The 72,089-nt window shown below is 36.3% G+C and overlaps 6 protein-coding genes across 7 annotated transcripts; 3 read left to right on the forward strand and 3 right to left on the reverse strand.

Moving 5' to 3' along the window:
* Positions 1–9,936: 9,936 nt before the first annotated feature.
* On the forward strand, positions 9,937–24,465 carry LOC128239093 (scavenger receptor cysteine-rich type 1 protein M130-like). Of its 2 annotated transcripts, none has more exons than XM_052955556.1 (10): positions 9,937–10,031; positions 11,927–12,110; positions 13,204–13,370; positions 13,572–13,719; positions 16,339–16,532; positions 16,861–16,996; positions 21,487–21,671; positions 22,221–22,371; positions 22,618–22,784; positions 24,283–24,465. In XM_052955556.1, the coding sequence occupies exons 1-10, from the start codon at positions 9,962–9,964 to the stop codon at positions 24,450–24,452; spliced, it is 1,572 nt and encodes a 523-aa protein (XP_052811516.1). In that variant the 5' UTR covers positions 9,937–9,961; the 3' UTR covers positions 24,453–24,465. The 2 variants fall into 2 exon arrangements, with proteins under 2 accessions (XP_052811516.1, XP_052811517.1); XM_052955557.1 differs by having other exon boundaries at positions 22,221–22,362.
* Positions 24,466–24,969: 504 nt separating this feature from the next.
* LOC128236784 (scavenger receptor cysteine-rich type 1 protein M130-like) lies at positions 24,970–28,931 on the forward strand. The gene is made up of 4 exons (XM_052951895.1): positions 24,970–25,150; positions 26,783–26,948; positions 27,281–27,453; positions 28,032–28,931. The coding sequence occupies exons 1-4, from the start codon at positions 24,970–24,972 to the stop codon at positions 28,520–28,522; spliced, it is 1,011 nt and encodes a 336-aa protein (XP_052807855.1). The 3' UTR covers positions 28,523–28,931.
* Positions 28,932–35,264: 6,333 nt separating this feature from the next.
* Positions 35,265–43,715, reverse strand: LOC128238736 (scavenger receptor cysteine-rich type 1 protein M130-like). The gene is made up of 4 exons (XM_052954934.1): positions 43,624–43,715; positions 38,772–38,937; positions 37,957–38,138; positions 35,265–36,462 (listed from the first exon to the last, which is right to left on the reverse strand). The coding sequence occupies exons 1-4, from the start codon at positions 43,691–43,693 to the stop codon at positions 35,987–35,989; spliced, it is 894 nt and encodes a 297-aa protein (XP_052810894.1). The 5' UTR covers positions 43,694–43,715; the 3' UTR covers positions 35,265–35,986.
* Positions 43,716–45,096: 1,381 nt separating this feature from the next.
* On the reverse strand, positions 45,097–52,212 carry LOC128236557 (proteasome subunit alpha type-1-like). The gene is made up of 11 exons (XM_052951487.1): positions 52,115–52,212; positions 49,967–50,011; positions 49,322–49,423; positions 48,381–48,484; positions 48,124–48,212; positions 47,778–47,848; positions 47,354–47,483; positions 47,039–47,118; positions 46,527–46,598; positions 46,124–46,195; positions 45,097–45,709 (listed from the first exon to the last, which is right to left on the reverse strand). The coding sequence occupies exons 1-11, from the start codon at positions 52,115–52,117 to the stop codon at positions 45,620–45,622; spliced, it is 858 nt and encodes a 285-aa protein (XP_052807447.1). The 5' UTR covers positions 52,118–52,212; the 3' UTR covers positions 45,097–45,619.
* A 2,451-nt stretch (positions 52,213–54,663) lies between these two features.
* LOC128236430 (macrophage-expressed gene 1 protein-like) lies at positions 54,664–58,020 on the forward strand. Its single transcript, XM_052951290.1, has 4 exons — positions 54,664–55,236; positions 55,798–55,995; positions 56,313–56,554; positions 56,876–58,020. Exons 1-4 carry the CDS (start codon positions 54,739–54,741, stop codon positions 57,828–57,830), a joined length of 1,893 nt encoding a protein of 630 aa, XP_052807250.1. The 5' UTR covers positions 54,664–54,738; the 3' UTR covers positions 57,831–58,020.
* Positions 58,021–65,198: 7,178 nt separating this feature from the next.
* Positions 65,199–68,378, reverse strand: LOC128239468 (macrophage-expressed gene 1 protein-like). The gene is made up of 4 exons (XM_052956112.1): positions 67,884–68,378; positions 67,227–67,424; positions 66,658–66,869; positions 65,199–66,435 (listed from the first exon to the last, which is right to left on the reverse strand). Exons 1-4 carry the CDS (start codon positions 68,361–68,363, stop codon positions 65,454–65,456), a joined length of 1,872 nt encoding a protein of 623 aa, XP_052812072.1. The 5' UTR covers positions 68,364–68,378; the 3' UTR covers positions 65,199–65,453.
* Between the last annotated feature and the right edge of the window lie 3,711 nt (positions 68,379–72,089).

Consider the following 72,089-nt stretch of genomic DNA (forward strand, 5'->3'; position numbering starts at 1 on the left):
AACAGATCATTTTCAACACTTAACTTTTGGTTTTCATCGAAGTCTGGGTTCTGAGCATAATGATAAAGATTACTAACATAGGTTTGCCAGCCGCCCAGAAGGCCGTCGGTGGTGTTTTCCTTATGTCCATTAAACACCATTTCACTTCCCTGCTTTTTACATTTCGGCGTTTTCGAGTTAACCATTTTCCAAAATGAACCCTGGTCGATTTCTGCTATCTTATCGATACGACGAAGTTCTGCCTCTTCATGCACATGTGCGGCTGCTCTGAGTTGGCGTCGAAAGATGTGTTTGAGCTTTTTATTCGCTTCATGTTCCTGTGAGCCGTTTATTTTCCCTGCCCAACACCAAGCTAGGTGTGAAAGTTTGAGCTGCTGGTGCAATTCTTTCAGTGCCGAAGACCAGTATGGTTTTAGGAATTTCTTGTATTCACGTCTTGAAACACATGTTTCGGCGGCCACTGTTATGCATCTCACAATATCAGAGTATGCTTCATCGATATTACTACAACTATTGTCAATATTAGTGGCTAGTAAGCGCTCTGTTACAGTGTTTTTGTATGCATCTACCTCATTGGGTTTTTCCCATTTGTAGACTATGCGCCGGAGAGGTTCCGATGTGATGTTTTCTACCATACTTATATTCATATAAAGATGAAACACTGGCAGATGCCGAGATACATTTAGAGGGCATCTGAAAGTACACTGCATGAGATTATGTGGTTTAACAGACTTTCGTCAAGAAGCACATGGTCGATACGGGATGGCCGTCCACCGGTGTATGGATGGAAGGTAAAGGGTGCGCCGGAACAGATAGCAGTTTCTGTCACTGCTACAAGGTTAAATACACGTGTCATGTTGATTACGTAGGCGTCTCTTGGACGTATTTCAGAGATGACGGCAGAGCTGTGGAACCTAGCATTAAAGTCTCCTAGCACTACAATATGGTTGCTACCACAATATGTTGAGCAGAGGTCTGATAGAGCGTCGACTTCCGTTTTAAACTTTTCTAGAGGGTGGTTCGTTGAGGGTAGGTAGACTTGCATTACTACAATTGAACTTATATATTAACCAGGCTGTATGGTTAGTAATGTTGTACTAAGTAGGTTCAAACAAAAGTTTGAGTACATAAACAGATAGAACTTATAAGGACAGTGGATGCTAAAATTAGAGAAATAAACTGTTGGTTAAGGGTTGCCAGGTGGGATTTTAAAAGCTTGACATATAATTTTCACAAATTGCTCAGGTTATTCAGCTTCAAAAGATCATTTTCACACATAACATTTTTGAAAGTAAATATATTAGTATTATGCTTGTTTACATAAGGTAAGTATCTTTTCCTATCATTACCAAAATATGGGCACAGTTAAAGATAGTGGAATTCATCACCAATTTCATTGAGAGTACATAATTGACATTTTCTATCATTTCTGTCTATGCCGAGCCATCTTCCTATTTTAATCGGTAAATGATTATTACAAAGTTTAAAATTAATTAGAGATTGGACAAGGTTCTCATTTACATTAAGATAACATATTTCAAGTTCCAATTCAATTTTATAAATTCTGTAATTGGTACATTCGGAGGAGTTAAATACATCACTATTCAAGGCTTGTTTGAACTGGTCTTTTAAACAAGTTTCGACTAGATTTAACAAAGATTGCTTTGAAGCAGTATAATCTTGGTTCTGCCATATATAGCTCAAACCACATTCATCAAGAATAGCTTTGACATTACTCAACCATTTATAATAATGTCCATGAGCAGTAAAATCTTTCAATAGAAATTTATACAAAATGGATGACATATTGTAACGGTTATGGGTCAGTTTACACCAAAGTCCTACTATGCGTTTTTTAATCATAATACTTAAAGGGTATCGGCCAAGATCACCATATTACATTATATGAGGGGTGCTTTTTAACATTCAAAATATGCTTCATAAAATCTATTCTATTAAATTATGGTCGCCGTAGCCCAAAACTTCACAAGCATAGAGTAAAATAGGGCAACAGTATTGTCAAATAACTTAATTTGGCAATCTAATGGTAGACATAGATTTCTAATCTTCACATAAAGGCAAAATAAAGCTTTTCTAGCATGCTCCACAACATGTTTTTTTTACAATTTGTTAGCTTTCTATTTTTTGAAAAAGTTATTCCAAGATATTTGAAATTCAAATTGTTTGTTATTAACAAAGATATTTCTATTGCGTCTTGGTCTGTCACCAAATACTAAAACTTTTGTCTTTTCAACATTAATATCAAGCTTCCATTTATCGCAGTAATCAGCAAAATTATTCATTAAAGAAATTAGCTCATTTTCTGATTTAGCAAACAGTACTGTATCATCTGCATACATTAATACTACTATTTTCAAGTATATATCAAGGTCAACATCAGTTATATCAATACATGAGTTGCTTTTAGTTAGCATATAATGCTCTAAATCATTTAGAAACAAAGAAAACAGTATAGGAGATAAATTTTCGCCTTGTCTGACACCGCTGCAAAATTGAAAATATTCTGTTGTGTTATTATTCAACAGTAAACGCGATTTAATGTTATTATACATATTTTTTGACACTGAACAATTTGCCATTTATATTATATTTAACTAGTTTTGCCCAGAGGCCCGCTCTCCATACAGAATCGAACGCCTTTCTAAAGACAATAAATGCACATAATAGTTTGGTTTTCTTATGCTTGCAATATTCTGACAATAAATGCAAAATAAATATATTGTTAATAGTGCTATGGTTTTTTCGAAAGCCAGCTTGATTTTTAACAACAACTCATTTCCTTCAATGAAAGATGTAAGCCTAGCATTTAATACTGCAGTAAATAGTTTACCAAGGCAGCTTAAGATTGTAATTGCTCTGTAGTTTTCCGGGGACATCATGTCTCCTTTATTTTATAACAAGCCAAGATTCAGGTAGAATACCAGTTTGCAACACAACATTAAACAATTTAACATAGACATCAATAAAAAATATGACGCGTTGATTTAATGTATTCATTTGCTATTTGATCTAGACCACAGGCTTTATCATTTTTCAACTTATCAATAGCTTTTGTAACTTCTGATTTGGTAATGTTGTTATCTAAACTATGTAATGCATCAACATCTGGGACGTCTGCAATAGGTTCTTCAACATTATCGCTATTTGTAGCGTTCAAATTTTTAAAGAAATTCAAAAAAAACTTCTTCGTCAACAGATGCATTTCGAGATTTGTTATTTAAACTTTTTACATATTTCCAATAATCTTTTGGAGATTTACTCTGCATGTTTCTTATTTCTTTCTTGAGTTTACGTTTATAATTTACAACAGAAGTTTTAATAGTTTTCTTATATGATTTACTAGCATTTAACATACGTTGTTTATTTATATCTGATTTGCAAGACTTATAATTTTGTTTACTATTGTGAAATTCTTTACGGGCATTATTACAGTTGTAATCAAACCATTTTTTCTTTGGATATTACTTTATCGGTTTCTTAGTATCTTTGTCGTAGGTGCCAAAGGTATTTTTTGCAGACGATGTAAGTACATCTCCAATTTTTGAAACAACCTCATGAGTAAACTCGACTGCAATATCAAAAATACCTAAATTAAAGGTGTTATGAAGCCCCTTTATGACACGTCTCGCACGTGTTGCCAATTAATGGATGCGCAAGTGTCAGTGTCGGAATGTTCCCTTTATTCCATTCTTTAATTGCATAAAACAGTACAATATTTATATAAAACATTTATTTTTCATATAAGCAACTTTATAATAGAATGTTCTGATTTTTTTTTTAAATTTGAAGAAAAATTGTTAATAAAATATTATGCTACACCGAGTTGTCTTTAACAATATAACAGTTAGCACTTAGCTAATATTATGAAGGATTTTATATGGTTAAAGTGACTTTTTTAATGACAAAATATGTCGTGTGTTTCAAACTTGTTCTTAGTTCTATGTTTTTGGACATACTAAAAGAGAAAGATGTTCTGTTACAAATATATAATATTACATGATTATATTTCATTTTTTGATGTATTTGTATATATTCCTGTTAATGGAATGATTTGTATATCGAGAACAAGGCATGTTGTAATGTATTTTTTCAGAAACTTTGCATTTTTGAATGAGTCCACAGGTGTCATAGGGCTGATAGCTATAATAAGATACATCAATAAACCCTTGGATAAGTTTATGTTTTATTACATGCTCTTACATGGGTCCGTAGAATTGATTACTTTAAGGCGCGTAAACGTCGGATCATAATTATGTATTTATTAAAACACTTATTTGTTAATAGCTCAGATTAATTCATTTAGGTATGTATATTGTTTATACAAGAATTGGATATGTATTAGTCGGACAATGAGATTATCAACTCTGAAAGTGTCAACTTTAAAAGGCACTGGACCAATAAACAGATACACAGGAAATTTACCCCATGCTGTGAGACAAGTGCAATAAACAAGGGGAAATATCTTGCCGCTTATGCCTGATGTAAACATATTATACGAAATATATAATAATATATATCTTATAATATGTCAACTCCAGACATTAGCAAAAACATATTTTAGAGGCGTGACTAAGACAACAAAATTGGAATTTTCCTTTATACGATTTTGCATACAAATAAGATCTATAATACTTTAACTTACCGAGAAAAACGATTAAGAACGTCGGCGTTAAGAAGATCAACATTCGCTGGGTGGTAATTCAAATGAATTATTTCTTTTCAAAGCTTTTCCTCAAATATCACATTAAAAAAAACAAAGTCAATTATTATCATATTATAATGTACTGTATTTAAGATTTACAATTTGTGAAAATTAAGGGGACTGTCAACATATTAATACATGTTAATCATACTATTATTCGTTCAATCAAACTCCCATTTTGTTGTTTTTGTGTAACGTAGTCAAATATTCAAGATTCAAACATATTTATTAAGTAACGTAAACATAATGGTTCTTGATACCGACATTCGGAGCCCCTCGGCCATTTTTATTGAAAACAACCTCGGATGTATGCCGGTACATCAGTTGAAGTAGTTCGTATTTTTTTGAATTATATCAATAATTGAATATAGTGTTAAAGAGTTGCATTTATTCAAGTTTAAATTGATTGCCAGTAAAGTTAATTATTGCAAACATAATTAAGATTCACAAGATTTGAGTCATAAAGTTTAACTGCTAAATAAAATAACTAAGCGATCTACTTGCAGCGGACTTAAACGTACCACTTCTGAGTATATAAACCGTCCAAATACATCCGAGGTTGTTTTCAAACAAAATGGCCGAGGAGTTCCGAATGCGATACCGAAAGTCAGCGTTGCATGCCGGTTGTTGTGTACAGTTACGATGATTCCGGTTTATCTCCTGCTATATAAATTCATTACATTGATCAAAATTTTACTTAAATTGTAAATATGTTTTACAATTCATACTTGATTCAAAACCATAGAAAATTCAACAAATACTGCTTCATTTAATCTAACATTGATATTTATCTTACGGCAACGGCTAGCTATTATATAATGACTCAATATGCAATTAAATATGTTCATTGCATTTTTGCCGAAAATTGGACATGCGCTTATTAAAAGGCTAACATACAACATATTATCCTTTAGACATCGTGTATTAAATAAATTCTTTCATATAAATGTTCTTTATTTACAAACCTAGTCGCTTCTTATAAAATTGCTTAGCTTTGTGTAATAAAGTATAATATATGATTTAAGATCAACCTAAAATTATGTTTTTATTCATCTTCAATATTATTAAGTTAGGGTTACTTTTAGAGGAATTATGATATTTCATGAATTTATTAATATTCCTACATATGTGATCATTAGGGAATTTACGGTATTTATGTGGTCATGATAAGTGTTGTTGTTTTTTTGTTGTTGTTTTTTGTTGTTGTTGTTTGGTTTTTTTGGGGGGGAGGGGGGGTAGCAACCAATGATTATATGTTTTTCCAAGCTTTTGGTGAACCTCGGCCTCGATTCTCATGAACATTCTGATTTTGGTTTCTGGCGTGAAAACTTCTCAATAATTTCATAAAATTTAAGGAGGGAAATTTTATGTATTTGCTTCTTTTATTTTTCATTCTACTTGTATTGCAATCGAGATTCAAATAGTTGTTATTTTAGATTTGTTATTACTGGAATTGACATGGTATTTTAACAAATAACTTAATATTTATTAACATGCATGTTTCAGCATTAGCATCTAGACCATGCATATGTTAGTTGAGGGTGAGCGAGACTCCTGTCTTCTTCGATGTCAGTAATATATATAGTCTACTAGGGATTATACTCTAGGTGTGTGTGTTTTGTGTAAAACAAGAATTGTAAATTTCTTTGTATTGTGTTCCAAATAATGGATAATATTAACGGTTTTAATAACCTACAAGAATTAATGGAACTCGCTGTTTTTGTGTATTTTGTCTTATGTGCTATTGCTTGTATCTGTGTTCATTGTTTTATTTACAATCTAATTATAGTTATGTACTATGATTGTTTCAGGGCTTGAAAAGCTCAGCTCAATTATTATATTATTATATAGAAAACTTAAATTGAATACAACTGAAAATAAAGAACAAAAAATTACTAACACCTTATCTATTTGGATCAATATGTTAAGATTCAAAACATAGATACAACATTTGTACTTTATTAGATTTAATACTCACATTATAATTCACATATACTACATATATTCATGTTTAACAAACCAAATGAGTACGTGAATTAACATGATGTAGAGCGTTCGCTTTGGGTGCGAAAAGTCGGGAGCTCAAATCCCGGCCGCGTCAAACCGAAATACGTTAAAATGTTCAACTTACAGTCTCTAGAGTTTACCTATATTGAGCGGATAGGGGTGATCGAGGCACATACAGTTTTTAATATGGTGAACATTCATACGTTATTATTGCTAATTTATTTAATACATGGTTTGCATGACTTGATTACTGGATATAAAGTATATTACATGAACACATCTCAGTCATTTTTCACTCCGGACCTCACTGCCATCGCCCTGTGCTGAACTTGAAGGTTCTTGTGACCTCCCATGCGCCTACCACCGCTTCGTAAATGCGAAGTTGGTTACACTTATGGCAGGACTGGGTCCGGAACATATTAAAAATTCATTTTAACAAAGATTTTACACTGAACAACGAAGAACTAGAAATCTTTAACTATAAGTATTTAGGAATGGTATTTAGTCCAACTGGGAAATTTAATAAAGCCAAAGAACATTTAGCTCAGCAAGCAAAAAAGGCTCTTCATTTCCTATACAGAAGAATTAATAAACTTGACTCATCAATTGATCTCCAACTTAAACTATTTGATCGTACTATTGATCCTATATTAAATAACTTACTCATGTGAAATTCTAGTATTGAGAATACCGAAATTTATGAAAAAAAATCATCTAGATTTTTTAAGGAAAATAACAAATTCAAGGAAAATTACACCATATATATGTTATATTGCGAGCTTGGCAGAGAACCGCTTAAACTTACAATTCAAAAAAGAATGATTGCTTATTGGAAACAATAGTACTATTTGAGGACTTATATGCATCAAATGTAAATCGCTCAATGCGATAAAGAAACCTAAATTTTAAATGACTTAATTATATAAAGTATATCTTTGACTCCACTGGTCATTCAAATTTGTTCGAAAATCAACTAATCGTGAATGTCAAGTTCACAAGTTATAGTATCACGAAAACACTAAAAGACCAGAACTTATAATTTTGGCAAGAGCAAATGAGATCGTCTAATAAAGGAATCTTTTGCAATAGTTTAAAGCAAACCCTTACATTAGAGAAGTATTTAACTATCATTCCACTTAATCATGCTTTAAATTTATACAAACTTAGATCATGTAACTTTAAATTTCCAATTGATACTTTAGCATGGCAATGAGTACGGTTAGCATTGTCTAACATATCATTGTATAGCTTATTTATAATAATATTATCTGAAGAAATAGTCTTACACCAAAATTTTCTAATTCTACCATATCTATTTAGTATTTACATATAATGGATAATTACCTAATTCACCATAAACGGCCATATTGCATGAGCTTGTTTTAAACCCCAAGTTTATTTTTGCAAAACTTTAAGTGAATACGCTCAATTTCGTTCGATTTGGAAAACCCCCACACTTCATATCCATAATTCAACGTTGCACTTACAAAAGCGTCAAACAATTGGCAAAGAACGCTAGGTATGAACTTATAATATTTAGTGTTATTAATAAGTACATTTAGAGTCTTTAGACCCTTCCCTGCAATGGTTTCTTTGTTCAAAACAAAAGATGCAGTAAAGTTAAAACAGTACCAAGATAATTAAAATTATCAACCGTTTCAATGTACTTATTGTCGTATAAACATTTTTCATTGTTATTTACTCTGCCCTTTTACGAAAAACCATGACCTTCGTTTTCCCTATAATGACATGTCCCTACACTAAACCTAGTAGCCTGCAGATAGATGATTTCTTTTATTTCTGCATTTCAAAAAATAATTATGACAATGATAAAGAACTGATATGTATAGGTACAGTAAACACAGTGCTACAAACAGTTACTTTAACAAAAATAAACAAAATGAACAGAAATTCAAATGAGAGTTTCTTCACATACAACGTACATGAAATTACATATTCGGTAAAACTGAGCCAATGACCGGCCGAGAAAATGTAGGTAAATCGTAGTACCGTCTTAAATTATTAAATGGACTTATGGTCATACTGTTTTTCTTCGAATAAAACACTTAATATTCGCCAAGGGGACTGCCTAGTTGTATCGTTCGAAAGAAAAAATAACAAAATTTGTTGTAAAATAAAATACGTATCATCCGAAAATAATGTGCATTTAGTAACCCAAGGTGTGCTGAAAATTTTACTTAGAACAAGAGGCACCGTCCTGAAATACTTGAGTTGCTCACGATATATTTGACTGAAATTGTGATAGTTTATCATTTATAGACAGAAAACCACACAAACTGTCGTCACTCAGTAGCTTTGATTGATATTCTGCTCTAGCAACGCCGTAAATAAATATGCTCCTTTACAGAACAAATATAACAGTGAGATAAGTCCTCCAGTTGTCTGTATATTGCCATGTAAGTTATTTAAGCAGGTTTTCAAAAATGTATCAGCAAGAGCTACATTATATATTTACATTATATTTTTCAGTTAAGACATTAATTGCTATTGGTACATTCCATACATTTGTCGCATATATGTTATGATCGTTTGATAGGGTTTCAAAATTCCGAAAATATATTAAAAAATATATTTTCTTTCGTATGGCAGAATGAAGTTAATTTTAATAATAATAATAATAATAATAATAATAATAATAATAATAATAATAATAAAATATTATTATTATTATTATTATTATTATTATTATTATTATTATTATTATTTTTATTATTATTATTATTTATTTGTATCACAAGTCCGTGTTCTGGATGGTTCACACCTTCAAAATCATGGCCCATATAGCTACTGTATAATTTTGAAAACAATCTAAAGGGCGATACTTTTTCCCGGTCCCTGTCTCATCCGGTCTCTGTTGTCAAGTTTACAAGTTTATTGGTACACTTAGCACATACATACATGTGATATAAGGTGTACAATGTATGTACATGTGTATGTGCATTGTGTACCAATAAACTTGTAAACTTGAAAACAGAAGCCGGATATGACGGCGACCGGGAAATAGTATCGCCCTTATATCGTCAGTTCGATTATTATAAACATTAAATTCCTTTATCACTATGTCGTCTATGAATGCTACAATTTTATCACAACCACAAACACACTGACGATTGCAAAATTCAGCCATTTTGAAATTGGCCCCAATATAAACAGATAATGTGACTGAGTGGATACAGGTAGAAGATTGTATTGTGAAATATTACTTCAAACATGGATTTATGTATAATACATCTGTTTATTTTTGTTCTGTTTGTGGAATTATTAATCGTCGGATGTAAAGGTATAAATCTATGTATCTTCTTTACATACGAAGAGCTAAAATAGGCATGAATATACGAAAGGGATTTGGGGGTAATGCCGGAATGTTTTATGTCCTATCATCATTTACATTCGGTGTTCGCACATATTTGTGGACTGATGATAATCGAGGATTTATCCCATTTCTGTGGCTCCATTTCATGTAGAGAAGTTTTACGGTGAATATAAATATTTATTTTTCGTCGAGAATGTTTTGTCGGTCTACATGATTGGTACAATCGTCTATGTTTCATTTGCCCTCGGCGCATGCACGAAGTAACTTATTGGCAGTTATAAGGGTGCCCTTGACTGGAAGCAGTCGAAGCTAACGTCATGAACCTGAATATGAAATAGATGTGTAATCAGCTATTAAATCGTATTGACATTGCACAATTAAAATATCCATTTGACAATATTCAGTATACTTATATTATACAAACTATCTTGTATGTCTCTCCTTTAATATGCATTTTATAATATACAACCACGCAACTATATGGTTTATAGGTCGGCGATACAACCAATCAAGCAAATTCAGTACCAAAATGAGCAATCTTCTGTTGATCTTACCCCCTTAACAAGGTCATCCCAGTAAATTTCTGTACTATTCAAACATAATAGGTTATTCTAATAATATGATTTGTTGCTTTTTTTCAACGAAAAGTAAAATAAACGGTTATGTTTCGGGGCTATTCCATTGCATTGTATCTAAATTAATTAGGTTAATAAGTGCGAAAACCAAATAATATAATTGCTAATTTTGCACGTTATGAAATTTTTCAACTTGTGTAAAATAATGCCTCAATTATTCACCTTTTGCCAGCACATTGTGTTTCCATTTCTGACTTTATGTTAAAAATGTGCGTTTATTGGGCATCCATTACTTCTAGCGATACTCTTGTTTTAGGCTTTTGAAGAAAAAAAAGGTTATTTCAAAATAGTTTACAACATGTATTTACCTAGTTCATTTTTTAAAAGTCGTGGCCGTCATAGGGCGGGGTTGGGTTTCTAAAATGGTGTTAGTGGAAAGTTTGAAAATCTCTTTGTTTGAAACCTATGGTTGTGTGTAATGTAATAACAACCACATTCAGTTGTTCTGCTGGCAAACACATCTCAACATGTCTTTAGGATGACATTAGCCTTTACCTTTTGACTTTCTTTCTCATATTTTGAAGCAGCTACTGAAATGAAAAGGCAAGCGACATCAATCAACTGGAAACAGCATCATATCATTCACGATAAGTTTGACCGGCTTTAGGACACAAAGCAATAAATCATAAGTCCGCATTCGCTACGCTTACTCCGTCCATTCTAAATCAATATATTTAACTTGATAGGAATGAATTATTCCTACTGCACATTAAATGCATTATGTTTATATAGCAATGTAAGGATTATATCCGGAATTAAACATTGGTCAATGTCTAAATAAAATATATTTCTATAATAATGAAACAATATTACTTTTAGATATCAAATGTATAGGACAAAGGGGCGGAGCTATAGGCCATGTAGTCCGCGGTCTAATTCTTTCCTCCTTCCCCCTCCGAAAATCGAAATTTAAAAATACAAACAATCCGAGAGGGTATATAGGTCCTTAGAACGGCAGTATCCCCGAGAACGCGGCTAACACCATGCTTTCTGGCTGCCAACCTGCCACATGTTAATTTAATACTGTCGTAATGGTCATTTTCTCAATAATAATAACAACAACAGCAATTAAATTATATCTATAACAACAGCACCACTTTAAAACATAATTATTAAATAATTGGCCTTTGCTCTGTTTCAAGCAAAGCCTTTAACCTTTCCGATTGGCATTTTTATTGAAAGCTGTGGTCCATGAGTTACCATAAATATTCAGTTTTGTATATCCAGGTGAGTTATATGAGGTGACCTCGAACTCGAGTGAAGTGCAGTGGTCAGTGAAGCTGGTTGAAGGGGATACAGCTTCGGCCGGCGGACGAGTGGAGATCCTACTTGGCGACCAATGGACCCCGATATGCTCACAGACAACTCGTGTAAACGCCTATATCGCCAATGTCGTCTGTCATCAGCTCGGGTTTGTTAGTTTGCATTGTAAACGAGAAAGTAAAGATATTAGACTGTTGTAATAACGTTTCGGCAAATGGTGGTGATTTTAAAGAGAGAGCAAAGACATGAACTTTCATCACGGTTGGTTGTTCTATTGTTATTGCCAATCTGTTCGATATGATTCCAACACGTTACATTACCTCCAATTACCTCCAAATCCCTGTATGACATGGCGGATTCAACTAGACAAAAGACAATATTCTTATTATGAGACAATCTATATCGGAATTGCATATGGACATTCGTTCTTGTTAAAAGTGAATGTATCGTTAGTGATACTCTGGTGTTGTGTCAGCTTCAGACGCAACGCACATATATGTAAACAGCTACCATACAATGTACATGTATATCTCAGATTGAATTCAAATTAATTGACAAATGGTTCCTCGAGCGCGCCAATATGCGCCAAAATACCACAGCAAACTAAGGCGGTCACGTGTACTTCGTTTTACGGATTTACTACACCATAGTTTTCAGAATGTTCACACTTATATGATGTTTAAGCGACCGCTCGTAGCCTCCCAATTGTAGCAACTCGGCCATCTCCGGTAAGCTTCGGGATAGTCCTCGTAAATAGGCTTCAATAATTTAAAATGTTATGAGACCCACTATATCGTAAATAATGTACTAAAATAAATTATTTTGATTCGTATCTTTAATACGCTCTTGATAAACTTGAAATAAGGTTCAATTAAAAGAATAACAGAAAGTTTCTCTTGTATGTGTTCAGTTTAATATGTTCCTTGATGATTAAAACACATATGACACGTTTTGAATATGGGCGCCGCCATGATCAACTTTTTTTTTAAATATATAAATTGAAGTCTTCATTTGGTTACTGCAGTGTTTGCTTAATTAAGCGGAAATACTTTAAGAATTAAGAAAAACTTTAATATTATTCAAGACTATCACTATAAATGATACATTATTTAATTGAAAGGAAAACAAAACAGCGTATTTTTATTTAGCCCGCCCGCGCAGGTTTTCTCCCGTCAAAAGAGTAGTACCAAAGGATAAATTGGTTGTTATAATCACACACTGTATGGTACTCATGTTTTTAGGTATGCCTTTGGGCTCTCCATATTTACACAAAGTCGCCCACCGTTCCAAGGATCAAGTGTTACTGGCATAAACTGCACGGGAAGTGAGCAGCGCCTAGAGGATTGCACGGGTAACAGGAGTTTAAGCAGATGCTACACTCGCCAGTTGAAAGTGATCTGTTCCAGCGGTGTGTTAATTTTATTATTATCTTTTTATTTTTATCATTATTATTATTATTATTATTATTAGTAGTAGTAGTAGTAGTAGTAGTAGTAGTAGTAGTAGTAGTAGTAGTAGTAGTAGTAGTAGTCGTAGTAGTAGTAGTAGTATAATTGTTGTTGTTGTTGTTATTATTTTATACTGATTTCCACCTGGAAATGTTTTCCAGAAATGACTATCCGACTGAATAAAAACAGATTGGTACTCCCAAACCACGCGGGTCGGCTAGAAATATTCTATGACGGACACTGGAACACAGCATGCATAAATCCTGGCAACATGCACCACCTGGCAAGTGTCGTCTGCACACAACTTAGGTACGGTCTAACAGAACATAGGCAATGCAGTAAATATAGACTCTTACCATTCTCACATCGAACATTCCCATACATTCACTTTATTTTGACCTATACTATAGGCTAAAGGCTCTCGCTTTTTCATTGGTCATTTCCTGATATACACGTTGTCTATTATCACCATACGTATCTTTACAACCCTAACACACGATTTTCTCGAGAAGAAACAGAACACTTTTGATGAACTGCCAATCATGAAATTGTTTAAATAGACTTATTAAAAATAATCAGTAGTTTTTCAGGCACACCTTTTTATAGAATGGAGCAGGCATGCCGAACTTATTTCTTTGATAACTAAATATATTTTTAAAATTTAAAAAGCGTCGTTTGTTTGAACAAACTGTAAAAAATATTTCACACTTGACAAAAACTAAAATGGGATGTAAAGAAGCGAAAACAGCGGAACCTGAATAGCTTAACATTATTTCAATTTTCCTTCTTCTTTTTCCCAAGTGACCTCTTGGGGTTAAGCCACATTTAAAAGATAAACAAAGAGTGGAAGTATCTACTAGGAGTCTTTCCGACTTAGCACACGGTCACAACAATTCGATGCTCCCTCTTAAATTAGCTGCAAACACCACAAAGCCACAGCACATTGTTGATCGGGTAGTCACGACTATTTTGACACAAAATATAATAAATTTGTATTGAAATTTTTTCGAAAATAATGTAAATGCTTTTTGGCTGATAATCTAATAAAGTCTGAATTCTTTAAAGTTGCTCAACTCCATATAACACATTCATATGTTGCAACGTATATATGTGTAATACTTGCTAAATATTGAACCTCAAAACTAATTAAAATATATATATATATATATATATATATATATATAGAGGATATTTGTTTATTTCGGTGTAAGATCGTATTTTATTTCACGAGTGTCATAGAAAATGTAGTTTTTTTTTATGATCACGAGTGAAATAAAATACGATCTTACACCGAAATAAACAAATTTTCTGTTTCTTTTATACTTATTTTCGGAGTTTTATTTGTTGTTTTTTTTTATTTATTTCTGAATTACCCCCTTTTTGAAAAGGGTGGGCTTTAGGCCGCTACCCGTGGGGCCCCCCTCATGCATAGTTATAGCTGTCAACTTTTCTACTTTCGGTTTGCTGAGAAATAGTTCTCTGCTATTCATTCTTATAGCTTAATATTCGCTCGTTTTTTATTGCAAAGCTTTATGAACAGTAAACAATGAAGTATTATTAGTGCACATATGTTCCAAAAAATAATGAAAACACTTTTTATTTTAAGATGGGCATGAATACAAAACCAAATTACTACGCCGCTATTTAAAGAATGAAAATTTGGAAGGTCAAATGTGTTAGCAAAACAAATGTGGATACTCATTGGATTTTAACCATTCTTCTTAGTTTAAGACTGCATGTACGCGTGTTTTTATAGTAAGTTAATATTCAGTCATCTTACTGTCAGAGACCAGTCTGTTTCGATTTAAAATGTTTGTTTTCCAGATAAAGAGTAAATGCCACGCTAGTTTGTTGACACATTTTGAGGTGTGGGTGGGGTAAAAAAATATCGGATCTATCTGTATATTGTGTGAATTCTCCAGGAAGCTCATTTTACGTACTACAACGGTTAACAGTTTAAAATACATTTGAACGAGGATATAAAATTTTATTTATGTTCGAACAGTTGTTTTTGTCTGTGATTTGTTTGGTAAAGCAAATGTTCGAACATTCAGCTTCAAAGATCAGTAAAATGTTTGATAAACGGGATAACCGGTAATAAACGGTAAGTTGTTATTTCCAATTATATATTTATTTAAATTTATAAAATATTTCTTTTTTTAACATTTTTTGACATAATTTACTGAAGTCCAATGTTCTGTTTTGATCAAGGCAAGTACATGTAACAACAAAGGAATTTAAAAGTAGTTCTGAAAGTTGATATTTTCACTCCTTATTTTGCAGTGAAAATATCAAATTGATATTTTCACTGTTGTTATTTCACTGTTAAACCCCCATATTTCATCGTAAAGCATGAAAGAAATATATAAACCTCTATGTTTTGGACCTTCAAACTAATATTTTCACTGTTAACACCACTAACCGTCAGCAACAACATCGTTAATAACGCTGTTAACTTTAAAGATGCACTCTTACTCCCATATAAGATTTACCACAATTAATAATTTTGTTTTAATATTCCAAAAAGGATGAATCAATGTTAAAAACAAAGGTCCTTATAAAGGATACCGAGTTTAATTTGAAAGAAATGTGACTATAGTAGACCGCAGTAAATCTTTTAGCATTTTAGCTATTAAATACATGGTTACAATATTGTTATCGGTAATTAATATTTTCCATTTATGCATTATTTAGTAAGAAGTTAAAGGTTTATCGGTCAAAATGGATGTTTGTTATAAATGTGTATGTATTTATTTTGAATAAGAGTGTCACTTTAATAAAGTTAGTGGCCCATTATATCCATTCTGAAGACCTGTTTCTATTGTCAATACGTAATGCCTGAGAGAGTCCGTTTAACGTGTGTCTTGTCTGCGAGTGTGTATGTATGATGATATAAAGATATAGATATAAAACATATTTAATTTAAAGGTTTGATCAAGGACGTTTATTGCCGCCATGGTCGATTGCTGATACTCGTGTCCTGGATAGTTACGTCCGATATCACGTGCGTGTCTCCGGGGTACATTGCTTGGGAACGGAAAAGTCACTAGGTCAATGTGTAGAATTGGCGGGAGACACGACTTCATGCGACCCGCGAGAGCAAGTTGGAATACAATGTTTGGGTATAATTGTTTTATAATGCACTGGTTAAGATAACAAAAAAAATGGTAGATGGAGAAAATTACAAATAAAAAATAGCAATACATTGTAAGAATTATAATTACATTTTGATTTCACATTAATCCATCCGTCCCTATTAAGTATTTGTCCCAACACCAATATAGCTGACCTTACATCACAGCTATTGGTTCGACAGAATATAAACAATTGTGATCTAATCTCTAAACACATGCTCATAAAAATTAACAGTCGCTTGAAATACCTTGCACTAAAACAATGCAGGGATTTATCTATACCGTTGACACACTCTCACCTACGTCACTCTTTTAGCTTACACAAGATTGAAGCTTCAGGGCGGTGGCTCCTTCTCTGGGCGGGTGATGGTAGAACACAACGGTACCTGGGGATCAATTTGTGACGACAACACAGGACCAGGCTTTGCCAATGTCGTCTGCAAGGAACTAGGGTAAGGCTCATATGTAATATTTATCTTCAATCAGCACAGAACCAAAAATTGTCTTTGTTGTCGACAAGTAACTGGGGTAAGGCTCACATGTAGACAATTTGTCAAACCAGCACAGGACCAATTTTTGTCGTTGTTGTCTACAATCTACTAGGATAAGAGTCATATGTAGACAGTTAGTGTAACCAGCCCAGAACAAGACATGACAGTAGTCTTTTGCACGAAACCGTGACACGGCTCATACGTAAGCTGAGCCAACACAGGGCCCGGATTCGCCTAGGTCGTCTCCTAGGAGCTAGGGCAACGTTTTTTCATAAACAGTTTGTGCATTTAGCAAAGGTAGAAATTTTGCAAATGCCATCTGGAAATAAAGCAACTGGAGCTCGTTTTTGAATGGTTATAAAATTACATTTCATTTGTTTTTGGTGCGGATAGAAATGTCCGAGCTGAGTGCACATGCTGGTCGTAATAAGTTTTCCTTCCCTGCTGGAAACACATGGTTCATGTTTTATTTTTGCAAACCATTATCTTTCACATTTCATAAAAATTGACTTTAAAAGTATCACAGTAATTGTACATTTCACTCCAAAAACAAATAACGCGTGCATCATTGTTTACCGCCGTCATGCCGAGCAATAATTTGAAATCAAAGTTGACGTCAAAGAATACCTAAAACACCGCATCTTTACAGGGTTTGACTATTGTTTTATTTTGTTGTGTTTCAATCAATTTGTGTTTACCATGTGATTAATTGCGTTATAATTGCTACGTCGGAAGGCATAATTTTACTTCGAATGAAGACTTTAAACAAAGATTACTTCACTTTTTCTTCACTATTTTAAATGAATCAAAGCACAGTCTTCGCCGCTTACGGAACCCGCCTTCGATCTTTTACCAGAGTTTAAATCAGTTTCTTAAAAAAACTTCGACCAACCTTTTTACAATACGGCCGTCTGACAAAACATTATTTTGGGGACAGGTTTGTCGAAGAGTTTAATGAAACTAATTACCTTATCAAACTTCTGTAATAAAACGAATGCAGTGCTCTTTAGGCGGCATAGACTGCCCTTTATTGATTTAAAATGGTTTAGTAAAAGAAAGGTTATATTTAATTTAAGTCTTCATTTTTAACAAAGAGTTGCCGTCCTACGTAGCATATATGACGTAATTTATCACGTGGTATACACACACTGTCAATGTCATGATGAAGATTTCTCTTTTATTAATTATTACTGAGCGCACCTTACCATTAAATATATCGAAAAAATAACCGTAGCTGTCTTATCAAGTTTTGTTCTTCACACATCTGCTCTTCACATCAGCGTATTTCCAACTCCCTGATATATGCTCACAGACCAGTGACGTCAGCACAATATGTGTAATTAATAGGAAGACTAGAATACTCGCACTGTACTCACCCTCTGTTGTTGTTTTTCTTTCGGGTCGGCGCCAGGGGTTGATTACAAACTATTCAAGTCAGCAGGTATTGATAAGACCAGCTGGGAGTTGAACGCAAACAACTATGACTAGGTGTAATGAACTACAGTACATCCAGCACCTATGTAGTTTTGCTTCTTACTTTTCAGTGGCGTATTTAAGTTATCATGAGCTGTCTCATCAGCTTTCTCAATAAGGTTGCAACCCACTGGTGTGTGATTATCGTAACGGGTGATGTATGTAGGAACATCAGATATGCTCGTTTGATCACTTCGCGGCCCAGCTTGAGCTTGTGCTCCGATTGACAACATTACGTAATGCACCTGCAATCTGTGGCAGATTTACTTCCCATTGGCCTTTCTTATCACCAGTGTAACACCTTATTGCTTTGATCAGGGTAGGTCGGATTGTACCGCTCTACCTGACCATCGTTCTGGCCTTATGAATTTCAAGAACCTTACAAAGTAAAGTAAAAAGCTAAGATTCAAAGTTTACGCCGGATCAGAAAATACCTACTAATGATACCCGAATCTAGAAAAGAACTGATTTAACTGCTGCCCTAGCCGTTACTGCCACTATCTGTGATGGCATGGGAACACATTTGGTGAATTGATCGGCATCATGAGTACATACTGGTTTCCACTTGACGTCAATGGTTAAGGACCCATGCAGTCCAGATGTACTCCTTCCATTTGGACATTAGCTTGGTACTCCCTAATATGAGACATAATTAAAACTTCTACTTGATATTCATGAACCAATTGGTTCGTGTTACACATTGATGCCCTGCATAGGGTAAGTCGTGATTCGGACAAATGGCCTCATTTTGAAGCGAATTTGTAACCACTAGTATCTTCTCTTCGCCCCCATCCTGTTGTCGATGCAACACTTCATCAATTAGAGGAACTGCTCTTTAGTGCACCAGTTTGCTTTGCTACACTAGGCACTGGCGGAGAAGGCATTGAACTACACTGCACTGTTGGCGTAGAATCCGGAATATCATACTCAGTTGAAATGGGTACTTCAGAAACAGCATTTTGCCGAAACTTCCCCAGTCCACCGACGTAACAATGTCGTCACAGACATGGTGTTGGTCTGTATTGGGCGCTCGCTGACCCCTGTGCACGATCTCCCCCTCCACAATGTGGTTGTAGTCCCCACTCCCTGACAGCCGTTCATATGTGATGCCTGAAGGCGCGACTTTCTTCAACTTGTAAAATGAGCCCCATTACACAATACTTACATCACAAGGAAGATCTCCAACTGCAACTCCAGCTACATATGGATTGCAGTGAGTATGGCCTACGAGATAGCGCATCTGCATTTCCGTGTTTTTTCTCTGGTCGATATTCCAAGATAAAGTAATATTGAGCAATTTCCTCAATCCCACGACCTGCAGTTCTTTGAAATTCAACAATCAAGTCAAAACTTGAGTCCTGACCTTGAAAGGTATACCGAGCAAATATAGTCTATACTGCCGAGTTAATCTGCCGACTGGTAACAGCTCCTTTTCTCGTCGTGCAGTATCTCTAGCGTTAAGATGTAACTGCCATATGCAACGACATGTTCAGCATTGTTCTGAATTTGAAAAAGCTCTGCACCGAAAGCATTGTCCTATTCATCACAATCCAGAACAAACTCCGCAACCTGTTTAGGGAGAGCAAGGTCTGGTGGTTATACCCATGCTTGCTGTAGTAGGTCGAAAGCATTTTGCTGTTTTTCGCCCCACCACCCTTATTTTGTTTCCAAAATCGCATGAAGTGGCTCACCTAGCTTCGAGAAATTCTGCGGTAGTATTAAGCTTAACCCATGAAGCGATGAAGAACACGCATGAAATTTGAAACGTTGCAACTTATCACTCTATTTTTCTAAGAGGTCTATAAAGTTTCCTACCAGGTTCATAAACATATGTGGCTAGAACGTTACAAGACCAACTCCCATTTAAATGTGCTCACACAGACCCCTCTAAGTAAGAAAAGTGGTTGTCTTGCGGTTCTAAGGCTTGATAGTCACATGGCAGTGGGCCGAGTTAGCGTCCAGTTTTGAAAGCCAACCGTTTCCGGTAAGTGTGTGTCGACACTCATCAAAAAGAGGGAGGGGAAAGACATCCTTGCCATTGTTCACAGCCCAATAGTCAATTAACCATCTGACAATTCCATAACGCTTGCGTATAAGCACCGAAGACGATGCCCAATCAGAAGCGGATTCTTCTATGACACTAGCCTGCAACATTTGCTTCGACTTCTTCAACAAATGCATGGCGTTTGCTGTGAAGACGCTGCTTTATCTGCTTGGCATCACCAGTATCGATGACATGTACCAAGAGAAACCCAAAAACTTAGAACTGAGTGCCTAGGAGGGCCTCTTTCGTTTACAAACATGGATGGATAATTATTTTGCATTCTAAAAACAATGCTTATTCAATGAATTGCATTTAAGTTTGATGCGTTTTTCATACATGTTTCGTATTAGACAAGCAATGAATGATGACTGTGTACAATTGTGCAGTATTATCAAAATGTGCATTTTGAAGGTCTTTTTCGTAAGCAAAATATTCAGTCAGTTATCAAAATATACAAGCATTACACAAATGAAGTGTTTTATGAATTGAGCTAATACAAATCATATGCAATGTTATAATATTGTGCATTTTGCATACAAATGGAAAACAAAATTTGGAACATGCACTCTTCAGGCCCAATTTCTCGAAACTTCTTAAGTCCCTTACAACAGGATTAAGCTTAGCTTGAGAGTTTTTTTACTATAATTATTTTTCGTAATATTAACTTCTTTAAAAGCTTAAACATGAGTTATCTTTTCGACAATCAAAATAAACCATTTTTCATTGATTTAAAAAAAAATAAGTATGTTTATTTTCTAATTGAAATAAGCTACTTAAGCCTGTTAAGCTTAAGAAATTTCAAGAAATTGGGACCTGGTAGCGTATCCGCTGAGTTGACGAATCCATATAAACGGGCGTTAACTGAATGTTATCCCTTAGGGGGACATACTAACATAACGGTCGATATTCACCGTCTGTTTTTACACGGCACCAGGTTCGCTGAAGGTGGATTCGTTACAAGCACCAATCACCGTCGGTTTGGCTATTTCAACGGACAGATCTGGCTCGATGAAGTTAACTGTAGCAGTAACGCGAGAAGTCTCAGTGAATGTTCGTTGAACAATGGGTGGGGAGTTCATGACTGTTCACACTCGGAGGACGTCGGGGTGATTTGTCGTGGTAATATCACCCTTTTTAATAATAGTACTTTTACATAACATAGTATGACAAGTTAAATTAGATTATAATTTACACTATTTTATAAATTAAATCTGCCCTCTGCTTTACATCTGATACAGCTATGACACATGTTTTTCCGCCTTAGTCATTTAAATCAAAAATCTCATAGTGAATGCCCTTTTAAAACTGCACTGTTACAGATCGAGCGTTTTGATAACTTTTTTGTGTTTGAACGGGACAATTTTAGCGTAAATGTCGGAAAACCAGTTATACAAGACTGCTGAGAAAAGATCTTAATTCTGTGTTTCATATTTACGATCGTAAATTTATTTTTTATAGCTAAGAGCGTTACTTACGTTTTATGAAAAGTGATGTTTTAGTTATCCAAACAGTTGAGATCTGTTCTATTGTGAGTAATCTCATATGACTGAATTGATAACAAAATCCGCTGATTCTGAGACAAAAAATAAAAAATAATAATGTCAAAACTGTTAATTTGTGAGTGTGAGTGCAGCTATAAGTCGTGATGACATAACATTACATTCATAGAACCAGGGCAGAGTTATGAGAGTATCTGGCTAGATGGTGGCCAAAGCGGCCGCGTGAGGATGAACTATGTCAACGTGTCTGGTACTGTGTGTCCAAGCGGCGACCCGGATAACATCGCACGCGTCATCTGTCGAGAACTGGGGTACAGTTTGTACGTATCTCTAAATTTGATGATGAAGACATCTTTGTTGTTTTTCTTTTATGTCGACTATGTATGCAGAATGACTTATATATAATTTATCTTTAAACCCCTGCGACAAAACAAGGGCACCAAGTGTTAAATTCCCCAAAAGGGTGACGTTCATGCTTGATTTTGTTATGAAATAAGCGGTGAAGTATCATTTCTCATATAAACATTGACCTTGCGATTTACTTATGTACGCGATTCAACTTTCAGCATCGACAATGAGCCATACGCGTTTTTAATGCCAAGCAGCTTTAATGCCTGGCTTTACAACGTCTCATGTGACGGAACAGAGCGGAATCTGCATGAGTGTAGGAACTCGGACATCGTACACCATACACAAACATGCTCGAAAGAACTGTATGTCCATTGCATTTCCAGTGAGTATATAAATCAAAATATTTCACACCAAGACACGAAAATCTATCCAGTTTCAGTTGATAGGACTGTACACCAGATTGGCACTGTAACGAATCTCAGACAAATTATTTAATAAAATGTTTTACTCTTTGATATCATAATGGTAAAAAAATGTAAAAAAAAATCGTGCAGTCCAGTGTTGTATCCACTGTGCTACGAAGGCTAACCCTAAACGGTGTGACTATTTAAACTATATACCTAACTTGGTGATATCACGTGATAACATCGACTAGCCAATTACGCATATGGAATGAATTTTACTAGGTACACATACCTAGTAATCCTTTTAATGGAAAAAATACGAAAATTGTAAACTATGTGGTACTGCAGTTAGTAAGTTTCAATACATTGTACACATCGATACCAAGTTTATGTCAGTTTTAGACGAGTTTCTTTTTTTTTCGCTATTTCATCATATGGAGTACAGCCCTTTTAAAAAAAGATGGTTATTCCTCAGTCACATTTTCTAGATACAACAAGGAAACGGCACCCGTCAGCTCCGAAATCGAGAGATACGAGCGGCGACCGTAGAGAATTTGCGGTGGCCTCAGAGTCACTATACGGCGTATCCCTATACTATCTTTGACAGGCCGTAGGGGTCATCGGAGGATTGTAGCGCGCAACTGTTTTCATTTTAGGCTCGTCATGGCAATACGAATTCCCGTAGCCATGCCGTAGAACTGTTCCACGGAGACGTCGCCGTACGGTGGCTATGCGTTTGCCGTGCGGCTGATCAAGGGTCTTATGAATTACATTTGAATTTTGCTATCCGTGCGGCCGCAAAGGCAGTATGTATCATGCGTGGACCAGGTGTATATGCCAGTTTTTTCCTTTGCGGCTACCTTGCGTCTGCCTTGGTATTTGATAAAATCCTAGAACGCCCTTCGGCGACCGTGCGTCTTTACTTCGAAAGCCGTACGGTAGCCCAGGTTTTTTGTTTCCACAAATTCAAAACACGTCTTGTGGCTGCCCTAATATTTGTGACTGCTCAAGTAACCGTTGGAATGATATGGTGACCTTTAATTGCGATTGGCCATATATCTTAGACCCAACGGCTGCTTCAGCAAATGTAACTGAGGTTTTAAGAATGCAACAAAATGGTCTTCTTGCTTCGAGGTTCTGTTGGTAAATATTCGAACGTCGTCGATGTAATCATCGGTCGGTAAACACTTTAAACTTGCTATCACTAAAATGTCTGTTCAAGACATTGGAATAAAACTTAGTTCACATGATGCAAAATACATTATACGAACATGTGTATATTTCATTATTTTATTTGATATATGTCGAGTTATGCCCCTTTTCGAATGAATCCGGACGAGCGTTATCACCCCTTACGGTACTCTTGTTACATAACCTTTACAATGATGCCAAATAAGTATGAGCTTATCTGGCAGCAAATATACCATGACCATTCTTACGACGTGCATGAAGTGGTTGTATGTCATACTTTTGCAGGTATGAGTTCATCCGCGGAGACAGGAGCAGTGCGGTTAACGGGCGGTTCGTCACCCAAGGCCGGTCGACTGGAGGTGTTCTACAACCACCAGTGGGGATCCGTCTGCGACGACGGTGTCACTAACAACCTCTCACGAGTCGTGTGCTCACAGCTGGGATATCACACGTAAGCACGACACTGCGAAAAACTTTCACTACATACAATGGCATATAAAAATGATTTTAATATAACAATTAGATTTAAAATTATGTGCATTGAACATTATTTTCCTCTAGGTTTTTTATATGCAGCATCGGTAACTTAGCCATAAAAACGTTTGAGATTTTCCATCGATGCAATACCTCCGTTGCAACACAAATTCTTCGTTCTCGCTAGTGTTTAATTATAGTCAGTTATATTCGCAAAAACGTATTCAACAATACAATACAATAGCTATTCTCCCTGATTGCATCTGTTCTACCAAAATGAAACATGTGCATTCAAAATAATTTACCCCTATATTTTATTTGCAGCATCGGTAATTTAGTTATAGAAACGTTTGAGTTTTTGATTCGATGCAATACCTCCGTTGCAAAACTAATTCTTCATTCTCGCTAGTGTATGATTATAGTCAGTTATATTCGCAAAAACGTATTCAACAATACAATACAATAGCTATTCTCCCTGATCGCATCTGTTCTACCAAAATGAAACATGTGCACTGCAGGTCACACCCCTCTGTAATGCGTAGCCTCGGCCACGAATATAATACTGCTGATATGCCTATCTGGATGAACTCCGTGGAGTGTAGGGGCCTGGAGAGATATATATCGGAATGTGACCACGAGCCATGGGGCCAACACGACTGTACACATGACGAGGACGTTGGTATCAATTGCAGTACGTCAAGTAAGCGATGATTTTACCTCGATCTATTAATATTTTAAAGGGACTGTCTCATAGGTGTGCTGTTTTACTTTTAAAAACATTAATCAGAAATTATGTCCAACTTTTGGAACCATGCAGATTCCACATTCGAGCTACATTAGTGTGTGTACACCACGTGATAAATTACGTCATAAATGCTACGTCGGAAGGCAATATTTTGATTTGAAAAAATACTTTAAACAAAGATAACTTCTCTATTTTTTACTTTTTAAAATGAAACATAGCGCAGTCTACGCCACTTACGGAGCCCCACCTTCGGTCTTTTACCAAAATTTGATTGTGAGTTTAGTTTCTTAAAACACTTCGACAAACCTTTTTAAAATACGGCCGTCTGATCGAGCAATGTCAAAACATGATTTTGGAAACAGGTTTGTCGAAGTGTTTGATGAAACTAATCCATCTTATCAAACTTCGGTAATCAAACGAAGGAAGGACTCTTTAGGCGGCATAGACGGCCCTTTGTTTTATTTAAAATGGTGTAATAAAAGAAAAGTTATCTTTGATTTAATTCTTTATTTTAAGCAAACTGATGCCTTCCGACGTGACATATATGACGTAATTTATCACGTGGTGTACATATCTCAATGGAAATGTACAGGAGACCAGTTTACAAACGGACTTTATATAGCTATTTAATAAAGTATCTCTCCTGCCCCTTGAAGTATGATAGGAACCCTTCTCGTCTTTCATTTGGTGCTTTTAAGATGTTTATGTGATATTTAGATTTAGGTCCCTTAATGGCTTTTATTTGATGACTCTTAAACATATTGAAATAAGAAAGAATTTTCTGTTCGGCATTTTTTAAAGAAATTACTCAACATTTTTTCTAATTATGCGATTGCTCTACCACAGTTTTATGTTTAGGTAATGTTGATTTCTAAATATGATTAAGTCCGGTTTGATGCATGAAATCTAATGTTATCTTTTGACTCCATTTTGATGCGTTTATAAGTTTGTCCATTCAGGTGCGTCGCATGTGAGCAGATATTTTTTCATAAATGCATTAAATGAATTTAAACATTCTCTAATTGTATGTTTTTGACATGCAGTCAGAACCAAATATATTTTCACTCTCTTCAAACCAGGCCGCACATTTTTAGCTATCCCTGTAAACAAATAGTCCCTGTATCGCCACTCTCAATTCATTGGGCGTTTATGTGTTTGTTGGTCACTGCATCCAAAAGGAAAGTAAGAAATCCTTAGTAAAGTCAAGTCAAATGCTTTGTTGGCATATTTAGGAACAACTTTGCCAATACAAAAAAGGACATTTAATGACAACTATGACAAACTTAAATTTCAATAAAGAGAAAAAAACAAGTATTTTTATTTAATCATATTTTATAACATGACGGTACGTTTACACAAAATGATAATGAAAACAGGGTATGAATCAAAATTCAAACATTTACCCGATCCACTTTCCGAATGAATCCGGACGATCGTTATCACCCCTTACGGTACTCTTGTAACAAACCCATAACAATGATACCACACAAATATGAGCTTATCTGGCAGCAAATATACCATGACCATTATTACGACGTGCATGCATGTGTTGTGTAATGTTTGCAGATCGAGGTGCGCCCGAGGAGACGGCAGCAGTGCGGTTAACGGGCGGTTCGTCACCCAAGGCCGGCCGGCTGGAGGTGTACCACAGCCACCAGTGGGGATCCGTCTGCGACGACGGTGTCACTTACAACCTCGCACGAGTCGTGTGCTCGCAGCTTGGATATCACACGTAAGCACGACACTGCGAAAATATTTCACTATGGCATAAAATAACGATTTAAATATATAATTTAAAAACTACTTGTGGGATAAAAATGCTATATTATGTGAATTGAAAATAATTTTCCTCTAGGTTTTTATTTGCAGCATCGGTAACTTAGCTATTGAAATGTTTTGAGTCTCTATTTTGATGCAATACCTCCATTGCAAGATAAATTCTTCATTCTTGCTAGTGTGCGATTATAGTCAATTACAATTGCAAAAACATATTCAACAATACAAAACAATAACTATTCTCCCTGATTGCATCTGTTCTACCAAAATGAAACATGTGCACTGCAGGTCACATCCAACTCTAACGCCTTACCATAGCAACGAATATACTACTGCTGATATGCCTATATGGCTGGACTCCGTGCTGTGTAGAGGCCTCGAGAGACACATATCGGAATGTTACCACGAGCCATGGGGCCAACACGACTGTACACATGACGAGGACGTTGGTATCAATTGCAGTATGTCAAGTAAACGATGAATTTACCTCGATCGATTAATCTTTTTAAGGGACTCTCTAATAGTTGTCTTGTTTTTGATACAGAATTGCATGCATTACATATTACCATAAATCCTTAAATCTTCGCATTTAACACGGATACAAGTTTACCTCTTATTCGAGTTTATCATGGTCTGCTCGCGCATTTCGGCTGCATTTGGTCTGACCCTGCTGAGACGCCATCACGACTTTAATTGTGTTTAACTGCCATTCGTTACGTCAGGTGATTATAATTCCATGCCAAGTCCAGACATAGGAATACTTGATGAAACAGAATGAGATACAAGAGATCCGGGTGGTTTTTAACGTGCTCTTTGTAAAGCACCGATACAAGGGAAACAACTCCCTTATGTAGAACCACTACTGAGAACACTATATTCTCAGTACTAATCTTTAAATGCCGAGCGTAAGGCCAGGGAGCGACCGGTAATATATTTTTTACGGATTATGGTTTGACGATGGCCGGGGTTTGAAGCCCCGACTTTACGGAAGTTTACCTTCTCTTAACAACATAATTAATCATCATTTTTCTGTTGCAAGGTGATCCTGAGGAATCCGACAGCAGCTCAACCGGGTCAACTTCTACCGTAGGAATTTTGCTGGGTGTCTTCATACCCATAGGAATCATTACCGCTGTGATTATTATTTGCAAGTGTAGGAAGAAGCGCGGTGAGACCACGCAGGCCGGCCGTCACCAGCAGTCTCAGGAACAGTTCACACCCTATCAGTTGCGGCAAATGACCAATGTGGCTTACGCCAGTTCTTCTAGGGATGACGCTGTACGCGGAAACGTCCCACTGGGAGACACCCGTACAGCGGTATCGTCCAATCCGCCCGAGTATCATAGTATTTCCTTTAATCGAGGTATTCCCTTAAATTCGTTATCGCATAATGGACAAACAAACAATGGGTATTTGTCTGAATCCAGTCACGCACAGGAACATAACGCCACAGATTTGACAGAAACCCCCGAACTGCCGTCTTACGAAGACGCGATGAGTAACCCAGATGTGTTTAAAATCCACATGTGAATTGCATATTCTTTTGTGTATTAACAAATTATAAACAACAATTATGTTCTTTTCTTCATTACTCGAGGAAATAAAAATATATCCATCTATCGTCAGGGAAGGTTTGTGCTTATTCTGTCGTATATAGTTGTTTGTAAATGAAACATGTATATGCTACCTTTCAAAAGACAACGGCACTCAGTTGGTCCGGGTCAAATGTCTGTGATAACTTTATGTTCTGTGTTAACAACTTTATATAATGTAAATGATTATCGCTCGTTTCTATGTAGTATTGTAATAGCAGAACTCTCCCGTAATGTATTATTGTAGGTAATATATACATCCTCTTCCGGAGATTTTGATAACTTGTATAGTATTGATACATCTGTTTGAAACTAAGTCACTGCTTGACATTATTATATCAATGTAGTATCTGACAGTCTTTAAAACTCGATGTATAATTTCTTTCTTTTTTTTTACATAAATTATATAAATAGCTGCTATCATAAGTGTTTTGTTAGTAGTATATCGTTGTTAAGGATGTCATCTGAATAAAAAATATGTGATTGTGAATGGAAATGGTATTTAACAATGGCCATTTGTTTAGTTCATGTGAGCAGTAGTTTGATTCAGCCATTAAATGAATGTCATGTATCTTAAATAATTTATAAAAATGCCAATAAAAGCCCGTGGTATGGGCGTACGGTGTAGGTATTCTGAAGGTCCGCAGTATGGGCGTTCGGTGTAGGTATTCAGAAAGTCCGTACTATGGCCGTACGGTGTAGGTTTTATGAAAGCCAATAGAATGGCCGTACGGTGTAGTTTTATGAAAGCCCGTAGAAAGGTCGTATGATGTAGGTTTATGAAAGCCCGTAGTATGACCGTACTGTGTAGGTATTATGAAAGCCCGTGGTATGGGCGTACTGAACAGGTATTCTGAAATCCCGTAGTATGGGTGTATGGTGTAGGTATTCTGGATGTCCGCAGTAAGGGCTTACGGTTTAGGTATTCTGAAAGTCCGTAGTATGATTGTACTGTTGTATTTATTCTGAAAGCCCGTAGTATGGGCTTACTGAACAGGTATTCTGAAAACCCGTAGTATGGGCGTACTGTGTATGTATTCTGAAAGCCCATAATGTGTGAGTACTGTGTATGTATTCTGAAAGCCCGTAGTTTGGGCGTACTGTTTGGGTATTCCAAAAGCCCGTAGTATGAGTGTGCTGTGTGGGTATTCTGAAAGCTCTTACTATGGGCGTACTGTGTGGGTATTCTGAAAGCCCGTAGTATGGGCGTACTGTGTATGTATTCTGAAAGTCCGTAGTATGGGCGTACTGTGTATGTATTCTGAAAGCCCGTAGTATGGGCGTACTGTGTATGTATTCTGAAAGTCCGTAGTATGGGCGTACTGTGTATGTATTCTGAAAGCCCGTAGTATGGGCGTACTGTGTATGTATTCTGAAAGTCCGTAGTATGGGCGTACTGTGTATGTATTCTGAAAGTCCGTAGTATGGGCGTACTGTGTATGTATTCTGAAAGTCCGTAGTATGGACGTACTGTGTATGTATTCTGAAAGCCCGTAGTATGGGCGTACTGTGTATGTATTCTGAAAGTCCATAGTATGGGCGTACTGTGTATGTATTCTGAAAGTCCGTAGTATGGACGTACTGTGTATGTATTCTGAAAGCCCGTAGTATGGGCGTACTGTGTATGTATTCTGAAAGTCCGTAGTATGGGCGTACTGTGTATGTATTCTGAAAGTCCGTAGTATGGGCGTACAGTGTAGGTATTCTGAGAGCCCGAATTATGGGCTTACTGTGTAGATATTATGGAAGTCCGTAGTATGGGCGTACTGTGTATGTATTCTGAAAGCCCGTAGTATGGGCGTACTGTGTATGTATTCTGAAAGTCCGTAGTATGGGCGTACTGTGTATGTATTCTGAAAGTCCGTAGTATGGGCGTACTGTGTATGTATTCTGAAAGTCCGTAGTATGGGCGTACTGTGTATGTATTCTGAAAGCCGGTAGTATGGGCGTACTGTGTATGTATTCTGAAAGCCCGTAGTATGGGCGTACTGTGTATGTATTCTGAAAGTCCGTAGTATGGGCGTACTGTGTATGTATTCTGAAAGTCCGTACTATGGGCGTACTGTGTATGTATTCTGAAAGCCCGTAGTATGGGCGTACTGTGTATGTATTCTGAAAGTCCGTAGTATGGGCGTACTGTGTATGTATTCTGAAAGTCCGTAGTATAGGCGTACTGTGTATGTATTCTGAAAGTCCGTAGTATGGGCGTACTGTGTATGTATTCTGAAAGCCCGTAGTATGGGCGTACTGTGTATGTATTCTGAAAGTCCGTAGTATGGGCGTACTGTGTATGTATTCTGAAAGTCCGTAGTATGGGCGTACTGTGTATGTATTCTGAAAGCCCGTAGTATGGGCGTACTGTGTATGTATTCTGAAAGCCCGTAGTATGGGCGTACTGTGTATGTAGTCGGAAAGCCCGTAGTATGGGCGTACAGTGTAGGTATTCTGAAAGCCCGAATTATGGGCTTACTGTGTAGATATTATGGAAGTCCGTAGTATGGGCGTACTGTGTATGTATTCTGAAAGTCCGTAGTATGGGCATACTGTGTATGTATTCTGAAAGCCCGTAGTATGGGCGTACTGTGTATGTATTCTGAAAGCCCATAGTATGGGCGTACTATGTATGTATTCTGAAAGTCCGTACTATGGGCGTACTGTGTATGTATTCTGAAAGCCCGTAGTATGGGCGTACTGTGTATGTATTCTGAAAGTCCGTAGTATGGGCGTACTGTGTATGTATTCGGAAAGTCCGTAGTATAGGCGTACTGTGTATGTATTCTGAAAGTCCGTAGTATGGGCGTACTATGTATGTATTCTGAAAGCCCGTAGTATGGGCGTACTGTGTATGTATTCTGAAAGTCCATAGTACATTATGGGCGTACTGTGTATGTATTCTGAAAGTCCGTAGTATGGGCGTACTGTGTATGTATTCTGAAAGCCCGTAGTATGGGCGTACTGTGTATGTATTCTGAAAGCCCGTAGTATGGGCGTACTGTGTAGGTATTCTGAAAGCCAGTAGTATGGGCGTACAGTGTAGGTATTCTGAAAGCCCGAATTATGGGCTTACTGTGTAGATATTATGGAAGTCCGTAGTATGGTCGTACTGTGTATGTATTCTGAAAGCCCGTAGCATGGGCATACAGTGTATGTATTCTGAAAGTCCGTAGTATGGGCGTACTGTGTATGTATTCTGAAAGTCCGTAGTATGGGCGTACTGTGTATGTATTCTGAAAGCCCGTAGTATGGGCGTACTGTGTATGTATTCTGAAAGCCCGTAGTATGGGCGTACTGTGTATGTATTCTGAAAGTCCGTAGTATGGGCGTACTGTGTATGTATTCTGAAAGCCCGTAGTATGGGCGTACTGTGTATGTATTCTGAAAGTCCGTAGTATGGGCGTACTGTGTATGTATTCTGAAAGTCCGTAGTATGGGCGTAGAGTGTTGGTATTCTGAAAGCCCGTAGTATGGGCGTACTGTGTATGTATTCTGAAAGTCCGTAGTATGGGCGTACTGTGTATGTATTCTGAAAGTCCGTAGTATGGGCGTACTGTGTATGTATTCTGAAAGTCCGTAGTATGGGCGTACAGAGTAGGTATTCTGAAAGCCCTAATTATGGGCGTACTGTGTAGATATTATGGAAGTCCGAAGTATAGGCGGATTGTGTAGATATTATGAAAGCCGTAGTATGGACGTAATGTGTAGAATTTAAATGCCTGAGAATAAATCATACGGAAACTATGGCAATAGAGAACACGCAACAAGAAACCGCAATACGAGGAAATCATGTTTTAACTTAAAAGTATATACCAATAGAGTGTAACATAAAGTTGTGGGTACTTTTAAAATACAAATCATGGTCATTACGAACTGAATGCATTCAATTGACACTGAAATCAACAATTGCAAGTACATCTTGGTATGATTATGTTTTACTTCTTTGAGTATCATTTTACACTTACTAATAGATCAAGAGTGGTGTAAGTAATAGTGGGCTAAGTATGCCAAAATATTAATTCAAAGCTTTGCAAGCATGCGACATTCTAGTGTTTTAAACCTCACGACTTACAATATTTGGTTATAGTATTTTTTAACATGTACGAGTACCACAAACAAACAAAAAAACATATGCTTTTTTATCATTAAACGAGGCTTTGTGTGCAGTAAAATAAAAAATAAAAAACCGAAAATAATATATCAAACATGGTTATTTCGGCCTTCAAAGAGTGCAAAATATTTCATCTTTCAGTTTAAATAAAGAGTAGAGACTTTATATATTTTTATTTTTTATTTATTTTATACCCAATGGAAGTTTTCATCCATCCAATACCTATTAAAGGAGACCAAAATATACTTGTTCACGATTTCGTTTAGCAAACACCAACACAATAACATTACTTCAAGAACTTTGTTACCTCTCAGCCATGGATCCCCATCTGTCTGCAGACCACCGAGGAAGGATTCTCCGTGCATTAACACCTTCAATCGGCCCTCCGTCCTGCCCGCCAGACGCACAGACCTTATCCGATACGTCCCGCTACTTATACGGCCCACCTCCGATGCAATCCAATATTGATACGGTACATCCGATACGCCCCGATACTAATACGGTATATTTTCGAAAGAGTCCCAATACTGATACTGTCCACATCAGAGACATCCTACTACTGATATGGCTCATGACTGATACGGTTCATTTCGATACGCCCCGCTACAGATACAGTCCCTATCCCATACATCCCAATACTGATACGGTTCATGTCGATACGTCCCGCTACTTGTACAGTCCCTATCCGATACAGCCCAATACCGTGATACGGTTCATGTCGATACGTCCCGCTACCGATACAGTCCCTATCCGATACATCCCAATACCGTGATACGGTTCATGTCGATACGTCCCGTTACTGATACAGTCCCTATCCGATACATTCCAATACTGAGACGATTCATGTCGATACGTCCCGCTACTGATACAGTCCCTATCCGATACATTCCAATACTGATACGGTTCATGTCGATACGTCCCGCTACTGATACAGTCCCTATCCGATACATTCCAATACTGATACGGTTCATGTCGATACGTCCCGCTACTGATACAGTTCCTATCCGATACATCCCAATACTGATACGGTTCATGTCGATTCGTCCCGCTACTGATACAGTCCCTATCCGATACATTCCAATACCGATACGGTTCATGTCGATACGTCCCGCTACAGATACATTCCCTATCCGATACATTTCAATACTGATATGGTTCATGTCGATACGTCTCGCCACTGATACAGTCCCTATTCGATACATTCCAATACTGATACGGTACATGTAAATTCGTCCCGCTACTGATACAGTCCCTATCCGATACATTCCAATACAAATACGGTTCATGTCGATACGTCCCGCTACTGATACAGTCCCTATCCGATACAGCCCAATACCGTGATACGGTTCATGTCGATACGTCCCGCTACTGATACAGTCCCTATCCGATACATCCCAATACTGATACGGTTCATGTCGATACGTCCCGCTACAGATACAGTCCCTATCCGATACATTCCAATACTGATACGGTTCATGTCGATACGTCCCGCTACTGATACAGTCCCTATCCGATACATTCCAATACTGATACGGTTCATGTCGATACATCCCGCTACTGATACAGTCCCTATCCGATACATTCCAATACTGATACGGTTCATGTCGATACGTCCCGCTACTGATACAGTTCCTATCCGAAACACCCCAATACTGATACGGTTCATGTCGATACGTCCCGCTACAGATACAGTCCCTATCCGATACATTCCAATACTGATACGGTTCATGTCGATACGTCCCGCTACTGATACAGTCCCTATCCGATACATTCCAATACTGATACTGATAGCGATTTCAATAAATAAGTATTCCAATTAGTTCTCAATGCCGTTGCACACTCACCCGGACTGTCTGCAGCTATTGGTGGCAACCGAAGCAGACGATGCTACATTCATTGATGTTGAGTACCACCACGCGCCACTGTGAGTTGTCTGATCCGCCCAGCAGACGGACTTAGTACTGCTTAGACGCTTTTGTCCCAACCTCTGTAAACAGTTGTACGAACTATGCGTACACACTCGTAAAAATTCAATGACCTCTCGCATTTCGAAAGGTATCTTAAGGATATTAAAATATACAGGAATTCAGTAATTTACTTTAAAATCAAGAAAGGAACCAAACCCATATGGGGCCATATAATCATGTAAGTCATCGGTGCTGTTGTCGTGTAAAGGCTACTTCAATGATTAGTAGTACAAAACAAACTTTCCTCCATCAAATATGAAAAACAGTTGTTCGTACCTTACAATATACCATTCAGAATAATTTGACAAAGTTTATTAAGATCTTTATATTATTTGCGGTATATTTCTTTTGAAGTCTTACATTTTAAAACTTTTGTTCTGCATTCGCTGTTTTTTAGACCATGTAAACTTAAATTTATCAGTATTATTGGCATTTCATATTAACTTTCATTTAAGATACATGACATTCATTTAATGGCTGAACTACAACACTGCTCAGATGAGCTAAACAAATGGCCAATGTTAAATACCATTATCAGTCACAATAACATATTTCATTCGGATGACATCCTTTACAACGATATACTACTAACAAAACACTAATTTTAGCAGCTTTTATATAATTTATTTAAAAAAACCCACATTATTCGGAGTTGATAAAATGCAAAAAATGACAGGCAAATGAATAAACAACTCACCAGCCCTTACTCCCAATGCTAGGGTTAATTGGACGAACCGTAAGAGCTTTAAAGTGTACTCATATACTCAATTTAAACAGTTTACAAACATGCGGTAATTGTCAATACAAATTATAATTACGCCTTATGAAGGCACATTATGAATACAAATATGAAAACAAAGTTCGTCAATGATTTAAAAGTGTTCAGAAAGAAATTATACATCGAGTTTTAAAGACTGTCAGATACTACATTGAAATAATAATGTCAAGCAGTGACTTAGTTTCAAACAGACGTATCAATACAATGCAATATCAACCAGGAGGATGTATATATTTCCCTCCATTATACATTACGGGAGAGTTCTGCTATTACAATATTACATAGACACGAATAATAATCGTTTACATAATATAAAGTTGTTAACACAGAACATAAAGTTATCACAGACTTTCCGGACCCGGACCAGCTGAATGCCGTTGTCTTTTGAAAGGTAGCATAATTATACATATTTCATTTACAAACGACTATATACGACAGAATAAGCACAGACCTTCCCTGACGATAGATGGATATATTTTGATTTCCTCGAGTAATGAAGAAAAAAACATAGTTGTTGTTTATAATTTGTTAATACACAAAAGAATATACAGTTTATATGTGGATTTTAAACACATCTTTGTTACTCATCGCGTCTTCGTAAGACGGCAGATCGGGGATTTCTGTCAAATCTGTGGCGTAATGTTCCTGTGCGTGACTGGATTCAGACAAATACCCATTGTTTGTTCGTCCATTATGCGATAACGAATTAGAGGGAATACCTCGATTAAAGGAAATACTATGATACTCGGGCGGATTGGACGATACCGCTGTACGGGTGTCTCCCAGTTGGACGTTTCCGCGTACAGCGTCATCGCTAGAAGAACTGGCGTAAGCCACATTTGTCATTTCCCGCAACTGATAGGGTGTGAACTGTTCCTGAGACTGCTGGTCACGGCCTGCCTGCGTGGTCTCACCGCGCTTCTTCCTACACTTACAAATAATTGTCAAAGCGGTAACGAGTCCTATGGGTATGACGATACCCAGCAACATTCCTAAGGTGGAGGTGCTGTCGGATTCCTCAGGGTCACCTTGCAACAGAAAAATGATGATTACTTATGTTTTAAAGAGAAGGTACACTTCCGTAAGGTCGGGTCTTCAAACCCCGGCCGCGTCAAACCATAATCCGTAAAAAATATATTACCGGTCGTTCCCTGGCATAGCGCTCGGCATTTAAAGATTAGTACTGAGAAATATAAGTATCTTCCATGGCCGAGAGTGTAAGATAGGTTCATTCCAACCCGAGCGTAGGGTGTTTCCGCAAAACACCCTGCGCGAGGGTCGGGATGAACCCACCTTACACGAGCGCCTATGGTAGATGCTTTTTCTCCCACTTCAGTTAAACAACATTAAGTAAAAATGTATCTTTTGCTGGAACTCTTTTGTGATTAGTGAAAATAATTGCGTATGGATATGCGATAGCACGTGGTTGTCATGGATATGCGCGCAGTGATCCAGTTAATGTTAATAATCAAATCGGTCTTTTAAAATAATTCTGAGGAAAATGAAGCATTATTTCTTGAATGGTGCGTGAAAACTGTTTTATAGTGGCATTTGAAGCGAAAAATAATTAAAGATGCACTCTTACTCCAAAATTAGATTGACCAAAATTAATAATATTGTTTAAATATTCCAAAAAGGATGAATAAATGACGTAAACAATGGTTCTTATGAAGGATACCGAGTTTAATTTGAAATGCATGAGCATTAAACACGGTATTTCTACCTTATGAGACTATAGTAGACCATAGTAAAGCTTTTAGCATTCACCAATCATTTAACATTTTTGCGCTTTCTGATATTAGATACACGGTTACAATCTTGTTATCAGTAATTATTATTTTCCATACATGCATAATTTAGTAAGTAGTAAAGGGTTTATCAGTCAAAATGGATGTTTGTTATACATGTGTATGTATTGATTTTGAATAAGAGTGTCACTTTAATTAGCGTTCTAAATATTACCATAAGACAAGATTTCCTTGATGCTACTGCCGACAGTCTTCAACAAGGGAGGTAATTACAATGAGGTGTCCATAAAAAGGAGTTCCATACGGGCATTTTATCTTCGCCCGTGGGCAAGATAAGAATATCTAGCATGGTTAAAATATTGGATCTACTTATCTGAGGTGGGAGAAATAGTGTTCTCAGTACTTGTTCTACCCAGGGGAGTTGTATCCCTTGTATTGGGGCTTTACATAGAGCAAGTTAAAGAACCACCCGGATCTCTTGTATCTCATTCTGTTTCATCAAGTCTTATTAAGTCTGGATTTGACTTGGAATTACAGTTATCTCACGTCACGTATGACATTTAAACACAATAAAAGTCGTGATGAGCGGGGTCAAGCCAAAATGAGCGGGAAGACCGTGACAAACTCGAATAAAAGGTAAACTTGCATCCGTGTTAAATGCGAAGATTTAAGGAATTTAAATGCATGTATTTCTGTATTAAAGCATTTTTTTAAAGACAACTATTAGAGAGTCCCTTTAAACGATTTATAGATCGAGGTAAATTCATCGTTTACTTGACGTACTGCAATTGATACCAACGTCCTCGTCATGTGTACAGTCGTGTAGGCCCCATGGATCGTGGTCACATTCCGATATGTATCTCTCTCCGCCCCTACACTCCACGGAGTCCAGCCATATAGGCATATCAGCAGTATCATATTCATAGCCAAGGTAACGAATTACAGAAGGGTGTGACCTGCAGTGCATATTTTGGTAGAACAGATGCAATCAGGTTGAATGGATATTGTATTGCATTGTTAAATACGTTTTTGCGAATATAACTGACTATAACCACACTCTCGCGAAAATATTCAAGTATTAATATTGTAATGGAGGTATTGAATCAAAACAAATAGTCAAGCGCCGTTTTAAGGCTAAGTAACCGATGCTGCAAAAAAAAACCTAGAGGAAAAAAATATCAATGCATATGACCTAGCATTTTTTTCCACACAAGCAGTGTTTAAATTATATATTTAATTCATTATTATACGAGGGATGTTCGGAAAGTTTCAGCAGTATCGTATTCGTAGCCAAGGTAACGCATTACAGAGGGGTGTGACCTGCAGTGCACATGTTTCATTTTGGTAGAACAGATGCAATCAGGGAGAATAGCTATTGTATTGTATTGTTGAATACGTTTTTGCGGTGCAACGGAGGTATTGCATCGAAACAAAAACTCAAACATTTGTATGGCTAAGTTACAGATGCTGCATATAAAAAACCTAGAGGAAAATAATGTTCAATGCACATAATTTTAATTCTAATTGTTATATTAAAATCATTTTATATGCCATTGTATGTAGTGAGTGTTTCGCAGTGTCGTGCTTACGTGTGATATCCCAGCTGTGAGCACACGACTCGTGAGAGGTTGTTAGTGACACCGTCGTCGCAGACGGATCCCCACTGGTGGTTGTAGAACACCTCCAGCCGGCCGGCCTTGGGTGACGAACCGCCCGTTAACCGCACTGCTCCTGTCTCCGCGGATGCACTCATATCTGCAAAAGTATGACACACAACCACTTTATGCACGTCGTAAGAATGGTCATGGTATATTTGCTGCCAGATAAGCTCATACTTATTTGGTATCATTGTAAAGGTTATGACAATAACAAGAGTACCGTAAGGGGTGATAACGCTCGTCCGGATTCATTCGAAAAGGGGCATAACTCGACATATATCAAATAAAATAATGAAATATACACATGTTCGTATAATGTATTTTGCATCATGTGAACTAAGTTTTATTCCAATGTCTTGAACAGACATTTTAGTGATAGCAAGTTTAAAGTGTTTACCGACCGATGATTACATCGACGACGTTCGAATATTTACCAACAGAACCTCGAAGCAAGAAGACCATTTTGTTGCATTCTTAAAACCTCAGTTACATTTGCTGAAGCAGCCGTTGGGTCTAAAATATATGGCCAATCGCAATTAAAGGTCACCATATCATTCCAACGGTTACTTGAGCAGTCACAAATATTAGGGCAGCCACAAGACGTGTTTTGAATTTGTGGAAACAAAAAACCTGCGGCTACCGTATGGCCTTCGAAGTAAAGACGCACGGTCGCCTTAGAGCTATCTAGGATTTTTACAAATACCAAGGCAGACGCAAGGTAGCCGCAAAAGAAAAACTGGCATATACACCTGCTCCATGCACGATACATACTGCTTTTGCGGCCGCGGGGAATGCGCCTTACCTAGGGTCCCTGGGGTGCGGGGGCATTTGGAGTGGATTTTACCATCGGTTCGTCCTCGCAGGGCGGGGATTTTATCCGGGCTTGGCTGGACCGAAAGTCAAAGTCCCCGCTATTTCCCGGACCTGGGGGCGTGGTTACAATTGACTGGTGCATAATTAATGATTAATCGATTGTTGAATGATTAATGACTTCGGTCATGCATGGTAACAAAACATTTAGTATCAATAAATAAAAACAAAATCGCGTAATTGTGGTTGCATGTCTGTCTCATGCTCAAATTTCTTTTCAATCCACTTTGTATCATACTACCATGCTGTGTATGTCTAATGCCAGAATATACAAAAACCTATGTATATGTTATTAGAGTTCATTTTGGTGATCAACAGGAAATGGAGCGAGCGCAGCGAGACCGCAAGACGAGAAATCTATGGAGGCTATTCGTTGCCAAAAGTCTAGACGTGTATGCGTGTGTTTTATGTGTCACAGTTTGTAACATTGATGATTAACCAATGCACATTTTACAAACGCCAACGCATCGGTTGTATGTTTACATTTCACACTGTACATTTTCAATTTTCATTGTGCCGTGTTTATAGAGTTGTTTATGGTAAACACTCGTCATTCTGTAAACTTACAAGCCGATTTTTACTATGCGGTTTGTATAAGACAGATTTCAGTTCGTAGTTCTACGAAGTACATTGTATGATGGTGACTTTTCATTCGCAGTTGAACATGTTTACGAGATTAATTTTATTTTATTTATAGATAGCTCCGCCTTCACCACGGCCTTTACTCCTCCTTTCGTCTCTCGGAAATTTCCGCTATCACTCGGCTCTATTTAAATCAATTTTATACACTTGGACCATGGATATTGCGAACCTTATTATGGGCATTACGGATCATCTATATTAAGACATTTTAGACTATGATTTGGTAACGAATATTTATTAAGAAGAAATAATCAGACCATCTAAATGATAAAGTAATATTTATAAAACAAACTGGACCTAAACTAGAAACAAAACATCATGGTCCGAAGTGTCCCTAAACCAGGTCGGAAGTGTCTGGTCCGTATTGGTCGTGGTTTGAAATGTCTTGATACATTTTCGTTAATGTACCGGAAATGAAATGTAAACACTTCACGGCAGTCTTTTTGAGATATTTATATACATATTCAAGCTTGCAAGTGCGTAGTTGCCTATTCGCGAGTACGCGGTTAAATCCACATGATTCTGACAAAAATATAATAAAAAAATCAGCCAAAGTTGCAGTATGCGTACTTGACTCCATAATCCTAATACTGTCCATTCTCCAGTACTAATTAAAGCACCTCAGAATGCCCTTTTCCGAGGGGGGCATGCCCCCGGACCCCCTAGCAAAATTATGAATCCACATGAATAGAGGGCTAGCTACGCCCCTGGCTTGAAACGTTTCTTAAACGAAGGACCAGGTAAGCCTAACAGAGTTCGGAAGTAACAGTTAATTTGTAACAATCATATAGATGCAATTTCATTTATTGCTAATAAACCAAATTACTTGCGGCTACCTTTTAATACCCCACCCACACACAATAGTCCGGACTTTTTCACATTTAGGTGAAGCGGCCCTTGCCCATTAGAAGCGGGAAAATCGCGCGTTATTTTAAAAGGCTCTCAAAATCTCTATTTATTCATGTTCTTGACATCCCCTACTTGACTGTTTATGCCTATGGTTCACAGTCAGGTGCTAGTCATTCTAAAATGCCGTCCAGGCGAAGACGGCATTTAAGAATGACTAAGTCAGGGGCGTACCTGAATGAAGCATTTTGAACTTTACGCCTGTATGCTTGAGTAAGGTTTCGTCATTTAAAGAAATTTCATTAATTTATTCTTATTATATCAAATTGTGCGGGAGCCGGAGAGGTGTCCCGCTATCAAGAATATTCACAGATCCATTAGAGCATTTTTGACGCCAGCAGAAATTATGTAAAAAAATCAACCCTGTATATACATGTATGTTCACTACCTTAGCTTTAATTTAGATTTTGAATTTTGAGCTCTTGTCATTTCTAGGAGCTAATACTGACGTATACGCACGGGCGTGCTGGCGTATGGCTAGGTACACCCCTGACAGTGGCGGACCCAGGATTTCGTAACTTGGGGGCACAAATAGGTTGAAGCGCTGTTCTTCCTCTGGAAGAGCCGTCCATGGTCAACTCATAGATAAAATAAATAAAAATATTGCTTGCTTGGGGGAATTTTAAGGAGAAAGACTATGCTCATTGTCCGATGGCCTTTAATAATTCCCTTTTACATAATTAAAAAAAAACTGACAGTGGCACTACAAATTCAAGCTCAGATACACCCAACTGTCATTGACTGAATAATATGGTGACATATAACCCATTCAGGAACATTGATCTTCAATCTATCTATTTTTTAAATAAGGTTTTATTGTGAAATAAAAAGATAGTGCTCCGACTCGGATTTGAACCGTAGCCGAAGATGTTATCTCCCAGGCTAGATTTTACGGAAATAAACGAAAAAAAATCCGATTCGTTAGTTCCGCCCATTCACCTTCGGTTTTTTCGTGACATTTGCCATATAAGGTAAAGGCGAAATCGTCAATCCTTGTATTTCTGAATTTGTCAATTGACTTTTGTAAACCTGGACTTGTAGGTCTGCAAGTGTTCATTTTACGAATGCGAGTGTCGACTGTACGATTGCAGTTTTACATATATGCATGATTCGACTTTCTAAATTACATCATCATATTGTTAAAAGCAAATCATACAATCGATGTTTTATTGAGTTTAAACAGTTTAGATCTGGCAATTATGCAGTTTGTCTTTTATAATGACAAATGTAAAATCAGTACGGAAAAACTGACGCATAGAAATAACAAATAGCCCGTCTACATTGACAAATGTAAGAGACATTTTGTACGATTAAGAAGCACATTGTGGGAATTAACACGTCTGGACTTTTGGCAACGAATATGAATGAAACTCTTAAATACTTATCATTTTATGGGTTATGGGATTATAAGAATTACGTAGGTATGTTTGCATAGTACATTAGTTTACTGGAATGACATCGTTTAGGTTATGCATCAGTCAATTGTAACCACTGCCCCCCCCCCCACCCCCACCCCCCGGTCCTGTTGAAAAGCGGGGACTTTGACTTTCGGTCCAGCCTGCCAATCCCGGGTAAAATCCCCGCACCCCTGGGACATCCTACGTAAGCTTCATTCCCCGCTGTTTTGGGCATGAAAACAAAACCACCGCACTCACTCGGCACTGCGGGGCTACCTGAAAGGTTAAAACACTTTCCATTTTCCCCGCTATCCCCGGTATACCCTCGGACCTCAGGGGGGGGGGGGGGGGCGTGGTTACAATTGATTAGTGCATTAGTAAGATCAACAAACTATTGCACATTTTGGTACTGAATTTGTTTGATTGGTTTTATCGGGGACCTATAAACCATATAGGTGCGTGGTTGTATATACTAAAATGACTTAATGCATATTAAAGGAGATACATACATGATAATTCGTATTATATAAGTATACTGAATATTGTCACATGGATATTTTCATTGTGCAATGTCAATATGATTTAACTGATTACACATCTATTTAATATCCGGGTTCATGATGTAAGCTTTAACTCCTTCCAGACAAGGGCACCCTTAACTTTCAATCAGTTACTTACTGCATGCGCCGAGGGCAGATGGAACCTAGGTCGATTGTACCAAATCATGCAGACCGACAAAACACTCTCAACGAAAATAAATATCTATATTCACCGTAAAACTTCTCTACATGAAATGGAGCTACAGAAATAGGATAAATCCTCGATTATCTTCAGTCCACAAATATGTTCGAACACCAAATTTTTATGAAAATAGGACATGAAACATTCTGACATAAACCCCAAATCCCTTTTGTATATTTATGCCTATTTTAGCTCTTCGTTTATAAAGGAGATACATAAAATTATACCTTTACATCCGACGATTAATAATTCCACAAACAGAACAAAAATAAACAGACGTATTATACATAAATCCATGTTTGAAGTAATATTTCACAATACAATCTTCTACCTGTATGCACTCAGTTACATTATCTGTTTATATTGGGGTCTATTTAAAATGGCTGAAGGTGTGTTTGCGGTTGTGATAAAATTGTACCATTCATCGACGACGTAGTGATGAAGGAATTTAATGTTGGTTATAATCGAACTGACAATATAAACAATAAATTGTATCCGGTTATTTTGCGACAGCAATATTAGTTTTAATAAGCTCACGCATTCGGATAGAGAAATTATATATGTGTTCCATATAGGAGTTATCACGTGGATATTTTTTCTTTGTTTTTGTGTATACATTACTGCCCTTATCGGAGTTGTAAGAGGTGGGCCGATCTTAACCATGCAATAATTAGCGTACGGATAAATTTCAATGCTTATCACAGTATTTGCACTTGAATTATTGAACGTTGTACTTGACAACATGGTACAAAACAGTTACTACAGCCAATACCAGAGTTAGTGCAACTATACACGAGCGCGAAGCCAATATCCTGGTCAATATGTACACAGCATAAAACCCCTCCTTTCCAATCGGCTGCACATAAGCAATCATTTGAACGGTCTAAAAGGAGTAAAACGTCACATATATCCTTTAAAGAAAAAACTAACCAAATGTTCACAAGTATCCTCTGGCTTGATTTAAGTCTTGAATATAAGCAAAATATTGCCTTCCGACGTAGCATATATGACGTAATTTATCACGTGGAATACACACACTGTAAAAGCGTCATCATCAGTTGGCCCTCAGGCGAAACCAAACGAAGTCGGGCCCAATAGTTCTATTCATACCATTGTGGCATGTAAGATGTCGGATCAACGTCAGAAAAGTGGCGGACGCCGGGCATTCAAGTTGCACGTTTATATCTAGGACCAATAACAAACCCTACTCTACCTACGGTAATGGTATTGACCATTTCTAACAAATGCGACCAAATTTCCAAATATATGTGACCAGAATCCGACCAATCGATAACCCATTTCTGACTAATATGCGCGACCATCATGATCTAATCCTCACCTGACGAAATTCGAGATTTATATACTGTCTAGACTAGATTAGAAACCTTTTAAGGTGAACCAATAATCTACCTTTATGTTTAACAAGGGTAATGCAAATTTTTCGATTTTGTTACATATTTCATTATTTTGGCGTTTAATTGATCAATTAAATATTTGAAATAAAGAAGATGATCAGAAACCATGCGAGGACCAGTCGGACATCAGAGACATACTGTGATACATCATACAAAAGGGCGGATAAACGCATTTTCTTGCGATAGAAATATTAAAAATAAAAAGGATTTCCTTAAGCAACTGAGACTTCATATCTCATACAAAGTAAGCCGCAGAGTGTATGCCTAAATTAAAACGGAACAAAATCAATTTTACATTTATTCACTTTCAATACACTATAGTATAACAAATTTTGATGATTCATAGCACTTTTTATTTAACGAACTTTCAAAGGAGTAAGTATTTCATGTACTGTATTTATGGTCCACTATAGTACGGCCGTAGCTCATAAGTTTAACTAATTCCAAGTTCTCCCCTTAACCACTAGGCACCATCTTCCAGGCAGTCTGTGTCCATCAAACATATGTAGGTGCACTTGACTGCACAATCTATCACTGATCCCAATGTGATATATAACACAGGAATAATTATGACCTTTTTTCAAATTTTAGCTCAATATGCGTCAAATACTATGTAAAATTATTTGAGATGGAACTCAAAAAAGACGGAATCAACCTAATAACCATAGTCATGAAGATTTGATCAATAAGCATGGATATTTGTCTATGTGTGTTGAGTCAGCAGCTGGTCCCCAGATTGCACAACCAAGTGCACCTACGGGCAGAAGGGATGTGGTGGAGCGAGGGGGTGGTTGTTGAAAGGTGGCAGTCACTGGTCCATGCCCTCAGGCTGCTGAACTGCGGGGTCAGCCACCGCAGGATCTGGGGCCCCTCCCTCAGCATCCTGCTGCATTGGCTCCTGCCAAATATTGAACATGTATGTGAAATACAGCATCAATTGTTATACTTTCTTATAGGAGCCAGTGGTACATGTTTTCTTTTAAATAGGCATTTTATTTACATATAACTATCATAAAATATCAGACTGTTACAAATCAAATTTTGTTATATATATGCCTAGGAACAACATAATTGTTAAGTTATTTTAATAAGCCTAGGGCTATCACAGACAAAATAGTTATACTGATGCTTTGATGACCTTAATTTGCTAAGAGACACTTTAAGTCACAAAGGCACTGGCACTTTGATAATGATATTTTCCTATGGCAAGTTTTAGTAAACTTGACTTATTTAAAAAGGGGCTAGAAATGATTGCTTCTACTATATCACAGTATCATTAGATTGACAGTCTCTCTAACTAAGTGACACTGACCTGTCCCTCCTGTGCAGGGGCGTCGACAACCAGTGCCCGGTTAGACCTCTCCTCACCCTCCACCATGGCCAGCTGGACACAGGGTCAAGGTATACAATATCATGTTGGGTCAGTATACATGTAACATTGAGGCTTGCAAGACATTTCAGAACATCAAACATTCTATGGATAATTAATTTTCAACAGTGTATAACTCTTGCCAAACCTACTCTTATTATTTATTAGTTGATTTTTTCATTGTGACCATGTTTGTAAGATACAATACTTTTTTAGTCGGAAATTCATAAATCAGTTCTGATTATTATTAAATAGGATGATAGTCGAAGAGGAGGCTCTGAGCCTCTATTGGGGGTCCATGTTTATGGACTGATAGCTACAACTGATGATGGTACATAAAGGATACATATTGCTGGACACTGTCATCGTCGTAGATGGTGAAATCAATGTCCTTCCCCACCACCCCCACGGAACAGTTCTGTAAACAACAGTCTAAGTAAACAACAGTATAAAACAAAAAGTCATTTCTCTTAACTATTATAACATGCTTTAAGAGAAAGCTCTTAAATTGTTAAAACATTCCATGCTTTCAGTTTCTTGTTTCTATTTCGTTATTTTACTATTTCCATTCGAATAGCTAAAGTGACAATACAGAACTGCCTATAAACTATAAAGTTATGGACACATAAACACAAACGATTGAAGACAGAAATGTCCATAAAATACTAAATTGTAACAGTTAGAATTAATATCAGTATTTGTTTTACACCTAAATCTATCATACTTTTGCATATCTGATTAGGAACATTTATAATGACTATGTATGTTCGTTGCAATGGGCGATGGCCTTATATTGAATAAATGTCTGTCATTATTATTTGCAGTAATCTACGAGTATGTAAGCTGTTATTTTCTGACCTTGGTGGTGAGGTTGACATCTGAGGGCAGCGTGTCGCGGAGAGCCCGCAGCCCATGGGCAATCAGCTCCTCAAGACTGCCTATAGTAACATTAGAACAGGCTCAATTAATTTGGTCACAAACAAATCATGCTTGTTTTATCAATTAGTGAAAGAACAGTTACTTTTTCCAAAGGTACAATTCTTGATTGCAGTGAAATATCATTCATACTAAAACTTTTTTCTCAAGTTAAGGATCTAACTATCGAATCACTGACAATAATTTCAATAAAGACGTGATCAATACAGCATGTGCAATGTTTGTATGAAAACTCACTATCGGGGAATTTCTCCAGATGTTTCTCCACATAAGTCCTTGCTGACTGGGACCTGGCCCCTATAGCCATGGCCTTACAGTCATAGTAGTTGGCCGAGGGGCAGGTCTGGTAAATATGTGGGCCCTGCGACTGAAAGTACAACATAAAACTATGTGATTAGAACTGTGCCTTTCATGTACATAGGCTATTTATACTTCAAGTGTGCGTCCTTTAGAGCTTCTTGTTTTACAAGTACATGTATAAGAAAAATACTTCAACAAGATGATATAATTACACTAGCACTCCTTGTCTTAAGGATGAACTATTTTTGAATGGTGACTTATACACATATAAGACATAATAGTACGTTCATTTAATGCATACATAGCATATTTATAATAATAATTTTAAGCATAATTATAGTATACTAATATTTAGACTTACATCATATCCTGCAATAAGTAGTCCCACACCAAATGGCCGCCGCCCATACTTCTGGGTTAGTACTTGCGATTCTTAACACAAGTTAAGGACCTTTTCTTAGATGTGATCTTTTACTATCAACTTATTTCTATCACTCAAGTATACAGTAAAGAACAGTTATTGCAAACTGCAATTAATATGCTAAATTAGTGCTTATATATATTTCACAAAATAGACCATGACTTGTTGGCTGTTACTAGTATTTCTAACAACTGCCCCTACAAATAGTCTTTAGAATAAATAAAGTAATATTTGATAATATTTGATTATACATGTAATTAATAATTGCTTATTAAGAGAAGGATACTGTTGCCAACAGCAGCTACAAGTCTGGAGACTGGCAGGGATTGATCATAAGCATACCTAGAGTTCAAACACTCAGACCGCATAAAGTTGCTGAAACAGAATGTGACATCGTGCTGTAGACTGTTATACATTACTTTTACATACTGTATTAAAAAAATAAACATCAGTAGGCTTTTATGTTGACTAGCTACAAATCTTAACTCTGGAAATTATGCAAAACATTTCTGAGGTATACACATCTACAATCCCCCTGCATACCTAAGAAGCCTAGCATCAGCAGTGAGCCCAGCTATTGCCACTCCAACATGATCATCTATCGGCAGGATCTTCTTCTGGTAGGCAGACAGCTCAGATGGCGCTCTCTATGGTAAATAACATAAGAATTCAAATATCATGCAACCAACTGTTCTAAATCATTTAACTGCTCATACTTTTTTAATTCCTTCTCCCTTCTTGAACTGTAACTGTGATTTGTCTAGGTCAAGTGTTCTAAGAAATCTAAAACAAGAGCATTGAAGAGAAATCCCCAAGTTCAATGCTTGTCTGTGGTATTTTTCTATCAGATAATGAGCATAACTCAAAAACTATTAAAACCAGAGTTATGGGCCTTGCTTGTAGCATTTGTAGTTATTTTCATAAGACTATCTTGCACAGTTTGTAGAGTTATGGTCAAAGTTAAAGTGTTTGCATGACAACACCAACTAATTTTTTTCTTAAAACAACACTCAAGGTAATGAACCATATCCATATCAGTCTATCTTGCTTTAATCTTAGAAGCATTTGAAAACATTCAGGACTCAACAATAATAGCAGTATGCTGGTCCCTTACAAGTCAAAGCTAGCTTCAGACAACCTCGTTTTAATTCTAGTTGTCCAAACTGGCAAGAAGAATCAGTACTTAATATGAGCAAATCATTATCAATAATTATGATATCTAAACTGCGGATTGGACTGCTTTAAATACACACTAAATGCTTGATACTGCATAAATTTCTAATCTAAGCTGGAAATTGTGCATACAAAATACAAATGTACATGTAGTATACTGGCAAATGGAAATCTGAGTTTATTTTTTGGGGGAACTAAGAGAGTATTGTGAGGAAATGAAAGTACATAATTTCAGGCAAGTTTAATCATGATTAATGTGACAAGCAGATTTAAATGTTAATGTGAAGCCCTGAGATATAGTGCTGAACTACCTTGAGGGCCACTAGTATGGCATGGGTTTTTGACTTGAGTCCAATGGATGCTGATCCCTGTTTTACTGCCTCCATTGCATACTCAATCTGATGGATTCTTCCCTGAAATACACACATGTAGAACCGTTATAAAACAGTTGATACTACATTTCGTTACATGGAAAGCCCTCAGTTAGTTAAGCAACAACAGCATCACAATCTGACACCAAGGCATGCTTGTTTTTAAAAAAAAATAATCTGTAACTCAAGGGGCATAACTTAAAAATAGCTTTTGCCATCTAAATGTGATGGCCAGGTGCTAAGGATAACAGGTCTTTAAACTGTGGCTTCCACAAAGCATATCAGACAAAAATACACTCCTGTGTTTCCTGTTACCAATTGAAAAAATAGGGTTGGAACGTCAGATTGATAGTTTGATTGAACTAATACATCAATATAGAGTCTTACTTGAAACCTCCATATAGTCACATCATTACAATAGTCTTACTTTAGAAATACAGCATATAAATAATAATACAACATACATAATTACAATGGAGTTTTACTTGAGGACTCAATATTGAATGATTTCACATCATTACAATAGTTATATATGAGGACTCTGGACATACTGTAATATCATTACAAATTACAATGCATTCTTACCTGGGGACTCCATACTGTCACATCATTATCATACTGGTTTCGAAACTGAAAAAAAGAAGGCAGAGATAACATTGTGTGAATCTTAATTTTCAGAACCATAGGCAATGGAGCTATCACTTTGAACATTTCATAGCCAATGTAAAAATCATATAGCCAAACAATTTGAACATATTAAATAACAGAAATTAACTTATTAAGACACCTAAGACCACAAATGATAGGGACAGCCTTTATTTTTTTTCCGGTGTGGCATCGGGAACATACTTTAAATTCAACATCAGGGTTCTCAATAAGTTTTGGTTTAACCGTCTCAAATAGTAAAGTAAACGACCAGCTTCTACTTATTCTACTGAAAATTCATTTAGTTTTCCAAATTTGAACCGGCCCTATTGCCATTTGAACCGTCCATTTTGGCCGGCAGCCGGTTATTATTGAGAACACTGAACATTACGCTGGTTTGTTTACATTTATAGGTCTTTGTTTATTTTAAAAAATCAGGAAACCAAGTTAACAACCCACTGATACCAGAAAGGTTTAAAACGCGGTTTCTTGCTGTATCCTTGAAAGTGCTATGTAGCAATTACTTCCCTTTGACATATAATAAGGATATCGCTGCTATTAAAGGTTATGTTAAATATGTGTATATTATTTAATAAATATAACCATTGAACCCAGTGCTAAGTGATGATCAATAAAATCATTGTAAAGAAAGACCACAAATAAATGACCAAAGTGAAAGGTTTTCCTTGAAGTGACTCATTTTTAACACATATTTACTGGTAGGCACGGTCCGCATTTTACACAGCTGTGTGACTGTAGATGGTGTTAGTATAAATACTTATCTGAGCGACGCTTCATGTAGCCGTGGACACACCTTACCTAATGATTTACTACACATAGCATTCTTCAGGGATATGATTGAAATTACTTAATTTTTTACAATGGTCAGATTTTCATAGCCAATTGCGATCTAGTATTTTATTTTTTCATAACCTGGTCCCCAATTTCATCGCCATTGGCGATTGGGCGACAGGTAAATTCGCACACTGAGATGACCTAGCCACAATAATGCGCCTTTAGGGAATTTTTTTAACATTTGGATATTCACTTTGTTCCCTAAACGCCACAAGTCGACTGATCCATACCAATGTAAAATATATTCTTCAATTGTAGCTCCACAATACTTAACAATTCACTACTAAATAAAAAGAAAAAAGTTACACATTTATAATATTAGCCAATCTCTTTCTCTTATTTCACTTAAGTATAAAATGAAACACAAATAATCAGTCTTATTCAGATCGACTTCTGTCAATAAAGCACCGCCATTTTGGAACCATCTAGCAGGTGCCTGTTATCTTTCCGCTCAATATAGTTAGCGCTGAGATCTGTCATTCTTGGCTAGGAAAACAACAAGTGGTGTATGGACGCATAGAGTCACCAAATAACAAATTGTCAAAGACTCTGAAGCGGCTGTTTATATGGACTATGAGATGACCATAACTTTGTCAAATCTCAACCAAACACAACAATTTTGGGGTTTCCTTCGAGAGTTGCTATCAACCTTTAAGAAAATGTACACATTTAGCGAAAATAAATGCCATTTCAAACATGAATTTCAAAATACATGCCACTCAACAAACCACTACCCGCTAATTTCACCCAAATTTTCAATACTAATATTACATTATCCCGCTATGGCATCAACAACTCAATATGCATGAACAACAAACACCATAAATCTAAAGCTTATACCTGCAAAATGGAAGACAACTGTCTTTATTTATGAAAGGCTAATATAGACATTATTAACCTTGCCTCTGACTGGTTGATATAAAAATTTATTTTGAAAAGCTTGAAAAGCTTGAACTGTTGAAATCATTAAAATCGGAACAAAAAGTGACAACCATTAAGTTAAAGCCAAGAGGTGTGGACGCTACGATTCAGTCTATACTAAAAAATAATACTTCTAGCATATATTTATTAATCATTATAGTTTGACTACCCCCCCCCCCCACCCCCCACCCCAAAACACTCAACCTGCACTCAACTTCGAAAGAAAACAATACATGGACCATATATCTAATTTGTTATTGGCTGTGAAAAAATCTTAATTTTTACAACTGTCCAGATCGAAGGCAATTTTACCATCTTATCTTGTTTGTTTCTTCAAAGAGAGAGCGACGAGAAAATAAAATTAGCCGGTGACTCGCAGTTTTCGCTGACACTGATTTGGACCTCCAAATAGAGAGTATTCACTAGATTAATCAAACAAAACGGTAAATAACAAGTACGGTAAATTAATTTATTTTAATACCTCTTTTATTTTGCATATTTTATCACTTTTAAATTATATGCACAAACGTTAATTAATATGCGCACTCTTTATTACGATTCGATTTCAATAACTGTATATTGTAATAGGAGATCAAAGATACCTGATATTTATAAGAAAACAATATTTGCACCAACTTTTAATCCGGGTGACAAAATGTATTTGTTGTAAGCTACTCGAACACATTATTACTAGTCACATCATGCAACACTGGGAAATCAACAACATCCTGCACCCACTACAATATGGCTTCCATAAAGGTCAGTCCCGTGTGAGACATAGCTCATTGAATTCACGGCGCATAACCTCACTGAACCTGGAAAAGGGTAAGCAGACAGACGTTCTTGGCATGGATTTCTCCAAGGCGTTCGACAAAGTTTCACACAGTCATCTCTTTCACATGCTGAACCATTTTGACATTCAAGGACGAACCAACTATTTCATAATAGCCCACCTGAGTGGTCGCTCTCAGCCAGTAGTCCTTGCCAACAACTCCGCTGACTGTGCAAAACTGCAAACATGCAGACCTTGACAAACTTGGACAATGGGAAATGGCCTTCCATCCAGACATATTCCAAGTCATCAGCATCTCCCGAACGAAAGAAAAATCCACTATGACTATCATCTTCACAACCATTCTCTTCAGCATGTAGAATGAGCAAAATATCTTGGAGTCACCATGCACCACCAAATCCCTGGTCTAAGGGGAAAACATGAGCAATATAACAACCAAAACCAATCGAAGCTTGAATTTTTAAAGACAAGACTTGAACATCGCATCCAATCGCTTGTTCGACCCACCATGGAATATGCTAGCTCCTTTTGGGACCCATACGAAAATACGATATAAACAAATTGGAAAAGGTACAACGTCGAGGTGCACACGTTGTCTAACACAAGTACCGGTACCGATCAAGCGTCACTAAGATGACCTAATACATCAAATGGACACAACTCCAGGACCGCTGAAAGATCTTCCGCCTTAATATCCTATATAAAAGTTCAAACGACCTATACATCAACAAAACCAACCGTCTTCTACCACAGTCTCATCTGCGCTCGACATACATCAATACAGTCCTTTAATTAAGAAACCACAATGTGCTACAAGCTACCGGCAACAATCATGTTCCCTCCAACTATTAAGGAGTGGAACAGCCTTCCACCGGACATTGTATCAACAGGCTCATTTGATGCCTGTAAGGCCTCACTAGCCACCCTCTTCATCTTGACTCTTAAATATGCTTTTATCGTTTATCTTTCACAAGATATATACTCTCACTTTTTCTTTCTTGTCTTATTTTTCTTTATTGCACTATCCCCTGGCAATAATGTTAAGTCTGTTGAATGTGGCCAGTAGAAGTAGAAGTAGTAGACAATCGTTAATATTTGTTTTATTGTTTCAAGAATTGTACTTGGTGTACACTTACTAGAAATGCCGCGATACATAATTATGCCAGCAAAATATTTTGGCGATGATCGAATAGCTTTGTCGATCACCTAAATTTGAGCACAATACTTTACTATACGTCATAATGAGATGACGGCCATGGTTTCTAATAGCATGGAAAATAGTAATGAGCAACTATTCACAGATTTGTGTTAAATGACTCATTTAAATAACACGTAAATTTCAGTATCAGCAGTGAGATAATAAGTAACCTGTTTAAAAAAGGGAACGAGTTACAAATAATTTTATTTAAAAATCAACCTTGGAATACCTATCGAAATCACAGTCTATATGGATATAGATCCCAAGAAGTTGATCAATAAAATATTATATATCATAATCACGTTCCATTTATTTTAGATGCAGAGCGTCCAGCTCCTTATGTTCAACAGACTGTTCCAATAACCGTACTTTCACTGGCTTTAAATTTAGCATGATATGTAGGCCGTGATATGTACTGCCATGTTATTTCCCTTTCACTGTTCAACTTATAGGAAGCTAATTCGTATTTTCAAGTTCTGTTAAATGAGTAAAATGTCAACACTTTTTTACAATGCGGTCACACAGCCATTAATTCTGAAGATGATTCACATGACTACATTTTTTAATTACTTGTTAAAATGTTAAAATCATTTCAATTCAAATGTACATGAAAATAACCGTTTTGCGTGTTTTTCTATTTTGTCCAAGGTAGTTCTTTAATTGTATTAAATCATTTTAAACTCTCTCCCTCTCTCTCTCTCTCTCTCTCTCTCTCTCTCTGTGTGTGTGTGTGTGTGTGCGTGCGTGCGTGCGTGCGTGCGTGTTAAAGCTCAAACACATTCAAAAGAACTTGTTAAACCGGTAAAGTCAATTATATTACCTATGTTATCTTCACCCGCTGGTATTGTTCAATGTATGCTTTCTGATGCATAGAGGAAATAATTTCCTGAGGTAGCAGTTCTACAGTCAGGCTTAGATTAATCGCATACGTTTGTTCTGATCACGATGCGCTGTATGGCGTCGGTGATAGTAGCAGTCGTTGTAGTGTTTTCTACTGTAAGTGGTCAGCCAATTTCTGACCTTGGGTCAGTAGAAGGCCCATATGGATCTTTGGAAGGACATCCAGCGTTTTGCAAACATAAACTTCAAAAAGAACATCTATTAAGGTTGGAACCTTTGCCAGGCCAAGGCTGGGACAATTTGCAAAATGAAGAAAGAAACATGGTCGTCAAACACGAATACGCTTCATGCAAGACTACTGCGGATGAACGGTTTCTGATTCCGGACGGGTTTAATGTGTATCCGGTCAAGAGCACACACATACGATCAGATTCAGAGGTGTTCGAGCATTGGAACAATTTTACGAGTTCGGATTCCCAGACGATTAACTCTAACGCTGGAATCAACTTGCCTTTCATCAAAATAAGCGGAAAGTACTCAAAGGAATATGAGATTACAAAAAGCAAACACTATCGAGAAAAGACAGAGTCCATTCGTCAACAGGTATGATATTTTATCATTTATTTTATTTTTGTGTTCTTATATATTTCTTGTATGTTTTAAATTGTTTATTATTTCAATATAACTGCTATTTCAGGTTTGATTGTCCGATGCCATTTTACGTATTAAAGTGGTGTTGTTTTAAGTAATTAAACAGTTTTAAAGCTGCACTCATACAGATATACCATTTTTCCAACTTTTTTATTTTTTGTCTTGGAAAGAAGAATTTTTGGAAAAATTATCTGCAATGATACAAGATTCCTGACACAAAAAATCAGATCGTAAATGTCCATATTTCCGCTCAAAAATTAATGTTTTATGGCTTAAACCGTAACTAACGGTTTAAGAAAAATGCATAAAACATCATTTTTTAACTAAAATATAAAAATCTGCGATCAGATTTTTTTGTCAGCAGTCTTATATAACTGGTTTCCATGGATTTTCGCAAAAAATGGCTCGTTCCAAGACAAAAAAATAAAAAAAAGTTGTCAAAACGTTAAATCTATGAGAGTGCAGTTTTAAAGCTGAAATAAGTATCAGCCTTTTGTTTGTATTTCATTCTAGTATCGCGATTCAAGATACCATGCTAAAATAGGCTCTCGGGTAACCCTTAGAAGCTCGTTTAAAGACAAGTTATTAAAGATTGGAAAGTTCATCATGGATAAGAAACCTGACCATGCAACATGGGAAAGCCAGCTGCTAGTGAGAGAATATGGAACGCATGTAGTGACCGGCGTGGAACTCGGGGCTTCGGTGCTGAAGGTGATATCCGTTTTGAATAGTTTACCTTAGTTTTGATTTATTCCTGTGTCTCGTTACCTCATTGGTACAGATTATTATACTCATGCGACTCAATATGAATGCTCATTGTGTTATATTGCCAATAGCAATCAGTTCTAGTAGTTAGTCGTTGCATAGATTTATACTTAAGGAATGCATCACAAATCGAACAAAATAGCCTATATCATGGTTATGTAGATGTATACACGTATGTCTAAATACCAAAAGACGTTATGACTATCGTGCATTGTTCAAAATCCTATCACTTGCATGGATACATGAATAAGCCATGTTGACAGGTTGATCGGATGAATGCTGCGTATAGCAGATTGAGCGAAGAAGAGAGATCAATGATAAAGTATCAAGCAGACCTTTCTTTCAAGACTATGTTAGACGATCTGAAAAGGAACAAGAGTGAGAATGCATCGGCAGTAGATATGGGATTCACCAAGGACCTGATATACTCAAAGGCGAGCGCACAGTTGTATACAGAGCTCAAACGGTCAAGCGAAATTTGGACGAAAGGTGGAACTGAATATTGGTACGGTTGGTATAATAAATAAGATGTTGATTTGTTTAGGGATGATTTTTTTACTTAGTTTCACAGCCGGAAATCCAAATGGTCTTGATTATTTGGTTGTTGTTGTTGTTGGTAAAATAACGCTTATATTCGCCATTGGAAGAAACATCGTATTAGTATTTAAAGAAAGGATTAGGGTTAATTTTTTTTTTGCCTTGCATAGCTTTTTGTGTATTAGCTGGAACTAAAATAGCGCAAACCGGAACAGTCGCTTGGCCCTTTCGCTGCATTTGAATGTGAAGTTACTTGTACATTCTAAACTCTGTTTTGATGCATGTGCAGGATCACCAGAGACGATGACACGTGGCTCAGTTCCATGGATGAGAACCAAGTTCCTCTGGACAGATCGGGCAACCCTTTGTTTTTTTACATCAACGACGGAACACTTCCAGACGTCCCATTTTATATCATTGACAAAATTTACAATAGCGTCAAGGAAGCTGTTATTTCTTACTACGAGCATAACGTTGTTCGAGGGTGCACTAATCCAAATGCCCCAAACTTCAACTTTTTGGCCAACTTTGAAGACGAAACATGTGACCCACCAATGAAACAATTCGAATTTGGCGGGGCTTATCAAACATGCACTCAAAGCGGATGTTCTGGATATAATCACTGCTCTAGTTTGCGAGTAAATAATCCAAGGACGGGTGCACAAACTTGCCCTGATGGATTTGAGAAAATTTTACTAGCACACGGAACAGATGAAAACAGGTGTCAGCGAAGTTCTACCTATCGCTGTGGGTGGTGGTCTCGATGCACAAGGTATTACTACGAAAAGTCTACTCTTAAATACAGCGCATATTGGTGTGCACCAGTCAATTCCTCAAATGACGATAGCATAAGAAATAGGTATTTGTTCGGTGGAACCTTCACAACAAACTACGCTAATCCGGTTACACAGACAACCGGATGTCCACCCCACTTTGATGTCATCAAACTTCTCGGTGACCTATCGATATGCGTAAGCACCGACGTGGAACTAGGTTCCTTCTACTCCTTACACTTCGGAGGTTTCCATACATGCCTTACGCCAAATCCGTTTTTAATTGAAAACAGCAACTGCCCGGATGGGTACAGTCAGCACTTGTCAACAATTCGCGATGAATGCCAGATTGATGTTTGCCTTGAAATGGGACAGTTGAAACTAGACACACTTCCGAACATTCAGGTGCCACCTTTCATGAGAAAACCCATAGCAATGATGGATGAGGTGGCTGGCGAAAACACCAAATAAACATTGAACTACAGTAGAAGTATGATGCACTGTTAGAGTAGCACGACGAAAATATATACTGTTTATAATTTTAATTAAACTCTAGTTATCATTAACAGCATTAAATTTATTGATGTGGGAAAATAATGCGGAAAGTTTCATTGAGCTGACAATTATTAATAACAATACTGTTAATATAACTTAAAGGGTTTGTTATTTTGTATGTGTTTTATTGTCAATTATAAGGTGGGGTTAGGTAGGCGCGGTGGGGATGTACATGGCTAGACGCGGTGGAGGTGCAAGTAAATTAATTAAAACCTTTAACAAGTGATTTGTTTGAAATTTGATCTTGTATTTTCTTCACTGGTCTGTTGTACGTAAACAAAATGATGATTTTAGAATGTAGAAAATATTTCACATTCCTTCACTATAAAATCCTATTCGGTACAGAACAATTTCTACATTCCAGACGATTATATAAATCGATAGGTCCTGTTGGTTCTAACTTTTGCGCTTTTGTCGCGTATGTGTTCGAGACTCACATACACCCAGTTGAATAACTTCACATTCTTATATATGATAATGTGTTTAATAATTAAGCTTGCAATGTCATGTCACAACATGTATTTACATACTACATTTGCTTCCGTTCTCTTTAATTAATACACTGCAAATTATCATCATAAATAAATGTTATGAAACCAAAATTGTTCATTCAATATTTGTTTTATGTTATCGTCTAGTTTCTTTGTTCTGAAAGCATTTAGTCATAGACCCTTCGTTTCTGCCACGAAACACTGGCAATGGTTTGAACTCCGGGACTGCTACACAAAGCTGCTAAATTAAACAACTTTGGTAATATCTTAGCCTTATCAAATATGGCACCATTTTTACATACAGGTGACGAACACGTTTTCTTTTCAGCGTAATGTAGTAGATATTAAGTAAAGGTTTAATGATTAAGACTGGGTGGAGTTAGCGGGCCCATCTTAGTCATCAATATTTTACTTCAGGTTATTTAACTGACTTATAATACAACCTCATTGGCTGACACATTCTGACAGAGGGAGTGTGTATCGGATGAGTAGTATTATGCACCAATCAATTGTAACCACGCCCCCACCCCCCAGGACCGGGGGTATACCGGTGATAGCCGGGAAAATATGCCGTGTTTTTACCTTCCAGGTGGCCCCGCAGTGCCGGGTGAATGCGGTGGTTTTGTCTTCCACCCAAATATAGCGGGGAAAGGGCCTTTGGGTGTGGGGGTATTTGGCGTGGGGTTCAGGAGCAGTTCGTCCCCGCAGTTCGTCTCCTGATAGAAAGATGCGTTGTTGTGACGGCTTTTAAGTCAAGCGTGTTATATAAACACATGTGGACCCGGGGTTTTTGCAATTTAATTGCATGAAGTATTTACTGTGTCAAACTGAACTCGGGGTTGGCGTCAAAAGTCACAAAATCATAATACTATGTTTTGCCATGCAAAACAAGGAAGGAACATTGCATTGTCAATAACGAATTGTGAGGTTTCTTCTGAAAAATTTATTGTAGCTGCAATCACGTTGACCATTTGCAATCAAACGGAAAAGTCTTTCAGTAAATATGAATACTTTATATTCGCTTGCCAAAAATGTTCCAGACTAGTCAATCAATAATGAAAGGATCCGTTATTTTTAATTGAAAGCACTTTTTTTGGCTACAGCACTAACGTTTTGATATACAACACGTTTGTTTAGTGTGTTTTTATTAAGAAAAATATATACTTACAAACCCATTTCAATTGATTTAATGGCCAAAATAAACATCCTTTAAGATGGTCATTTTTTCTTGTATTATATTCATATAAAGGGAAATTTTTAGCCAGTTACTCTCCTCTCTCAAATTAGAAAACGATTCATTGTAAATGACATACTCTTATATTCCTCTTAAGCACATAGAGCTGAGAGTAACAGTCACATATGTTCCTCTCTGTGTGAATGTTCGTACAAAACCCAATTTAAAGCACACGTTAATCCAACTAATGAAGCCAGTAAGATGACCTTAATCACAATGTTGAGAGCGACGGTGCACCATGCGTTTAAGCCATTATGTCAACGTATAAGGTCAACGTTCGTCAACGTCAGTGCTTGTGTGTGTGTGTTTGTGCGTGTTTTAGTTGATACCAAGATATAGAGGAAAGCGCATCCTGCATTTACAAATAGATGGAAAATATGCCCCTTCCTCATAATCATGCATTCTGATCAAGCTACGCCCTTGTACAGTTATATTTACCAAACTTAAGAAGTTATTTAACAACAGAGTGAATAGCCCTGTTCATTGTGCACCAGTCAATTGTAACCAGTGCCCCCCACGTGGTTCGAAGAATAGCGGAGACTTTGACTTTCGGTCCACCCAATCCCGGGTAAAATCCCCCGAGGGGAAAACCTGCTGGTTATTTATTATTGATGATCAATTCAGTTCGTTAGATCAAATTTATAAAGTATATTGTAAAATAAACTCTAAAATTGCACGTCTCAAAAGAACGAAGTATTTTTAAACTATGACATTTAAAAAATATAAAACATACCTTATCAAAGATCAAAAGTTGAATAATGAATACTCGTAGTTATTTATAAATGTCTGTTGTATTATAGGAATTGCTGATTATTGTTTGCATAATTTGCGTTTATGTTTCATGATGGATGGTTATTTTGAAATAATTGTTAAATCCTGTATTTGTATGATCTCTGTTATTATTATTATTATTATTATTATTATTATTATTATTATTATTATTACGAATTACTCTGCATAATTTTTCTGAGGCGAGCCGTTATAATGCCTTAACATTTGCACAGTTCTATCTTTGTTCCGACTTAAACTGAACTGTTTTCGTTTCTGACTGGGTGTGCCCCCGCCAAACTCTAAACGAGAACAAAAACAAACTTGGGAGGAGTCGTTCACCACTGACCCGCTTTTGAATGGCGTTATTTTGCTTCCTAAATCAGCAACAGAACGAATGGACAACACTTCCTTATTACAAAGACAAAACATCGTTATGGTTGCAAGATTTGTGAATATATATATATATAAAGAAGTTTACGCCCTTATAACAACTTAAGGACAGGAAGAGTTTCATGTGTGTTTAACAAAAAAGTCTCATACGAAGTGTTTCAGTATGATGTTTGATTGTTTAACGTGGATTGTATATGTACAAATTCTTTAGTTAACTGTTTATCTTTAGGAGTGGTTTTGTTATGTTTTGACATCAATATGTTCCGTTCTACGGAAAAGATATTTTTGAATAATGTGTACAACCTTACCCATTGGTTGATTTTAATGGCGTGATGGTAGATCTTTAGACCGAAATTCCCGCTTTTATTGTTGACTACTCTGTTTTTGCAGTTATTTGGATTTATTGTATGACCACTATAGAAACCTTCATTTATTCTTCCTTGTGACGTTGTGTAACATGAATGTTTAGCTTATTTATTTTGTATGATTATTTCCTATTTATATATGTCTTCATGATGGAGGAAATAAATAATGTCTCTCATGCTATAACTTTACACTATATATGGTTTTAAGGAATATTATACAAACACTTTCAAAACATTTTCTTCCGTAAATGGTGTTTTTTATATTAAATTTATACATTTAGCAGGACTTCATTTGTGAAGTAAAAAACATTATATCACGACATAAATGTATGATTTGTTGAGCAGTTTTTCAGTGACAGGTCATTTTGCATTTACAACTTTCGATCGAAAATCAAGAGGTATGCGAGCATGATGATATTAGCTCGAACATTTGTTATTAAATATTGTGTACTATTATTCGTAGATTTTGCTACAAAACAGATGTAATAAAAAAGGCAGATTATTCCTCTCCATAAAGGTGGCAAAACCCTGACCCGAAACACTTAGGGCAACCATTATGTCATAAATGAATCAGTATATGAATGTTCGATATACGTATTGTTTATGAAGAAAATGATGCTGAAAACCGACCCATTGAAATGTAAAATGTTTAACAGCTGTTCGCCGTTATGAGTAGTTTCTAAAACAAAGCCGAAATGTACCCAGTTTGTAAATAAATTCTGAATTAATTAGAACTGTTTGTGTCTCGCCCATATATTCAGATTTGTAAATCTTGCAAGTCAATAGCCAACAACATAAATTTACAGACTTAAATATGCCCGGTGAATTACGTGTAAATCTGTCCAAGGTCATTTCACGATGTTCACATTTACTTGTAAGACTATTATGTTCCTAACCCAGATTTGGAATCTTTCTAATTACGTAGCATTGAACTGTTACAATTGTACGCCCATTATTCTGAACTAATATTCATCAATATAATAAAATTAGTTATTATTTTAAACGCTGTGCTTGCCAAACCTTTGTCTAATTATATTATTTTTCGCCTCAACTGGACAACCAATTGACACTGAACACTTTATGCTAATTATATCAGAATAATATTACTTGAAGTTTTATTAAAATCATATTATGATATCCATATCCTACAGTTTCGACAGTTTATTATATTCTCTACACACACAAAAAAAACATGTCCAATGAATTTATAAAATATGTATACAAAGCACACAATGTGCGTTATTATACACATTCACACAAACTTACAACTGAATCAGCCTGTAGGGTCAATTCTAATATATAATTAAGAACTCGAAAATGTTATGAGTTGTCAGGTGTTTTTTAAGTTATCATAACAATTGAAATAAATCTACTAAATTTAATGTATTTTCCACATCGTTTTCAGACATAATCTTTTTAAAAGAAATTATATTAATAGTTATTCTTCCAGCAAAAAATAACATTTTAAGTGGTTGAAAATATATCAGATAAATTAATATGTAATTCTTCAAATTTATGTACTATTTTGTAAATACTATAGTTGTAACATTAAGCTGATTCGTTACTACATCATGTCTGTGAATACTGAGCTTTAAGTGATTTCTCAATGAGATTATCTAGAACATATCTAGACCCAGAAAAAATGATTATACCATAGATTACTTAATCCATTATCGTAAGAAATAGTTTTATTTTTTAATTTTGTAACCAACCATACATATTGTTATTATGAATAAAATCATTCAAAAACCCATTTTATACAAAACAGCGGATAAATTAAATCAATTTTCAATTAACTTGGCATGCGAAGTACCTCTCCCAACATGTATATATATATATATATATGTTTCATAAAATCAGTCTGTATTTTCTCCATCAGGTTAAAATCACTTTGACCCAAATACTATTTTGTCATGTGAAAGATCATTTTGCCATTCTCTTTCGGATACAACTTACGAACATTTTGGCCCCATGAAGTCGATTATGACTATATTTATGTGAAAAACTACAGAAACAAGCTCAGTAGCATTTTTTTAACATAAACCCGGTTTAATGTCACTATGACTTAAACATTGGAATGGTCATATTTGTTTGCTCTCAGAACTGAAAATGATATGTGTTGTGCTTGGATTGTTGCGTAGAATACAATATTCAGTACATGAATCGGGGATTACTTATGTTTGACATTTGAAATGTTATTGACAAATCCATCCCTCCATCCATCCTTCCATCCATCCATCCATCTATATGTCTGTTAAAACGATTTGATAAAAACTACTGTGTGATAAAGGTTATCTAAACAGACTAACAGCGTGACAGAAGAAAAACGGAACAGCTCCGGTGAGATGGAAGCCAACCGGTGTCTTTGCAAGTTTGCATCATGTAACGAAACATCCCCAAGGGAGGCCCATAAAAAATATGATGATATTCGTAGGGAATGTTTCGTTACATTGTACAAGAATAAACTGTATAAGGATATTTGTGTTACGCATGAATTATCTACCGTAGTTTATCATAAAATTTATATGGTTTTTATACCTACTTTTAAGGCAAGATATTACATTTAAAGAATCATCAGCCTATACGCGCATGTGGAAAGCGTTTTATACAAGTGTCATCAGCCTACATACCTACCAGCCTATACGCACACGTGAAACGCGTCTATACAAGAGTGATCAGCCTGCACGCACACGTGGAAAGAGATATATTGCATACGACTTAAAGGTCAACTGCAATTTGACTTGCCCGGATAGATACATGTAGAAGTAAGGGTGTTGTTACCCAACCTCTCTTATATCAATTGATTTTATACGCAGTAAAACCGGAAATATTTATAAATATTTATAACTTTTAAAGAATGTCATCCAGTTTCCATGAATTTTCACATTATAATTTGTTTCCTTGCCGGTTCAAGTTATTAAACTCTATTGTTTTTAATTTCCTTTCCTAACAATAAGTTTGATTTAACAATTGACCAAAAACAAGCTCGTTATATAATCTTATCAGAAGTTGGAAGGTGTTTTTGTATACATTGTGAGCTTGAAGATCACACTGATGAAACAACCCATAGTTTTCAACGGTACTACTTTTTCATGGGCACAAAATAAAAATAACATACACCTTGATGCGACCAAAATATGTTTGAGTGATCGGTGCATGGTACAAGTGCATCTGAATGTATTTCTCAACTTTAAATGAAATTCGTTGGGGTGTAAGAAATATTTGTTTAATGTAAGTGTTGAAAAATGAGCTCTGATCTGCGCGAGAAGCGATCACTTGTATAAAAGGTATTATTCATGATAAGTAGCAACTAATGTAGCATTTACCAAACCTGATTGTCTTCTTGTGAATATCTTTATATTGTGGGTAATGTCTTTATAATTTATAATAAACAACATGTAAAACAGAAACTTCTAGTTTTTATTGTTTAGTTTTGGCTACTGGCTTGTGATTACAATTACTTAGTGTATGCACTTATTTGTGGACCAAAGAAAATTGATAACTAATCAAAGTTTTGCCTGTTTGCCTCGACAGCTTTAACTTGTAGAACAATTTGTCTGACGTTTCGTTTTAAAGTTGTTGATTTTTTCGACAAATATTGAGATAAGCTTCGAACCTAAGACAAAAGGCTCCTCGAGACAATCGGAGCGCTACCTACTAAGTATGGAGAATTACAAACACTGCTACTGAAACGTTTGTTATAATGTCATGCAGACGACTTTGGCCCCATAGCGTGCTGTGACGTAGAAATTTGAATACAACTTAACTTTCATCAGTCTACAGAAATTCATTCCACAAAACAAGATAGTAGATACGTTTAACATTTCCATGCCTCGTTTATACTGCGCCATTACTTATAATTGTTCTATTCTCTTTAGATCTCTTAAACTATACTCTTTTATACATAGAGTTCCCATGCTATTATTATAAGCACCAATATCTAGCCCTCTTACATAATATATTAAAGTTTGATTTCGAAACTAAATTCATTTAATTACAATGCAAACATTTCAAGTAAAAATAAAGCAATAACTTCGGGTGAGTTTTTTTATTTGCAATAAGGTAGAAGATATAATATACATAGCGAGAATTTATTGTAAATGCATTTCAAAAGTATTATCAAAGATGAATTATAGACGACAAAGGAAAATATACGCAAGAAAAAATACAATAAGTCAAGTACATGGTTACATTACAATCGTATCTCAATTTTGTTTTAATTGTTCAACATTTTTACTCAGTTCTCGCTACTTTCTTTGATATTTTCTCCAAGAATGTCTTCAGGATTTTATTCAGGTTCTTCTGTCGAAGTTGCGTTCGGCTCTAAAAGGAATGTCAGAGGTTTTGGCATGAAGGGCGGCAATTGGATTTTCGGCAAAGCCCCCAATTTCAAGGCTCCCATTTCAATGCAAACATCGATTTGACATTCCTCGTCTATGACTGCCAAGTGCTGACTATAGCCAATGGGACAATAGGCGTTGTCTGTGTGAAATGGATTTGAGTTTCTACAGCTGTGGAATCCACCAAAGTTAACAGCATGGTAGGAACCGAGTTCAGTGTTTGTACTGACGCAAATAGAGAGATCGTTCAAAACTTTAATGGCGTAAAAATGCGGCGGGCAGCTGGTAGATTGTGTGACTGGATTTGCATAGTTTGTTGTATAGATTCCACCAAACAGGACACCATTTCTGGTACGCGATGAGTCGGTTGAATTAATAGGAGCACACCAGTAGGCCTGATAGTTCGCCGTGGTAGCTTTCGTGTAATAATTATAGCAGGTGCTTAGCCACAGAAAACCACAACTGTGACTTGTCCGATAAGAACAACTCCCCGTTTTTTGTCCTCTATTCAAAGGGATGGGCTCATATCCGTCGGGACATGACTGTAGACCAGTCAATGGGTTGTTGACACCTGTGGCTAGGCAAAGATTTGTACCAGTGCATCCTCCTGGAATATACATGGTACAAGTTTGATAAACTCCGCCGAGGTAATACGTTTCAAGTGGAGGGTTGCAGGAGCCGTCATCGTAATTTGCGACGTAGTTGAAATTTGGTGAATCAGGGTGTGTGCATCCTCGGACAACATTATGTTCATAGTAAGAAAGGACAGCATCTCTAACTTTGTAATAAACCTTGTCAACAACGTAGTCTGGAACATCCGGGAGTTTTATATCATTTATGTAAAAGTGCAACGGCACACCCGCTCTATCTAATGGAACTTGGTTTGCTTCTATGGAATTTAGCCATGTGTTTTCATACTCCTCGGTCATCCTTAAAATATGAAAACAAAGGTGATTGAATGAAGTACAAGCAAGACGTATCACAACAATCCTTATTTCTGATTGAATCTGTAAACATTTGTAATAATAAAAAATGCTTGATAGCTATGGGATATCCCAATGTGTAACCCATTTTGGAATACTTATGGATAGTAGAAGGTTAATTAAGTGACAATTTATTTGAAAGCGCATTTTATATGTCACAGTTATGTACCTGAACTCAATTCCTCCGTCTGTCCAAATTTCGGTCGACTCCTTATTTTCTGTATAAAGTTGGTGACTGCTAGTCGTGTACGATTCGCTTTTATCAAATCCCGCATCAGACAAAAATTTCAGCATGGAGCCAAATGATAGTTCGGCCTGGTATCTAATCTTCGTTTTCGACTCCTCCGACAGTTTCGAGTATTTCGACTGCATATGATCAACCTAAAAGAGGAAGAGGATAATTACCCGCCTAAGAGTGACATTAAAACAAATTTAATTGCATCTTATTAGAAACAACGCGCCAAACTGTACGTGTTCGTGACGTCATTACGGCTCATTTTATATTTTGCCTCAGCCCTATGTCCACTGATGTTTGCTTCCGATAGTGGAACGGGCTTAAATATCAAATTGAGTATTTATTATATTTCACTCGTAAATCTCAATAAACCACCGGAACAAATATAGTAGAAATATTAATTGTATACGCAATGGCATTTTAATGATTTCTTTATATCATATCAGGAGGTGAGCTTTATGGAAAAAAAAACATGTTATGAGCGATATTGAACTTATTCTTACCCTTATTAGATTGGCCCCCAATTCGACACCGGTCACGACGTGTGTTCCATACTCTCTTACTAGCAGCTCACTGTCGTATGTTGCATGCTCGGTTTTGTTGTCCATGATGTACTGACCAATACGAACAAGCCTGTTTCTGAAAGACTCGGTTAATTTTGCTTCCGTCCCGATTCTCGCCCAATACTTTGAGTTTCGAAACTGAAAAGTTAATCATTAATGTATACATTAATATAGTTATTTGCTTAGTGAAACACATCAGTCCTCTATGTAATGTGGATATGAAGAAACGATTAATAAATAACATTTGGTGTCCTGCTACTTGTTTTGGATGTCAATGTTTTGGCTAGAATATTTTTTTCAGGAGATAAAGAGAATAGAGTAGCGTATACGAATATGTACCACAATATAAACTCAAGTTGTTTATGTTAGCGTGCTTTGAGGTGATCAAGACGGCAGGTTTAGTTACGAAGGATTATAAACGTTAACGGATAAACTCTGTTATCTATTGTATTCTGTAAATAAAGTACAGGATGGCCATTATATATATATACACTAAACATATGTATTTAACTAATGTCTATAAATCATTTCTGTTTTCTTCTGGAAAAAGAAGAAATACATTAACAGGTCAACCGAACGTTATTGCAAAAGTCTTACCTGTAGTCGAATAGTTTGAGTTTGTTCTTTATACTGAGTTGTTTTCGTTTTCTCGTATTCCTTTGAGTACTTCCCGCTTATTTTGATGATAGGGACGTTGAGTCCAGCATTAGCGTTTATTGTCTTGGAATCCGAACTTGTAAAATTGTCCCAATGCTCGAACACCTCTGAATCTGATCGTATGTGTGTGCTCTTGATCGGATACACATTAAACCCGTCCGGAATTAAAAACCGTTCATCCGCCGTTGTTTTGCAGTAAAGGTATTCGTGTTTGACGACCATGTTCCTTTCTTCGTTCTGCAAGTTGTCCCAGCCCTGGCCAGGCAGCGGCTCCAACAGTTTAAGGTTTAAAATACCAAGCCGTTTTTTGCAAAGACTTGGATGGCCCTTAAGCGTCTCATCGTTTAGGTCCGGTAATGTTTCGGCCGCTGTCCGGACAACCAAGGCCGCCAACGCAATGATGTATACACCATGTGCCATGCTGCGGATTATGAATAATCGGCATAAGACTTTCTGCTTATATAGAGCACCTGCATGGCGTATAGGGACACAGGAAGTTATATTCGCAACTTTTGCAAATTTAAACGACGCAAAAACTATTTTGGATGAATAGCAGTTTTAGCCGGTCATTAACTGTATACGCATTTAAAGACAACTGGATTGGGCTCATTTAAAAGATGTTCCCAAAACCCAGATCGTGACTGATACAAACTAATATTTGTGTAAAAGGCAGTCATTGGGTAAGATCATCCGCTGTGCATACAAGTCTTAGTAGCTAAATATATTATACAGGTACAAATAAGGTAGTCAGCGTTTTCTTCCGCGTAGTGGATTAATTAAAGATGCACTCTTACTCCCAAATAAGATTGACCAAAATTAATAATATTGTTTTAATATTCCAAAAAGGATGAATAAATGTCGTAAACAGTGGTTATATGAAGGATACCGAGTCTTTTAGCATTCACCAATCTTGTTATCAGTAATTAATATTTTCCATAAATGTATTATTTAGTAAGTAGTTAAAGGTATATCAGTCAAAATGGATGTTTGTTATACATGTGAATGTATTGATTTTGAATAAGAGTGTCACTTTAAGCCATTTTCCTTTCCCTACGAATTATGCGTGTTTACGGGTGATTTAGATAACTCTGCAGAAAACTGTATTAAACCTTGAGGAGTTGTCCATGAGTTTATTTTGGCTTATTTAACATATTTTAATGATTTTATTAATTAATTGTAATTATAGTATAAATACTGACCAAATGAAAATCATTTTGGCCTAACTTGGCTTACTTTGACCAAACAAAAAAACGGAAGGGTTTTAAACAATTGGTTGCTGAACATTATGTGAGCATCGTGATTCTGGAACATGGTCGTAGGCATTGTAGGGCAGCATCCGGAAAATAGTATCTTCCAAAATGGTCTGCAGTCAATCGTACAAAGTTTATTAGTTCCACGGTTTTGTCAAATTTAGACAAAATGTTTATTGATTTGTCAAAAGTTCCTCGAATAATTACTTCGAACTAATTAAATAATTTAAATGTGTAAACTGGCCACAGATAACTTTTGGACAACTTTTCGAGGTTTTGTACAATTGGCTATCAACTTCAGTCAAACATACGTGTATCGTGTATAGTGGCGTATTACTGCCGTGACTACTGATATCGTTCTCGAATTGTTTTGTGTTTAAGTGACACTCTTATTCAAAATGAATGCATACACATGTATAGCATACATAAATTTTGACTGATAAACCTTTAACTACTTACTAAATAATGCATATATGGAAAATATTAATTACTGGTAACATGATTGCCACCTAGTATTTGATAGCTGAAAACGCAAAGATATTAAATGATTTGTGAATGCTGTCAGATTTACTGTGGAAAACTATCGTCACATAAGTTAGAAATACCGTGTTTTATGCAGACTTCTTTCAAATTAAACCCGGTATATTTTATAAGAACCATTGTTTTCAACATGTATTCATCTTTTTTGGTATTTTAAAACAATTGTACTAATTGTGATAAATTTGATTTTTAGTAAGAGTGCATTTTTAACCACTAATTATTCGCGATATCAATCTAGTTATGTAGTCAATATTTTATAAATAATAAAATTATTAGATTATCTCAATTGTTTTAGGAACTATGCTCTATTGATTAGGTCCGTTTGGAATTGTTGAATTTTTGCACATGTTCTTTTATTTATATTTTATACTAATTTTCTTTCATGAAAAATTGTGGAATAATTCACTTTTCACTATCTTGACCGAAATAAATAAAAAATAAAAATATTAGAAATAAAAAAAAATATTAGAAATAAAAATAAATAATGTATTCAAGTATCCAAGCAATGTGACGAGCACCTGTGGACTGAACACTGAAAAAATGGCGTCGAAACCAAAATGCAACTGTCGAGTTATGTTGCGGCCCTAATCGACACTGTTGGGGAACGGACACCGGATATAGCTCAAAAAGTGATAAATCGATAAGCGTTTTATTTTGGCACATGGACAGTTTTCTATTATTATTTTTTTGGTATTTTATGGTTATATATTTATCAAAATCGAAGAGTTTCGAATAACTTGATCCTGTGCAATATACGACTATGATGGAAATGTGTCTCTTCTTTTGTATAATAGCACAATTATCGCCTTAAAATGCATGATCGCTCACAAATGTTCATTTATGTGGTACGATTTCAAACATAAATCAGCAAATTGAAAATCAGAATAAAAACTGAATCGAGCGATTTTATTGTAATTACATTATCTAGTATTGTGTTAGATATCAGTACGATATGTTTTGTTGTTACGGAGATATTCATACATTTTGATGCCCTGGCGGTGTACTGGGGATAGATGAAGCAAATAAATAACTGCATAGGGGATATCTATTAGGTGGACTGAGGATAGTAGCGATGTATTTAGAATAACGAGACTGTGATAATGATTACGGCCATTTACCTATACGAGAGTTCGAGGCAAATTGTTTGATGTCCATATCGAGAGCAAAAAATGTTGCTGTATTTTGTATCTGTTTGCACTTAAAACTGTTTCATTCATACAGATTAGTTAACCATGATGTGTTTTTCACAAGCATCAACGTTCGAGTCGCAAATATCTAAATATTTGAAATACGCCGGCAATCTGATTTATTGAGGAACACAAAACATATGGCCGTAGAATTTATGTGGTGTTTGCTGTTCATATATACAGTATGGCTTTGTAAATCAAGTAGGCACGTTTTTGCACACAGAAATTCATCAGTAGGGAATGAGATTTTGTGATCAAATTTGGAACACATGAAGCTTTTTTTTCTAAGTTTGGGTCGATGTTCCTATTACTTAGAACAGAATAATGGTCTCTGCTCGTTCACTTTAGTGAGAAAGTATGTATTTTGACCAACCCTGATAATTAAGCAGCTTGCATATATACGTTTATTTAGGAGAGCATGGATCAAACTCATTGTAAACTCAAGTTTGCTCAATAATTTTTTATCAAATTGTACTCTCACTTTTTGCAGATTATTTGACAGTTAAAAATAGACATACATGTATATTGTATATTAACAGTGTTACTATCATTTTATTTTTGTCCCATTTTACATGTTATCACCAGGACACATTTCTCAACGTTGAAACTATCCTCAGTACATAATACGGCTATCCCAAGTTCAGTACTGTGAACATTTCTAAGGGCATATCTTTAACAGTTTAAAAGTTACATTGCCAGTTCATACAATAAAAAAAGTTGAGCTTATGCTTGTGAAATCCTTCGATTCAGATTGTTGATTTATAAGATATATTTCCTAAAAATAACAATACTTGTCGAAATTCTGTAAGTTTCGAGATGATCATCTCATATTTGAAGAAACATTTTTCAAGGTCTGCTAAATCGTAAGTACTTTAAAGTATATCATAGGCCAAATTTAGCATTCAGCTATTAGTTCAAACACTTGTTTCATTTGTGAATACGGTAGATTTGCGTTAACACAGCAAGATCTTACCTCTGGAAAAGAAAAAAAACCCTGCATAACTGTCTGTTTACTCATCACTTTTTGAGCTATATCCGGTGTCCGTTCCCACACAATGATCGAGTTTCGTGTAAACCTTATTCAATGACATCTCTCGTGAGATCAAACAAGTACCTATAATTGAGGTTATTTTGAACTACACTAAAATGCCGCAAAAATGCCTTAAAAT

The sequence above is a fragment of the Mya arenaria genome, chromosome 6 (genome assembly GCF_026914265.1).
Source record: "Mya arenaria isolate MELC-2E11 chromosome 6, ASM2691426v1".
NCBI lineage: Eukaryota > Metazoa > Mollusca > Bivalvia > Myida > Myidae > Mya > Mya arenaria.

Excerpts from the sequence above, each read along its gene's own strand:
- LOC128239468 (XM_052956112.1), bottom strand. The coding sequence starts at position 68,363 with ATGGCACATGGTGTATACATCATTGCGTTGGCGGCCTTGGTTGTCCGG. Across the intron at positions 67,425-67,883 it reads CTCAAACTATTCGACTACAG|TTTCGAAACTCAAAGTATTG; the intron begins GTAAGACTTTTG and ends TTAACTTTTCAG. Across the intron at positions 66,436-66,657 it reads GACGGAGGAATTGAGTTCAG|GATGACCGAGGAGTATGAAA; the intron begins GTACATAACTGT and ends TCATATTTTAAG.
- LOC128236557 (XM_052951487.1), bottom strand. Across the intron at positions 47,849-48,123 it reads TGTAGCTGCTGTTGGCAACA|AATCGCAAGTACTAACCCAG; the intron begins GTATCCTTCTCT and ends ACTTGTGTTAAG. Across the intron at positions 47,484-47,777 it reads TACTTATTGCAGGATATGAT|TCGCAGGGCCCACATATTTA; the intron begins GTAAGTCTAAAT and ends TTGTACTTTCAG.
- LOC128238736 (XM_052954934.1), bottom strand. The coding sequence starts at position 43,693 with ATGGATTTATGTATAATACGTCTGTTTATTTTTGTTCTGTTTGTGGAA. Across the intron at positions 38,938-43,623 it reads ATTAATCGTCGGATGTAAAG|ATATGAGTGCATCCGCGGAG; the intron begins GTATAATTTTAT and ends ATACTTTTGCAG. Across the intron at positions 38,139-38,771 it reads TCACAGCTGGGATATCACAC|GTCACACCCTTCTGTAATTC; the intron begins GTAAGCACGACA and ends TATGCACTGCAG.
- LOC128236784 (XM_052951895.1), top strand. The coding sequence starts at position 24,970 with ATGAAACATGTGCACTGCAGGTCACACCCCTCTGTAATGCGTAGCCTC. Across the intron at positions 26,949-27,280 it reads TCGCAGCTTGGATATCACAC|GTCACATCCAACTCTAACGC; the intron begins GTAAGCACGACA and ends TGTGCACTGCAG. Across the intron at positions 27,454-28,031 it reads GGACGTTGGTATCAATTGCA|GTGATCCTGAGGAATCCGAC; the intron begins GTATGTCAAGTA and ends TTCTGTTGCAAG.
- LOC128239093 (XM_052955556.1), top strand. The coding sequence starts at position 9,962 with ATGGATTTATGTATAATACATCTGTTTATTTTTGTTCTGTTTGTGGAA. Across the intron at positions 10,032-11,926 it reads ATTAATCGTCGGATGTAAAG|GTGAGTTATATGAGGTGACC; the intron begins GTATAAATCTAT and ends TTGTATATCCAG. Across the intron at positions 22,372-22,617 it reads CGAGAACTGGGGTACAGTTT|CATCGACAATGAGCCATACG; the intron begins GTACGTATCTCT and ends TTCAACTTTCAG.
- LOC128236430 (XM_052951290.1), top strand. The coding sequence starts at position 54,739 with ATGCGCTGTATGGCGTCGGTGATAGTAGCAGTCGTTGTAGTGTTTTCT. Across the intron at positions 55,996-56,312 it reads TCGGGGCTTCGGTGCTGAAG|GTTGATCGGATGAATGCTGC; the intron begins GTGATATCCGTT and ends CCATGTTGACAG. Across the intron at positions 56,555-56,875 it reads AAAGGTGGAACTGAATATTG|GATCACCAGAGACGATGACA; the intron begins GTACGGTTGGTA and ends ATGCATGTGCAG.